The sequence below is a fragment of the Pagrus pagrus genome (assembly GCF_965226575.1).
Source record: "Pagrus pagrus genome assembly, chromosome: 14".
In the NCBI taxonomy this organism is placed as follows: Eukaryota; Metazoa; Chordata; class Actinopteri; order Spariformes; family Sparidae; genus Pagrus; species Pagrus pagrus.
Window position 1 is genome coordinate 17,455,279 of NC_140198.1, and position 72,089 is coordinate 17,527,367.

The 72,089-nt window shown below is 40.7% G+C and overlaps 2 protein-coding genes across 5 annotated transcripts; one reads left to right on the forward strand and one right to left on the reverse strand.

Moving 5' to 3' along the window:
* Positions 1 to 6,605: 6,605 nt before the first annotated feature.
* LOC311269384 (carotenoid-cleaving dioxygenase, mitochondrial-like) lies at positions 6,606 to 16,780 on the reverse strand. Its single transcript, XM_084373510.1, has 12 exons — positions 16,659 to 16,780; positions 13,233 to 13,437; positions 12,929 to 13,140; positions 12,356 to 12,471; positions 12,126 to 12,228; positions 10,576 to 10,704; positions 10,324 to 10,484; positions 10,085 to 10,252; positions 9,712 to 9,849; positions 8,806 to 8,988; positions 8,352 to 8,462; positions 6,606 to 7,185 (listed from the first exon to the last, which is right to left on the reverse strand). The coding sequence occupies exons 1-12, from the start codon at positions 16,684 to 16,686 to the stop codon at positions 7,069 to 7,071; spliced, it is 1,671 nt and encodes a 556-aa protein (XP_084229636.1). The 5' UTR covers positions 16,687 to 16,780; the 3' UTR covers positions 6,606 to 7,068.
* A 2,144-nt stretch (positions 16,781 to 18,924) lies between these two features.
* Positions 18,925 to 28,527, forward strand: snx19a (sorting nexin 19a). 4 transcript variants are annotated; one of them, XR_014624146.1, is made up of 13 exons: positions 18,925 to 19,116; positions 20,352 to 21,872; positions 21,959 to 22,097; positions 22,180 to 22,280; positions 22,352 to 22,471; positions 23,062 to 23,180; positions 23,342 to 23,432; positions 23,521 to 23,659; positions 23,885 to 24,008; positions 24,720 to 24,904; positions 25,015 to 25,102; positions 26,307 to 26,568; positions 28,233 to 28,527. XR_014624146.1 is itself a non-coding variant. In XM_084374179.1 (13 exons), exons 2-13 carry the CDS (start codon positions 20,367 to 20,369, stop codon positions 26,437 to 26,439), a joined length of 2,643 nt encoding a protein of 880 aa, XP_084230305.1. In that variant the 5' UTR covers positions 18,925 to 19,116; positions 20,352 to 20,366; the 3' UTR covers positions 26,440 to 27,085. The 4 variants fall into 4 exon arrangements, 2 of the variants coding, with proteins under 2 accessions (XP_084230305.1, XP_084230304.1); XM_084374179.1 differs by lacking the exon at positions 28,233 to 28,527 and having other exon boundaries at positions 20,352 to 20,939; positions 21,042 to 21,872; positions 26,307 to 27,085; XM_084374178.1 differs by lacking the exon at positions 28,233 to 28,527 and having other exon boundaries at positions 26,307 to 27,085.
* Positions 28,528 to 72,089: the final 43,562 nt, after the last annotated feature.

A 72,089-nucleotide genomic window follows, 5' to 3' on the forward strand; every position in this document is an offset into this window, starting at 1 on the left:
ATATCACACATAAGCAGCACTTCGGGGTCAGTGGATGCTCTCGATTCTGAAAAATGTCCACACACGCACACATACACACGACGCACCCCGCTGTAGAAATTAAGTAACTGGAAACAGACTAGTGTAGCGTGGAAATAGGAAATAGGATTCCTCACATGTGCATGATTATCACGAGAATGCAGCGCACAAAAGAGAAACAGGAGTGAAAAACTGAGTCGTCTGATGCTACTTGAAAGAGCCGGAGTGCATTTAAAACACCGTACAGTTGTTGAAACAGCGCGGATCTCAAAACAAATCTGTCAGGGGATGTTGATATATTCATTACCTGTCAGGGAAAGAGAAAAAACATCTTATTTTATCTGACAGGGTTACCTCAGTGAGTCAGATTTATCCTGTAGTAGCCACATCTAAAAGCAAAGCTAGACGTGTAAAGAAACATTTTGAGCTTGTTTGCTGTCTCACCTGCAGCCAGATGTTTGTCCAGTGTGGAGACAGTTCAGTCCAGCACTTGTTTAGCCTCAATCAGCACAAAGAAGGAAAGCTGCTGACTGGTCTACAGTGAAAAAGAAACTGTCCTAATGCTGTAACTTGTTAGCTAGCAGGCTAGTAAGCATAGTCAAAACTTACCTCAGTTTTGTTGTGATAATAACAGAATAGCTCGAATGCTCAAGCTAACTGCTCTGCTTTAAAATGATAGTTTGACATTTTGCAAAGCTTCTTACTTTCTTACTTGCAGGTGCGTGACTTATTTGGCATCTAAACGAGGGGGTTGCAGATTCTCTTGCCGCTCTTGGCGCTAAAAACACAACAGGCGCTTTCTGGGGCCTGTGTTTGGTTTGTCCCTTCTGGGCTACTGTAGAAAGCGATATTAAGGGCTCATTCTAAGGTGACGGAAACACAATTCGTAGTTTCAGGTGATCATACACTGATGAATATAACTGCGGTAATAATTTTTAAATGCTGTCTCTTGTTAGCTAGCAAGCTCATTAGAAACAAGTGATATCTTGACGTTTTGGGTAATACCTTTATTTGTTTTGGGGTTTTTTTGTTTGCCCAAAGTTAGACGAGAACAAACACCATAAACAGAAGTGTAGAAACTACAACCACTTCAGCCAATGGCACGGCTGTAACACCGATAATTTTTTAATTTAAATTCAAATTAAATTGGAAATAAAAAAGATTTGATCTGTATTCTTGACACACAGTAGCTTCACTGTATTTGTTTGCCCTTGCTGGAGCTGGTGCACAGTGTCTGGACCTTTTTTCACAGCAGACATTATGACTCGTCATAGCAGGAAAAGCGCAGGTGTTCCTTATTAACATTAACAATGGCTCAGTTCTATTCAAGCATCTAAGTCACTCATGATATTGACAGTGAGCTAACATGACCCTGAAACTGAAATGAGCAAACTGTAGTAGAGACTAAATTTGTCTCAGGGCTGTGAAAAAGAAAAATGGATGATGTTTTGAGGAAAACTAGTAAAAGAAGTGTTTATCTTACACTTGCTTGCTGACACCAGGCCAATCTGACAAAACTGCAAACTTTCAAATAATGGAGTCAATCATTTTGTCTCCATTTCACTTTCATTTGTGTCGATCACTTCTGCTTGAACGATGCTGTGACTTGGTGCTCATGCAGAAAACCTCCTCCCATTCGCATGTGCTTCATGTTTAGATTATTGCACATTTTTGACGCACCAGCTGTACCGCTACAGGTGTTTTCATTTACAATGATTAGACTTTGGAAAGACTTGAACGCTTTTGTGCAACTTTTTGTGTATCACAACATGCTACGAATTGTTTTTAATGTATGCTTTTATTTCATACACGTCCTCACGCCTTTATCGTTGCCTCGTTTTTGTGATTGGCTGATGGGAGCTCATGTAATGCCCTCCTTAGCTTCATCTGTCGACCTGAGCAGAAGTCTAATCATCCAGAATAAGTGGAAACACCTGTGTGGGTGTGCAGTTTTAAAAAATATCAAGTTACATTGGGAGGGAAAATAATTGTGAAGGAGCCCCAGATCTGGCACATGTCCTATTGTGTCACATTATTTTGACTTGAATAAAAGAATAGATAGTTTTTGGTGCGCTATAATAACCATCATTAATAAATGGTAAATGTATAGCTAAGTAAACTTTAGTTAATAATTATTTCACTGTAACAACGAAATGCTTTATAAACCATTTATTTAGCAATTGTTTATTGTAAAGTTGCATCTGACTTTCACCACTGCCTAATAAATGGTTTATAAAGCATTTCATTGTTTGATAATAGTGAAATAATCATTAACTAAAGTTCAATGTAATGCAAATTGAACTTAATACCTACGATGTCAGCAGCAAGTACTGAAAAACATGGCTACGAGAGAGACGCCTCGATGTGCTCGTTGAAGATATGAAGGAGAATCTGTTGGAGTATCTGCAGGAACACCGATGCTCCTGCCGCACATGTGGTCCCGTCCCTTTTCATGTCAACTGTTGTGTGTAAACGTAGTTTGGAGACCTCCTTTAGAAATGTCTCGTCATGTGTGACCCCCCGTCGCTGATCGCTCGTGTCGTGCGTAAACCACAGCATCTTTTTATAAGACAGACAGTTGTGTAATGTGATCAGCACAGCCATCTGACAACTTTGAAAGTAGACTAGTGTGTAGGCGACATTATCGTTCTTCATTGTTTTGGTTTCCCGCCCACAGCTTTACTGTTTTGGTTCAGTCTAATGGCTTTTAGCAGCTTTTCCAGATACAGCAGGCAGCTGTTTTCTGGTGAAAGAAACCCACCGCACCGAGCGACAGAAGTTAGACCAAATGTGCAGAGCAAAACAGATCGACAGAGACTGTGCTTGGGATGAATAAGTAGGAGTAGTACTTTATTTAAAGATGCACTATGTAGTTTTGGGGAAGATATTTTAATATGACTGATTTTTTTATGCTTAAACAAACTAAATAACAAAACTTTCTTCCTTTTCATGCTTAAGAAAACTGAATAAACAAACTGACCTTAAAGGGCAACACAGTTTCTTACTGTTTTACTTTGTTTATATTTGGCGGACCCTGCCACCTTTCTAGCTTCAAACAGTGTTCTGAGAACAGCTTCAGTTATCGGAGTTTGTATTATTACCCCACTAACGTTACATAGTGCCCCGTCATCTGTCCGGTTAGCCCTCCTGCACTGACGACAGTAAATAATGCACCAACATTAAAGGTATAACTTGATCTCACCAGAACATAATGTGGCAGTACAGATGCTCTCAGTGGTGTCTGACTTCAAACATTTCTTGAGTTTACAAAAAAAGGCAGCAGAGCTATTCATATCACAGATGAGACACAGGCTAAAAATAAATGTTGTGCTTCTTACGCCACAGCTGATTACAAACTACTATCCTGCGGCAAAGAATTTACAAATCCTAACCTGAGACTCTCTGACTGCTTCAGTAGACATCACAAAAGAGATTGTTCCCTGTAGCTCAGTCAGTCTGTGCTAAATAAGAAATCAAACCAACGTTGACTCGTCGATGTGAAAATGATTGGTCATACGTAACTTGCTTCCTGGGGGTGAGTCCAGCAACAACACAAAGGATACAGTTACAATTATTCCCGCTATAGCTGTATTATAACTTATAGCCTGTATTACATTGTGTTTTGAACTGATAATAACAGGGATTTGTCTGCAGGGAAGATATCTGTCAGCACTTCTTTCTGCAGAATAAATCAAAAGAAGCAGCTGGTGGATTTCCTGCTCACTGAGCTGTTCTTACTGAAGTGGATCAATGTGTAATCACATCAAATCTCTGATTTATCACTGTAATTATTTTTGATTTATTTTGCCCTGTCGTGCCACATCCCTTCAGCTGCTTGTACAAAATATACCAGAACACAAACGTATCGATTGTGCAGCATCGAGGCCGGTGATTAGTGCTTGATGAGGAAAGTTTGAGATATTGTTCACACATTTGTTCCTGTCTGTTTTTACCATAATGCACCATCTGCAGTCGTAGCTGTAATCATCAATAATGCATGTTCTGTACTCCAAAAGCATCCCTGACAACTTTCAAAACTTAGATTGGTAAGAGAAACAGTTAGATTTGGAGGTTTCCTTGTAAGACTTTGGTTCCTGTGGCTTTAACCGGCTGTCAGGAACACACAGAGAGGTTTTTTTTTTTTTTCTTCTCCCTTTTGTTCACTCCTCTATGGAAATGCGCATCTGTTCGTCGCGGCCACACACGCAGCCTAAAACAGTGAATTGGCAAGCTGCAGTTAGTCTTCTTCTTTAATCCATTGTTTCCATTTTGATCTATTCCAAATCTTTTCTGTTTTGTTTGTGAACCAAGGTGTGCTCTCACTCCTGCCTCCTCTTCCAGCACAAATCTATTTTTTTTCTCGTGCATCTCGTCTTTGTTTTGTCCAGTTGAGGCGCTCTGTCTCAAGTGTCCTATAAATGCAGTTGTTAAGGTCACAGACTTGGAAATAACCCCTCTGTGGTTCAATGCCAGGCTCCTCCAGTGTTTGCTGTATGTTCTTTTTTGAAGTGGCAGGGTGGGCTGGCGGTTACAGACTGTCCAATTGTCAGAAGGTCACAGGTTTGATCCCTCTTATAGTCGGTGTTGAGCCCGCCTCCCTCAGAGACGTTGTCCCCCCCCCCCTCCCCCCTTTGTTGAAATGGTTGTATGAGCCATAAAGTGGATCCGTTAAGATTCACAATCATACAGCTGAAAGCAGAAAGGGCTGCTGTTCACGACGGTTACAATACAGAGTGCAACACAGTTACTGAAGGGAGAAGGCGCATTGTCGCTGCCCACAAACCCAAAGTCTTCCTGTGGTCCAAACACACACAAACAACACAAAGCACCACGCCACAGTTTCTCTTCCTACTCTATTTATTTTCTTTCTCTGACATTTTTATTAACAAATCCTGGTCAGGTAGTGAGTTCAGGTCCTGACTCTGCAGATTCAGTGTGGCTGATGCCTGAAATGGCGTCACATGCTGACCTCTAGTGGAGGATGTGGGAGTTTCTTACAGCAGACAAATAAACAGTCAGCCATTTAGCACACATTTTCATAGGTGTGGTGTTCAGGGGTGTCCGGATGAAACTAATTCAGCACAGTGATGCATGTAAATTAATACAGTTAATAATATCTATACCGTTTGGTCTGGTAGTGTGGTTCAAATGTATATGACTTGCTATGTCATATATTGTATTACAACCTTCTAATCAACCTTTTAAATAACAATACATATATTTATAGCTGCAATTCAGAACACAAACTCTTACATTTAGCAGCAATCTCTGTTATTTTTTACACTAATTTATCATCTACTGTAGAGTCGGTTCCAGTTTTACACATTAAAGTGTGTTTACAGGTCTTGGAGAGTACAACTGCATATGTGAAAATAAGTACTATAAAGCCGTTTGTGGCTCCAGAGGAAGCTGCATGTGATCTAATAAAGTGCCTCCAGTGATGTCACTCAGTGACTAAGTTGTATTGTGGGTAATGTAAGCACCAGGTTTTGAAAAGCAGTCCACTGGTCTAGCATTGCACTCCTATAACACTGTTGGACTCATTATGAGCCATTTAAAAACACATGATTAAGATCGACAGCAGAACCAGAGAAACAGCCTTTTTTTAATTCCACACATTCTTCTTCCTTTTCAAAACCTAGGGACTACACTACCCACATTGCAACTGAGTTACATCACTGAAGGCAATTAATCAGTTTACATGTACAGTAGCTTCCTCTGGAGCCACAGCACAACACATAGTTTTACTATTTTTTTTCCACATATGCAGTGGTACTCCCCAAGACCTGTAAACACACTTTAATGTGTAAAATTAGTGGAGTTACCCTTTAAATCCATGTTGTGAAACATAACAAAAATGAACAATTAGCCTGTGACAGTGTTAATAGTGAAAACTCGATTGTTTTGCTCTGCATTGCATTGAATTGCATTGAAATTTCACACATAATTTTTGAAATTATAATTCAGCGATAAACACAGTGACGGAGGTGAGAAGAGTTGAGCGAGGAAAGCCCATAAAAGAATACAGGAAGCAATCTGTGCTGGGATTTTACATCTAGGGTGGGGTTGATCTCTTTAGCTAGAAATGACAAAATATTAAAAGGTGCAATATGTCAGATTTTAGGTTGAACACGTGTTGTAGCGACATCTGCCAAAGTTAGCGTGCTAACCAGCTAGCCCCGACCTGTCTGGTCCAAAGCTCCTGTGCTAGTAGTGTAAACACCAACACTCCCCTGGTGCTCTGAGCTCCCAGTCATGACAGGTAGATGCACGGCAAACCAAGCTAACTGGCTAAAAGCAGCTACAGTTAGCAGCATATAGCGGTTACTCTGGTGATATACATGCAACTTTAAAGTCAAAAGAAACAAAGGCAAATAAGATTTCTATCCACACAAACTCCCATCTAGAGCAGCTTCACAACATAATGTTTTGCTATTGATTTTCTGCCTTTCGCCATCTAATCTAAGCTACTATGCAATTCCCTCGGTATATAGAACTGCTGTTTTTATATGTAAGCATATTTCTGAAAGTTATCTTGGCAGAGCTTCTGTGTGTGTAGGAGTCACAGACAACACTTGACATTTCACAGAGGTAAAAAAGTTTAATTAGCAAACACAAGAGTACAAAAATACTGTTCAAAAACAGAGTGAAAGAGTACAGAAGATTGCGTTTATAGAAAATGTTAATTTGGCACTTGGGTGGCCTGGTGTTTGTAAGCAACCTGGAAATCACAGGTTTGAGGCCAATAGTTGATAATTCATGAGTCCTCTCCTGAGTGCAGCATGTCAGTTTTCAGTTGAAACAAAAGGAGTATTATTAATGATATAATGAGTATATTTGGTTGTATTAACTGCTAAAGCTGTTGAGAAAAAAAAAAGGTTGTCAGAGATCACATTAGAAAAGTACCTCATCGGCATTCAGTCGGTAAGAAAAAAACTTTTGTCTTTCATAGTGCAGCTGTCACTCAGTACCATCAGGAGTATAGTGGTTATAACGATTGATACTTCAGGTATTATTCTTTGTGTTGCTGAATGTAACAGAAACAGAAGCTTATGCAGAGGCACTGAAGGTACCATGGAAGCCATAAGCCATGTTAACAGGCACGTTGGCTCTTCCCAGCTCTTCAAACGTCTTGGCATCCAAAACCAGGAGGAATGTCCCTTTATCCTGGAGAGAAAAGTTAACCACGGGAGCTTATTATCAGAATCATATCAGTGACAGTACATGAAAAGCATGACGGGAAGTCAGAACGCTAAAACTCTTCAGATAGTTTGAACAACTTTCAAAGCAGCTCTGATCGCCTTCAAGGACCAAAACATCTCATGAGTGCAGAAGAGTATTACAATCATCCGTGATGAATAAATGAATAATTAGGAAAATTATTAGGAAATTTAATTGGCCATATTAGAAATATGATATTTGCACAGCAAAGTGCTGATTGACAGACTTGATCAAACAGCTGCTGGTCACGAAGCAGTTTAATTTTAGCCTTAATTCTCCCTCGACATTTGAGTCTGTGTTTCATGTCTGTTTCATTTGCTTACTTGTCTTTTATTGTGAAGCACCTTGTGACATCTGCTCTGGCAAGGTGCTGTATAAATAAACCTACTACTTGATGTGCTTTGCAGAAGCAGCACAGTTAAGAGAAGAGAGGAGAGTAATAATACGCTGCAGCACAACTCAGGTTCAAGCTGCCAGACGTGCTGTCAGGACGGAGCACAACAACACCTCAAGGTGATTCACGCTCTTCCACATGCCTCTTAAAATAGAAATAAAAGGGTTTAACTCCCAATTAAAAGTTTGTGATGTGTAGGACTAACTCATGCTGTAATTATCTTTAAAAGTCCAAAAAATCTGCAGACTCTGACTCATATTACGTTCAAGTCCATAAATCTTTGTAAATTACAAGTGTATAATTATATACAGTATGTAATATAATGCTGATATTATTGCCATCACTAATATGACCACAGAACATTTTCTGCCATTCTGCTTCTGTGGTTCAGAAAGTTTGTTTTACTGTTTTTAAATTGGAAACTTGAATCTAAACTAGCGTAGTAAGTTAATCAATAAATATGTATGACTCCACTCCTCTCCCTCATGAATATTCACTATGGATTATCAAACTTTTAATAGACTTGGAAGAGAAAAAAAAAACAGAGCTTAGATAGAGTAACAGGCTTTAAGGTTAAATACTGTATACGTAGGAACACGTGGTACATTATAACACTGATGTAACTTCAGAAAGACTTGACAAAAATATTTCAGCTCGTGTCATGTTGGCTCTCCAATAATTCCTGATCTTCACAGAAACAGACTTTACAGAGTCTTACCTGTGAGGGGGTGAGAACGACAGAGAGGATGACACCGTCGTCCTCCTCCATGGCGTCAGGTGACGGCACAAACACCGGCTCTGATGGGTAGAAACCCTTCTGGTACCAGACCTGAAGTCACATAAACACAAATATATCAAGTTCATAGACGGTTAGTGTTCCACTAGTTACCCTTTACTATTTTCTATTTTTAGAGCAGGTAGTGCAGATGGTTGTATTTAAAACTCCTCTGAGGCAGTAGTATAACAGGAATAATTACCTAGTTTGATATTTTGGGAAGTATTATTCTCTTTCCTGAGATTTGATGAGAAGATTGATATTTGATACCTCTCACCTATATTTCTAGCTAAATATGAAGAGGCTTGTCTTTTGTTGTTGATACACTATAGCTTTATGTAAGCTCTTTTTTTATTAAGAGGACACACACACACACACACACACACACAACACACACCTTGAGCGTCTTGTCCATCAGGTCCATCTTGAGCAGAGAGTCTCCCACCAGGTGTCTGAAGCCACAGCCATAGAAATAGCGGTACGGTCGTGTGTTACATCTGTCGTAATTGATCTGAGGGAACTCCAGGCCACCGTACTCGATGAGGTCATCTCCATGGAGATCCTCGTGTTGGCAGAACACCTGTTGACAAAGAGGATCAGCCGTCTATTGTCACTTGAACTCAACAGAGTTATAACTACAGTCAGGCAGAAATGCTCCATGCGTTTACTGGACACTAGCTTCAGTTTGAAAAGGAAGTTTTGGTTTGTGGCTTTTGACTTTAAAAAACACATCACAGTTTCTGTTTTGAGTTCTGTTGGCTTAATGAACTGATTGTGATCTTTTTGATCAGTTCAATCTGTTACAACACACCAGAGAAGATGTGAACTGGTTCATTCCTGCTGGTTAGAAAAATCTGGGAGGTGGAACAGAGTGAAGTTGTACCTGTGGGACTGTGCATTCTCAATTACTGTGACAGATTTTAATAGAGTTCAGTATTATTAAAAGTCTATCATTGTAGAAACCATTTAGAAGAATATGAGAAAATTAATTGAGCCAATGTTACATGTCCTCCTCCTTATATTATTATTACAATAACAAAAATCATACACTATTATTCTGTTTTGTATTTAACAGTCTACTGTTATATATTTAATGCTTTCTTTGTGGCATGTAACTAGGTGTGTTTTTACCCATTCTTACAACTTTATAACATATTTCTGAAGTCTGGAGTAGATTAAGACTGAATTTTCATTTTTGGTTGATCTTTTCAAAAAAATGTGTATTTCTGAACTATGCATCCAGTATTTCAGCTAAAAAGAGACACTTAAGAGTTTATGGCATAAAATTCAGTGTCCAACTCACCTTGTCTTTGCCGAGTTTGACACACGTCGCCTGACTGGAAGGCCGTGTGTTCAGGTTCTGGCCTAGTTCGGTTTCACTAGTTACGTTGAGGGGCAGAACAAAGCGCCGAGGGAAAGGTCTGCTCATCGTGTTGTACATCTGGGAATGACACAAGAAGGAACAATGCAGTATGTGCGCATTTTAGGGATTCTTCTCGTGCAGTTTGTCTTTTGTCATGTGGTGCAATGTGACTGTAAAAAATGCAAAAAATGTACCTGAACTTGAAAACAAAATAACTTCTTAGATTTCTCTGCTGATATCTGACAGAGAATCTGAAGGTTGATCTTTCCTTGAGGGTTCATTTATGTGTGCGTGTGTGTAATTATATGCTGACCTCGTCTAAAGCCTCTCCTGACTTGCGTAAATTCTGGATGAGGTAGTTGTTGATGGCTTCGCCGTCGTCTTGGCAGCAGATGTCAAGCATCAAGAATCCGTCCTCCTCGAAGGCATTGATCTGATGGAAGGTGGAGACGGCTTTGGTGTGGTACTTCGTCGAGCTGACCTGCGGTACAGAACACGTGATTTAGATGAAGTTTAACTTAATAAATCGTCACCCCTCACCACCTCAGTCACCTCTCCTGTGCGCTTGTCCACGAGATGGAAAACGGTTTCCTGCTTAGGATCCCAGTAGATGCCCTCGCTCAAAGCCTTCCCCCGCAGCTTGCATGTGACTATCTTCAGCAGGTCCATCTTAATCGGCTGCTCAATGAACACCATGTAGTTCTCAGACATGCCTGGAATAAAGAGGAGGGTGGTACTTGGCTTTGTAGCTGAGGGCAGCTGTAGCGGTAAACATATAGACATCACTAATGAATTGTGGCTTACCGAAGCTGTGGTAGTAGGAAGGATGGGACTTGTTTGCAGGCACAATGGAACAGAGTATTGTGGCTCCTTGTAGGGTGTCTGTTGCATCTTTCTTCTCAGGTGGGACTCTGATGAAGTTGTACGAGGCTCCTGGAATTATAAAAGACAATATTTCAGCTACTGATTTACGCAAACCTTAACATGGGCCTTGTGTAGTGTTTAAAAAATGTAGGAGCTTTTTGGATATTTCTTTGTTAAAAATAGTTTGATATCTGAATTTCCCAACCTTCTGTCCTCGTTGTAGATCTAATCTGTCTCTAATGTATGTGATTGAGAGGATGAAATGTATAATTTGTCTGAATATCCACCAGGTGGCAGTGCTTGCAAGGTAGCCAAGTCAGGCACAGTCTGAAGGGCCAGAGGATATCAGCCTGCGCATTCAACCCTGCTGATACAGCGTGAGCCTCGGCTTGGATTGACACACACACACACACACACACACACACACATAGACAGAGACAGACAGAGACAGAGACAGAGACAGAGAGAGAGAGAGAGAGAGAGAGAATACCTCTGCCTCAACATGTCTAATGCTGACACCCCTTCAGAAATAATACCTCCTCGCCCTGTACTGGTTAGCAAAACGGGCCCCGGGGAGTACTGTGGGGGGTACTGCGGGAGTATGGGGTATCGGGCCCTTTGCTATGGGCTATCCAGTCCCTGTATGACTTAAGTGAGAGCTGTGTCCATATACATGGCACTAAGTGTGCAGATGACGTGGTTTCCAGCAGGCACTGAGGCGGTTTGCAGCCGAGTGTGAAGTGGTCAGGATGAGGGTCAGCACCTCTAAGTCTGAGGCCATGGTTCTCTGCCTGAAAATAGTGGATTGCCCCCAAGTGTAGGAGTTCAAGTAGCATGGGGTCTTGTTCATGAATAATTGGGAAAATGGAGCGTGAGATGGACAGGAGGTTTGGTGCGGCATCATAAACAGTTAAATAATGTAGGACAACCAGCTACATGTCACAGTGCCAGGGTGGCTCTTGAGTGTCAATTTCTGTGGCTATCGTGTCATATGTATGTCAATGTATCACCAAGAATCGAAGTACAGTGATGTTGATCTTTTATTTATTTTTTTGTTTTGTCTTTGATTAAATGTATTTCACTGAATATCAGTAATTATGATGCAAAATTCAGTTCATTCTCAGACTTTTCAGAACACGTCAGACAACCTGTGTCTTGACGAAAAAGAAAATGTACTTTGTTTCAATGTTTTCACTCTGTGGTTATTGTTTCTTACACACACACACACACAAACAGGACGTGTACACATGCATCAGTGTATGGTGAGGTGTGAAAGCCAGGAGGCATCCGAAACAACAGCTGTAAACAGGCACCAAGTGGTAAGGGGTTAGGTGCCTTGCTTCAGGGCACCTACAGTAAGCAGTACCTAGGATGTGACCTGGCACCTCTCCAGCTATCAGTTCACATTCCGTACTGACTGGTCTGGGTGGGTCTCAAACCAGTGACCCTCCGGTCCCTAAGCTAAGCCCTATGGACTGAGCGTGACTGACCTTTGCTCCCATAGGAGTTGCCCATGTTGTAGGAGGTACCATCAGGGTCATAGTGTGGGTGGGCAGTGGCTCCGTTTACAGCGATGAACTTGCTCCAGTCCACCTACAGAACATAGCAGAGAATGAGCAGGAGCAGTGTTTGACAACTCTGGTCTAGACTGAAGAAACTAATTATGTTGAAACTGGTATTAATGTTAACATCTACTACTCCATGGTGATCATGATAGTACCTTTTCCAATGTCTCCAGGTTCTCTAGGTTAATTCTGTGTATGAAATTTGTCTCCGTGCTGACATAGTAGTCACCTTTGTATTTCACAAAGCTCACACTTGCATTGTCCGTGGGCTCTGTAACAGAGAGTAACACAGGATTACTGAGGCCTTCAGAGTGAATGAACGTGTCCCTCCTTTAACAGACACCTTGGTAAACCATTCTGCTACACGATTTGCTGCTTGTAGTTACACTGAAAAGTCCAGTAGGAATGTAAAACATTTAGGAAATGTCTGCTGTCCCCCTCTCTGCTCCCCACCGCAGCATGTGTTATTATGTAACCTTAGTGTACAGTTAAGAGGCTCCAGCCTTGGACTGTGTCTATCCAAACACTAAAACTGAACAAACTGTCCTTTTTCATCCATCTGATCTCAATTCTGGCTCTCCTGCTCCTCCCTAAATTACCAGCTGGTCCCACTGTGTCACAAAATCTATGATAGAAGTAAAGTCATGTAACATTCTTGCACAATAAGTCAACAAACCAGTAAAATGCCACAAGGCCTCTCCCTTGTTCCCCCTCTTTAGTCTACTTACGGATCATCTCAAAGCGAGACAAGAAGCGCTGGAAGAAGTTTTTACAGGGGTCTGGCATGGCGAGGGTACCAAATTCTGACATCACGATGCGATCCTGTTCACTATTCTTCTTGTAGGCATCGCTGTTCAGGAACCGACTCATGTACGTCACCTGGCCGTTTTCGATCTTGAACTGGTGTAACATCGCCATCCCATCAAACCAGTGGTTGTAGCTGTGATGAAATAAAGACATTGACAAATCTGTTTGGACATTTTTTTGTCGTTTGTGTTGTGCAGCAGTGTGTCGAGGCGTTTCAGAACTCACTGTGTGTTTCCAAACTCAAACTTCCCCGGGCCGTTACGGAGGAGGTTGCCATTGATCCAGGAGGGAATGGTGCCTTGTACCTGAGTGGAGATCGGCTCAGGGGTCTCTTCTACAGAGCGGACCAGAGGTGCAATCGACTCCAGTCCTTTCACTGCTGACGTCATGCCTTCCTTGGCTTTGACACTGTCAGCAGGCTCAGTGTCATCTGTAGGAAACACATGCACATACAGAATTAACCTTATGGTTACAAAGGGTCGCTACATTTCCAGAAAATGTCTTGAAGTTTGCACAATTTCAATGTACCTTGAACCTTTTAATAACTTATTTGGGTGGGTGAGTGAGGGTATACGTATAAACAGTGATGGAATGTAACTAAGTAGAGTTACTCTTGTACCGTACTTGAGTACAATTTTGACATACATGTACTGTACTTGAGTACTTCCATTTTCTAGTTTTATATACATCCACTTCACTACATTTTGGAGGCAAATGTTGTACTTTTACTCCATTGTTTGATAACTTTAGTTGCTAGTTACTTTGGGGATTACAAGCTGCATAAGTGCCAAAGTAGCACATTGTTAAATTAAGTAAGTATTCAGTATTTTCAAAGACTCCTGCATAATGTAATGTTCTTAATAAGATGCTGCAATGAGTGATTTAAAATATAATACATGCTGAAGAATAAGAGTGAATGTTTGTTTTCTTTAATTCAATCTTATGTCTTAGTGCTACAGCGTGACAAAAGTTGTTGACCCCCGACAACAATCTGGGTCCAGGGAAACGCTTGGAGGGGCGAATTTGAAAAGTTGTCTGTTTCCACTTCAAACAGGAATTAGTAAAATTGCAAACCTCAGCAGGCACAGGGCATTATCCCTTCACATGCAGCCCACGCTGCTGCCAAAACAGCACTCGCTAAGCCAAAGAGTGTTCTGCAGCCCTAATCATACCCATATTGTTTATACCTAAACCAGACGGATATTAGAAACGGTCATCTTTACGTCGTCTTCAATTCAAACTATTAAACTCGCTGTTTTTGTGTGGCATGACAACACATGATGCGTTTAAGTGCACCCAGTTTTTAGCCAGCAGAAAGGGAAAATAGGTATTAATCTCAAAGCTTGAAACAGTATGACCAGCCTCCTTTTAAACCTTTACTCTCACAGTGATAATATGGCGTGAGTGTGGATATAAGATTATAGTCAAATCATTAAAATAAATAAAAATGGGCTTACTTTTGAACAGGTGAATGTCTATTGATTGTGCTCAAATGTACAAAAGTGGTGCTCAAATGCAATATTCACTGTTAAACGAGTTCCTCTTTTTACAATCCATTTACTTGCTGCTAATGTCTCAAACTTGAATTAGCCGCTAATAAATTAAATGGTGTAGTCGTGTATTTAAAATAAAACATAATGAAATGATGGAGTTATGTACACAACCCACACTGATTTAATGTTTGTTCAACAAACAAGCTGGAATGCGAGTCCCTGAACTTCAGACACACGACACGACAGAAACCATGAAGTATGTCGCAGTGCCACATTCAGGGAAATGTTTGACTCAGCTGAAGTTCAAGTCGAGATAACAGCTGGCTCACAGTAACTTTGTTTGGTGTTTGTCTGACAAACCAACAAATAAGAGAAGTCGACTGAATGACAACGCCTCCTTATGGCACATTCCAGTGTCATCAAAGACATGTGGCTTAGATTATTGTTAACAGTCAGCTCCACTGTTACCATCCGCTGAAGCCAGTAATCCCATTTACCACAGTAATACACCCAGGGAGTGGCTTGCTCTTAAATTTTAAAGTAATTAATCTTAAGCATAAAATGAAGGTTCAGAACTCCTCAGGGAAAATACATAACGTTTTAATGTTCAAGGGGCTATATGTAAAAAATCAATAATTAACTAGAATGATCAACAGAGTGTGAAAATTATCAGTTCTTATATTATGGTGTGTGTGTGTATGATGTTACAGAGATATCTACTGAAGTTAGCATGCTAACCAGCTAGCCCCAGTCCAGAGCTCCTGTGCTCGTGGTGTAAACACCAACACTCCCCTGGTCCAAGAGCTCCTATTCCGAAGAGCTAGCTGCACGGCTAACTGAGCTAACCAGCTAAGGGAGGCTACAGTTAGCAGCAGTAAGCAGTTACTCTGGCTATATGCTGTCCCCTATTTGTTTTGAGTATAAATTTGACAGGTCAATTCTTACATCCTGCACCTTTAAATGTATTCCTGAATTTAATAATAATGTAACTAACAATATTAAAGTGGTTCTGATACACATATTGAGTCTCTTTTGAAAGATTAGCACTGCCCTGATTATAACCATTTTCTACTGTCCAGGCTAGGTGGGATGTAACTAAGTACATTTACTCAAGTACTGCACTTAAGTGCAAATTCGAGGTCCTTGTGCTTAACTGGACTATTTTCAACTTTACACTTAATACTCCACAACTTCTCAGAGGCCAATATTGTCATATATTTTTATTCCACTACATTTGTCTGAAAGCTTTAGTTACTAGTTACTTTTCAGATTACATTTTTTTCCTTCCTGTCCAGTGAAAACCACTCATCTTTAAATGTGATGGCTCTTGATTGTGAATCTTTCTGGTAAACTGAAGAATTAGGTGTTCATTCATGAGTTGAGAAAATGATCCTACTTCTTTAGCTAAATAAAAGTATTTTATAAACTTGATTAAATGAGTTAAATTTTGAATGCAGTCCTTTGACTTGTAGCAGGGTATTTCTTACATTGTGGCATTGCTATTTTTGCTTAAGTACAGGATCTGAATACTTCTTCCACCACTGGTTAGGGTTTATAAGTGATTACTACACTCTTTCACTGAAGCATTTTTGTGGTTGACCTCTGCTCTCCTTCTCGCACAGAAGATTTATCCCCTCCCCTTCATTCTTTACATCCGTCTCTCCCTATAGTGTGCATGTTATAGCTGTATTTCCTCTGGGAGATGATGTGGTTCAGATCACAAGTGGGCGTTGCCTGCATAAAGCTGCACTACTGTGTTGTGTTGTAGCTGTACATACTGTAAACACTCTTCAGGCAAACTGTGATAGGTGATATTGAGATGTATAAATAAAACTGACATGACTTACAGCCAGTTTTGTCTTCTGAAAGACCAGTCGCCTGAATGAAACCTGACACGGCAGGATGAAGCAGACAGAACAGCGTGTACTGCCTGCACACCGCCCTGTCAGCTCCACCACACAGATGATAATCAGCACAGAAACCTGCTTTATGAATATAAAAACTAACACGCAGGACGAGATCGTAACGATCGCAGTGCTGTGCGGCGTTCAAGTTCACGTGGGTCCCAGCAGTCACTGCGCAGGGAAACCATCAGCTTGTGACTGACAGCTCTGTTCTCTCTGTTCAGTTTAACATGCACTAAATGGAGGAGGCTTACCTGAACTGTCGAGCTTCACGGGAGGCATGTTGGTGGTCAGAGCGGATGGATGCAGCTCCTGCTGTCTGCCTCTGTCCTGCTGGACCACAGAGTCCCGAGCAGCGCCGCGCGCAGCAGCAGCAGCAGCGCGCAGCAGCAGCGCGCTTACATAACGACGTTACGTAATGAGGCGCAGGGGAGAGGTAGAGTCGCAGAGATGCACTGTACTGCTGTGTGGTGTAAGCTAACACACGAGGAACAACATGTTTGCCCAACATACACATGTAGCAGTCCAATTTGTTTGACTGGCTATTTTTGTTCTTTGTTTGGGCTGATTTGCCCTCCATGGGTAATCACAGGGGATTTGGAGCAGCTGTTTAGCGGGAACCTTTAAAACCCCGGCCCCTTAGCACCTTGTTTTATTATTTCTTTTCCCGGGGAGCCTGAAAAGGAGGCATTTGTTTTTTTTATTCCAAGAAGAGGCATTTGTTGTTTACCCCCCAAAAAAGAGGCATTTGTTGTTTACGGGTTCATTCCCCTAGTTGTATATTTGTTTATTTTTATGTAGGCTGGGCTGGCCTGTAGGGAGTTACAGTCAGTACCGCCACACACACACCTATATTCTAGTGATTAGCAGTCGAACAAGTATTCAGATCTTGGCCACTGGCCCATTTCAGATTCATATTACTGGATTTACCAGTCTAATTACTGATGCGTTCATGTTTAATTACTTTAATATTAGCAACATACTGCTGGGTACCTTAATCTGTGAAAATATATAATAATGTATCAGTTGATTTCATTTGCGAAGTAACTAGGGTATCAAATAAATGTAATAGAGTAAAAAGTACAATACTTGCCTCCAAAATGGAGCTGGAGTAGATACTCTATATTAGTACTATACTTTTTACTTTACTGTAACTACAACGGCACCTTATTCTCTTGCACCTTATGTTCCACTTACCTTTACTCCTCGATACCTCAGCATTTTATTTTATTTTATAACCACTTAAGCATTTTATTGTACATAGTACTTTATTGTTTTTTGTCTATCTATCTATCTATCTATCTATCTATCTATCTATCTAGTAGAGAGTAGCATTAACCCCTTCAGACCTGCATTTTTTCTGCTGGGCAAATTTTTTTTTTTAAACTGATGCCATGCTTGTCTTGTCCGATGTCTATCACTCTCTCAAAGCGTCCTCAAAGTCATGAAATAATTATGATTGGATAATCAGGATCCAATCAGTAACCAGCATTGCTGACATCATTCAATTACAGAGTATTTTTTGGTTTAGAGACAGAAATATGTCATGTCCATTCCAATGGACGCAGGGTCTGAAAGGAAGTGCTCAAGTTAAAACACAAGTAGCCTGCCTCAGTATGGTACAGGTGCATACTTAGAAGCTACTTAGTTTCATCCCACTGGCAGCTACAATATAGCAGGATACTATAATAGATATAATACATATCTAGTATTAAAGGTGCACTATGTAGTTTTGGGGGAGAGAAACTAAACTAAAGGCCTGAACAAACTAAATAAACAAACTTTCATCATTTTCATGACTGAATAAACAAACTGGGAAAGGACAACACAATTTCATAGTGTTTTACCTTGTTTATATTTGGCGGACCCTGCCACCTTTCTAGCTTCAAACAATGTTCTGGGGATCTTATTTTCCTCTGAGAAATGTTGTTTATTCAGTTATGGAAAATATAAAAATTACGGAGTTTGTATCATTACCTCATTACTATTATAGTTTTATAATTATGAGAAGAATAATTTCTCCAAAACTGCATAGCACCTTTTAATAACCCTTTAATTGTTATAATAGTATAACAGAGAGATTATTGTATTTTTTTTTTATTTTGATTTTATGAACAATTACAATAAACAAGATGTGTATAATTCATGTACACTAATTTCAGTAGGCTACCACACATTGACTTCCATTTATTAGTACATAAAAGATCTAAGCAATTGAAATAATCAATCCAACTTTAAAGGGACGTTATGAGCACACAGACACAGACATACATAAATACATCAATGAAGAAAATGTAAAAAATATAGACATTTATTAAAGTAGAAATGAAGAAATAGGTAAATGAAATCAATTGAAGATGTTTTCCTTATTTTTGTTTATTTTTTTTTCTTTCATTTATGGATTGACAAATGTATTTATTTCAGCATTTCTTTAATGTGGTTATTCATTTATGCAGTTATTAAAGTGTAGTATTGGACAATACAGTCCATGTTTGAGAGCAGCTGCAGAGGCTCTGTGTGAGCACGTGGGGCTGTCTGGCAGCTGGAGTGGACAGCTAACAGCTAGTTAACTGTCCATACGGCCGTGTGTGTCTCTCCTGACCTGCACACTGATCCAGATAATCTTTGTTGGAGGATTAAAGCAGTGTCACACAGGAGGAGGACAGCCCACACGGCTTGTATTCCCGTTGTAAAGCTCCGACAGCATTTCAGGTAATGTTTGTTTTATTGTCTCCTAGCTGTTTTGGGGATGAGTATTCAATAATAGGCTAACTTCAGTCCCCTGTCAGTAGACTGTAGGCTACCTGCGTACGCTAGGTGTACATTGAGCATTATCTTGCGGTCAAGTGAGCAACTGTAACCGCAGTTGGGGGCTAGGTGTAGCTACATAACATTATTTAGTAAATACGTGTCTTTAAAGATGCTAAAAGTGCTAAAGAAAGAAGGAGGAATCAGCTAGCTTAAATGCTATAGTTTGTGGACTCGGTTGCGGTGAATTAATTGCCATGGCAACAAGTCCCGCTCTGACTGATACACATAACGTTGCTCTCTCGCGGTACACGCTGCACCACGTGTAAATGGGTTTGTTGTTGTCCTTATTTCACTACATTTAATTTTACACCATTTACTCTGTAATGATAATAATAGGTATATGGATATGTGATTAAATCATATTACATAAAATATAAAGTTTAGACTTGTGTGTTATGCTTTCTCGGGTACTTCAGCCCATAAACATCACTGTAAGCTATATTTGTCTGTAATATCAATCATAAGTACTCAGCAGCAGTAGTAGCTGAGTAGACATAACCAAGCTGAGAGTCAGTGTTTTGAATTCAATAATGCATAGCTGCTAACCTGTTTCAGGTGTCATGTTGGCACTGTACTGTGCCTATGAGCTAACTGTCTCACTTCAAACATACAGTATAGTGCAAATCAGCTTTGCAAGTGTTCATTTGACAACACTCAAGTTGCAAAGATAAGTCGATTATTCATCTCGTCAACTATTTTGATACCTGATACATTTCTTTCACTGGTTCCAGCTTTTACACTGTGAGGATTCGCTGCTTCACTCTGTTTTATACAGTAGTAAACTGAATGTTTTAAAGTTTTGTACTGTTGGTTGGACAAAACAAGGTGTCAACTTGGAAACTGGAAAAGATGGAATTTTTTCACTTTTCCTATTTTATAGGCCAAATGATTAAATGATAAATCAAGAAAATAGTCAGATTAATCAATAGTGAAATGTCCCATCAATATACAGAATCCTTTTACAATAAGGGTTTTGCAAACAAGAGTTGCAGTTGGCTTTATCATACAAGTATTTAAGCAGTGTTGCTTGGGTCTTTAGAGTTTATAAATCAATATAAGTAAGCAATCAGAAGCACAATTTTCTGATTGTTATTGCTTGTTATATAACAGGATATATCATTGTCTTTTTTCAACAGGTCACATCTGACCAGATGGCTATAATGCCCTCCACAAAGAGCTCTAATAACTGGACTTTGTCAGAGTTGCTTGGGCAGCGGAGGCTGTTAGGGCTCGGAGCTCTACTGGCATGGCTCGTCCTCTTCCATCTCCTTGTGAATGTTTGGCTCCTCTGTGTCTTCACCAGTCTCTTGGTGGTTCTCGGTGGTTGGCTCGGCTCCCGCGCAGTACTGGATGCAAACAGCCTTCTCCATTTGGAACACTTTTTGCCCCTTGGAAATGTTAACCCACCTCTGTCTTCCCCTGAACATGAGTGGAGGTTGAACCATGAGATCCACTGTGCCGTCCACAAAGCGGTGCGTGACTTTGTGTCCTCGTGGTATCGTACGCTGCTGCCGGAGGTGGAGGGGGAGTTTGAACGCGCAGTGCGTAACTCAATGCTTGAGTCGGTGATGGAGCTGAAGGAGCGTGCACGGCGAGTGGACAGAAAAGCACTGGTCCAAAGGCTGCTAGAGCTGTATGGGTGTCACCTGCAGAGCTACATGACGGCGAGACAGATACAGTCAACACAGAAGGAGCGCATTAGCCTGTGGCAGCTCTACAGTGAAGTAGATACCCCTCACCCAGCTGTGAGCAGTGCAGTCACTGAGCTCAGCTACTCAAGAGCTCTGGTTAACCTTGTCTTACATGTGCTTGTTCCATACCCACAGATGGAAACAAGGACCGGAGGTTACATGGTTACTGAACTCATCACCTGCAATGTGCTGCTGCCGCTCATCAGCAGGGTGTCTGATCCTGACTGGCTCAACCAGACCATTGTAGATATTATCACCAGGTCAAGAGAACCACAGGAAATCAATGTGGATGAGCTCCCAGTAGCTGAACTATACAGATGTCAGATCCAGGAGAAGGAGGAGTCCTGGACAACGTGCAGGTCACTGTCTTCTTCTGATCATGCCGGCCACAGCAGCAAAGGCAGCTCTGACGCTGATGATCTCCAGAGCCAGAGTACGCTCTATGAGAGGGATTCCTCACAAAGTAGCATGGTCAGTCTGACGTCTGCTGGGAAGGTAGAGAATTGCCACGCAGGTTTGCTCACACCATGCAAAGTGAACTGCTGTACACTCACATCTGGCAGTTACTCCCACTCAGCAGAGTCCAAAATGATATTACTGGACTCCTTAATTCATTCAGACTCTGAAGAGGAGCTGATGGGAGGCTTTTGTGATTGTGGTCCTCCAAAAACCTTCTGCAACATGATCCCTGTAAAGGATGATGAAGCCTTTGGGTGCTTCGGTCCTCTGAAAAATCTCGGGCCAAAGCTGGTGGTGCCCGAGGACTCCCAGTGGCCCGCCGGTATAGCCCAAAAGAAATCCCCAACTTGTTCTCCAAGAAGACTTTGTCTGACCTCCTGCAGCTGTGATCCCCCCAACCCTCAAGCTGCATCTATGAGCATCCAGAATGTGCAAATATCTGGTACCGTCACTGCGAAGGAGCAGCGTGGCACAGGCACACATCCCTACACTCTCTACACTGTAAAGGTAACTCCCAGCCCTGCTTCCTTGAAAGTTTGACTGATATTTGAATATGTGTTACTGATCTTTACCCGCCACTGTCTGTTTTACAGTTTGAGACAGTGGCTGAAGCAGAAAACGGTGACACTCTGCAGCCTGCGACCACTCACACTGTCAACCGGAGATACAGCGAGTTCCTCAACTTGCAGACACGTTTAGAGGAGAAGCCTGAAGTCAAGAAAGTGATCAAGAGTAAGAAATGATCCTCTGCTTTAACTGACCATTTGTGTACCAAGACAGAAATATCAGCGCAAGTCAATTTTATGGATTTCAGATGTCAAAGGCCCAAAGAAAATGTTCCCTGACCTCCATTTTGGCAACCCAGACGGTGACAAGGTTGAAGCTCGTAAAAGCCAACTGGATACATTCCTTAAAGTAGGTATAAGGATCATAACATCAGCAGTGAAACTACTTGGGTTTACTGTCATTAATAGATTTTTTTCTAGCAATTAAGCAACATTCCTGAGACATCCAACAATGAAGACATGCAGGAGTTTCTGGCCCTCAACTCAGATTCTGGCTCATATTTTGGAGGAAGACCTTTTTACAAGTCAAGAATTGACAAGGTGAGAGAGCATCTACTCAATCTTGTGAAGATGTGATTATGATTGTAAGAAACAGTTCTCATGTGATCTGGAGGCATTACTTTGATGAAATGAGAGAAAAATCAACACAATCAACATAAATCCAATCTAATCTTAAAGGATTAGTACACCCACAAATGAAAATTCAATCATTATCTAATCACCCCCATGCTGATGGAAAGTCAGCAAAGTCAGAGAAGTGTCATAGTCCACAAAACATTTCTGGAGTTTCACAGCAAAACAGGGTTACAGCATTTTCCTCAACAACTGAAATAGATGGAGTTTAAGTGAGTGCACAAGCTTGTCTGTGAGTTATGGGTGTAAAAACATCTTTTCAAATCAATTTTGGATCTCTTTTGCCAAGAGTTAGATGAGAAGATCGATACCACACTCACACCTTTGTGCTAAATAAGCAGTTTAAGTCAGCATGTGGTTAGCTTAGCATAAAGAATGGGAATCAACTCTATAGATTAAATGAAAAATGTGATCTAAATATATTCTTTGATATTTTTTCAATTAGGGGAATTTAATTTGATTATCCCATTTCTTCTCCAACTTGACTCCCATTGAAGATGATGGAAAATGCTTTAGACACCTTGAAGACGGCTTTCCCTTATCCTGAGCCGCTCAGCCCAACAGAGGATCTTGAGGGAGATGCTGATGGACGAACACTGGACAGCAGAAAGTACAGGTGAGAGCTCTATATCAGTTGTTCCCAATATTGTTTGAGGTGTGACTCCTTAATAATAAAGCAGGGTCCTTTGTCACCCCTAATAGATTGAGGATCTTTCTTCTCTGTTTAGTTTTTTTGACTGTAATGGGGCATGTCTGGTTTTGTGTTTCATGTATCAGGAGACTTATGTTCCCAAGCAAAATTTCCCCATCTCTCAACATACCAGACCTACATCCTAAAGTGACATACTGCTTCAGTGAAGGCAGCGCTGTAAGTTACCACACAGTATTAACCATCACTGATTTAAAAAATATGATTTTAAAACAGATACCTGAAATGTTGCTTTGCTAATCTTTAGGTCCTCAACGGCATGTCACTGTCCGGCCTGGAGAGTTTTGTCAAAGAACAGGAAAGACTGTTATGTGAGCCAAATGGGAAAGAGACAGCCAAGCAGAGCTGTGAGCAGCAGAAGACCGCAGGGAAAACTCATGGCACAGGTTGATATTTACACAAATCTTTCCTTAGTTAGTTTTATCCATAATGTAAGTATGAATCATCATGCAGTAACACAGCTTTACCACTTGGCTGCAGCAGAACTCCACTGATTATTTGGACATTTGCTGACTATTCCTTGTAGTCACTTTCCACTGTATGATGTGTTTTGTCTGCACAGTATGTCACATGTGTTTGAAGGTGTCCCACTGTGTTTCTGTGCATTGCAGACACAGCTGTGGCAGATGTTGCTTTGAACATTTTGTGTCTGCTGATGAAGGACCAGTGGAGTTGGCTGTGCACAGAGAACATACAGAAGACCATCAGACTGCTCTTTGGCACCTTCATTGAGAGGTAGGAGCTTCTTTCAGCTTCAGTGCTGATATTGGTTTGTATATATTTTAATAATGTATAAATCCATATGTCTTGTTTGGTTTCATCAAGGCCTCTGAATCTTATAGTAACTATACCCTTAAGTGTCAGTACATAACTGGGACTTATGTTGTACAGGTGAAAGTGTGGCATTTCACCTTCGTACAGCTGAACATCCAGATGCTGCGTCCTTTTCTAGTACAAGGGGCAGCTTCATGAGGTACTAAGTGATTTGAAGCTGCATGACATTCTCTCATATTTACTTTCAAAGTATTATTTCCTTCTTCAAATGCAATGTTTATGCTTTTCTGGGAATCTAGCATTACCGCTGGGCTTGTTTTTAACCACACAGCTTGTGGGAACTGTGCTCGTCTAATCTCCAGTGTCCAGTGCTGTCATTAACTTATTCTGCTTGCCTCCATTTTTGGACTTAACATATGCCTTCGGGAGTTGAAAGGGTCACTTAGCATGTCAGTAAATCATGTTCATGCTCTTGCAATGGTCTATAGAGATTTAAGAATGTTTGTGTTGCTTCCCCCTGGGGTGCATGTCTGTCAGTCTCTCACAATCAGCTGAAGCATGTTTGCATGTATTTGCATTTATCTCCACTTGTTTGTTGATATCTTGTAGAAAAAGCAGACACACATGCACAGAAGAACAATATTATATTAAACTTAAATGATTCTGTCTCAGGTGGTTGGATGTAGGAGTTGCCCACCTTACCAGTGCCCCCTGCTGGGTGATTTACCTACAAGTGCTGCAGGAAGCTGTATGGCCGGGCGGCACTCTGCCTGCTCAACCACGGCCAGAGCGGAGTGCCGCAGAAAGAGAAGAAACCAAGGAGCAGTGTCTGGACTGTCTGATGCAGCTGCTCCCAGGTACGTAGCAGCTGTGAGATTCAGATTGTGGCTGTTAGATTGCTCATTAAATGCTGTTTTTATTAGCAAGGCGCCACAGCTATGTTGTGCTTTGTGGTTTGTTTGAGCAGAGCTCATCACTGACATGCTGGGAAGTGACAAGTACAGACTGAGCTTGGAGACCATGCTGGAGTCTTTACAGGACTGTCAGATAAACAAGTGAGTCAACAACCAAACTGATGAGTAAACACATGTCTGGTTCTGCTATTTTTAATCAGCTACACCATGAAACTGTATGGGTAGTGTATACAGGACATGCGTTTATCTGGTTATTGTATCTATAATTCACTAAACAGTATATATCCATATCTGTATCTGTTTATGTCACAAAAATATTTGTATATGTATCAGTATTAAGATTATAAAATGGGTAATCTGCATACATTTCTGTATTAAATTATTTATTTTTTAGAATTACCATTTATACTCCTCATACATATGATATATCTGTATAAATACCATGTATCTGAACTGAACTAATAATAATAACATATATTTGAACCCCAACTTCAGAACAGAAGTTAAACCTTAACTGAGCCTAAATTACAGCTCTGTAACTGTTAACAATCTTGGTGGAACTTAAAGTCACAGTACAACTGGATGTTAGCGGAAAATCACAAGTCAGGATTTCATTGGACCATATTTCATAATCATCTTTAAAAACTGGAGGTAGTGCTCTAAAGTGGGAGATTACTGGTCTGAAGTGTCTATGATGACAAACAAGAAAGCTATTGACAATAAAAAAGAGCGTAGTAGCTCATGAGGACCAGGTCCAGATTACAATACATTAAGTTAAAATGTCCACAACAACATTTGAACGCTGTTGACACAAATCTGAAATGCTCCCTTGCACTTTTGAGATAGCCCCTAACTCAGTTTTGTGTCGTATATCAAGCCGTGCACAGTGTCAGGCTTCAGTATCTGGTCATGAGGAAAGATTTAAACCTGTGGAACACCAGTCAGCTTTATTACACACTGCCATAATAATCTGCTGAAAAGTTATTGAGGATAAATCTTGCCAGATGTCTTACTAGTGAACTTAAACATAAGCAGTCCTCTATGTTGTTAGTATATCTGTTTACATGCTGGCACATCTGTATCATGGAACGTCCTGCTGCTTTGGCTATTAGCAGAAAAGAGATCGCCTTGATCAGAAATGAATACATCCAGTGCTGCTAACTGTTTTCTAGTGAATATCTAGTAATAGCTCCAAATGTCGCTAAATCTAATGACACAATTGTGAAGTTGGCAACACTGACTACACCTGCAGTATTTATTACATTTCATATTCCAATATAAGCATCTGTAATAATAACACTTGACCTTAGTCTGTCGTTAACCCTGTATGTGTGATTACATGCAGGCATCTGATCTACTGCATCTGTGACCTGCTCCTGGAGTTTCTGGTTCCCGAGTCGTGTGACGAGGCCTTCCAGAGGTCCCTGCTACAGAGCCTGGCCAAAGACACAGAGAGGGACAATCATCCTCACACATGAGCAGCGCATGATAACAGTCTGCTATGTGCAGAATGTGTGTGCATTGTGATGTCTTCATAATGGCCTGTTGTCACCGGAGTCCATGTGAGTGTGATGGCACAGGAGAGCAGCAGTCATCAGCTATCACTGGTCAGTGATAAAAGCAGCCTGTTTGCCTGTGTGCGGTCACATCAGAATCACGTGGCTTCACCTGGATTCAGGAATTTATAATTCCTTCTTTGTGACGTACTGTATCATAAAGATGAGAAGGTCGAGATGCGTTAATAGTTCTGAAACACCCAGAACATCAGAGGGAAACAGTTGTGGTGTCAGCATCAACACACATATTGAAGTGTTATGCTGACTGGTCCCCACATCGTCCAATCAAACACCAACTACTGTTCTTATCTGCACTCGGCTCCATGTAAAATTATATTAGTTAGGCCACCAGAAAAAACAGGCATGTGTGTGTATATATGGTTTCAAATGTTGCACAGGTTTTCCATAGAGCCTGGTTATACTACATCATTGTATATACTTGTTATTTCCATCTGAAATAAGACTTTTTTTTATATTTCTAAATCATCAATTGATGTGTTGAGTTATTTTGATGTAAAGTCTTTGAAATAAATACATATGTCTATCTTAAGATCATAAAGAAGGCTTTTATTCTTTCCTTGATTTCCTTTCATCTGATAATTAGTGTCTTATGCTGCGTTCCAGTCAATGTCAGAGGTTGGAAATTCCAACTTCCAACCTCAAAGCTCTCCATGTGAAACCAAGTGTTACCAAAAAACTCAGCTGACTGTAACGAATATGTCTCTTTGGCAGGCGTACACACAAGTGAACCCTCAGCAGTGCAGCCTCCTTGCATTTCTAAACAAAATTTGCATATATAAAACCCCGCGAGTTGAAAGACGACAATATACATTTTATTTTTTATGGCACTTTTATATTTGAAAACGTATCTAAATATTCCATTCACTTGCATAATACAAATGCTGTCATCTACAAATACATTGTGCCTCCTCCCCATGGCTGCCGTTGCTGTGTGACCTCAGGCAGCTGCTCCCTCGTGAAGTCGGGCCAGATTTATTTTGATAGTCCATTTTCATTTGTGTCTTCTGTGACTTCTGTAAGTCCATATTTCATTTGAGCACATTTTTAATTTTTAATTATACAATCTTGCATTGTGTAGCTTGAAGATTAGCATCTTATAAGAGTTTGTATTGGCAGTGATATTTTCAACAACTCTGACCGACATTATAACATGACTGAAAAATCTGGACTGGATTTTTGCCTGTCTGTCTGTGGGAACTGTACTTGAACAAATCAGTCAGACCTTCCTGTAGCATCATTTTATTTCTGAGAGGAGGATTTGACTCATGTACACGGGATGATTCACTTCATATCCCAGAAATTACATGAATAAAAAGTGAGTGCAGACAGTGTGAAAGTGTTCCCGTGATCTTTTGACCCTGACCAGCCTGACCAGACAGAACATTTAATGGATGATAGACAACAGAAATTAACCTGAAAATTGAAAATAACAAATAGTCCTGCAATGAGAAAAACTTTTGTGCTTAGGATGTGTTAGGATGACCGTTTCTAAAAGTTGTAGTTGTATAAGGGTAGACAGAATATCAGGAATACTTGACAACACAACACAAGCCAAACATCTAACCATGTCATTTTCCTGATGTTGATGTGTTTGAATCCGTTTCCTTTGTCTCCACGTGCAGTTCAGAAGGACTTCATAAATACGATCTTAGGAACGTTTAACTCAACGCACTTCCTTTCTCATGATATCATAGGCTGATCCTGGCGAACTCCCACCCATCCTGTCTCATGCTTTGGGACTTCACTGGCAACCAGAGGAGACAAAGCTGCACTGATGGTGGCCCCATACGTTTCAAGTCAAGGCAGCTGCATTTTCATCACATGTCTCTCAATGGACCAAACATCTGTGAAATTTCACAGCTAATCCCTGATTGACGTGTGGACGGCTACAATCTGAGATTTATCAACTACTTAAAAATGGATCACCTGGCTCATTTCTACTGTGTTTAGGAATGTTTTATTTAATTAAAAGTGTCTTTTTTTCCTTTGTTTTTTTTTCAAGTAGCTTTTGTTAACCAAACCAAAGTTCTCCCTAAGGTTTCTTTACTGTAGTTCAACTTCTTCCTGAGGTAATTGCTGCCCTGCAAAGCTATGCAGTGTGTGTGTTTTAGCATGTTGACATTAGCATTTAGCTCCAAGAATCACTGTCTTATTTTAGCTTTTTACTATTAATTTACTTTTAACATCACTGGTCTAACATAATTACAGAAATTCATACCAAACCTAACATTTCCAGGTGGGTGTCACAGTCTGGGACTGATTAAGTGGCAGGCAACAACAGGCCGTGTACATTACAGTCCTTTAACTGCATTCAGGGAGCTGCAACTCACCTTAAAGTAGCGTTATGTAATGCTGTTGCCCACAGTTTCTGAGTGCAACACCACTGTCATGAATACAAATGCCAGGTCTGTAACAATTTGTCAGACGTAATGCGTTGAAAACTTGTATGTTGAAGTAAACATGTATGTAACACTGATATTTGGTAGACTTATAGCAAAAGCCAAGCAGATGTCCTGCCTGTTAGGTTGGCGAAAATGATCTGTCCTCCATGATGCAGTGTCCCACATCACTGGAGTGTAGAGACTACTAAGATGCACTCTGATGCTCAGAGACATGAACCATTAACATGGCGATGATGATGATAATGATGATGAACTGGATTCCTGACTCCTCATGGTGTCAAACAATAGATGTGTGCAATACTACAGCTACCAGCCAGAGGTGATACTGATCACAGTTGAGTCCTACCTTTAAAACACAGCGCTGACAGTCCAGCTAAAGCAGACCAGCAGCTGCAGCATCATGCAGTGAATAAGTTTTATGGGGGAATTCCACCTTGTAAAGATGAATGTACATACTCATGGGCATTTGCGCAAAAGATCCCAGATGTAGCGATTACTCAGAGCGGAGAGAGGAGTATCACCAGCTGAGGTTAACAAGTGTGTGTGAGTGTGTGCTGAATATTGAGGTAAACCCCTATTTTCCCATCTTGCAGTTATTCTCACAGAGCATAATTAAAAACAGGATTATACTGGAGTCTGTGCAGATCACCATTGGTGTCAATTACAATAACATCCAACAACAATGTCGAAATATGACTGAATATGACACATAAACACACCAAAAGTTCCTGGTGTACGCCTGCTTAGCTGCTGATTCTAGCATCTGACCTTTGGATGAAGTGAATCTGGTTCATGTTAGCGCTGTGTCCTCTTCTGCTCAGTGCAGATGTGCAGTGAGGCCTTTAAGGAGCTCTGACACCCCGCCTCAGTGCCCTACTTCCATCTACTTAGACTGGAAAAATTCAGATGACCAAGTTTTCTGGAAAACAACAACATATTTCAATCGCAATATGACTTTATCCAATTACAATCCTCCCTCCTGTACTCCACCCCTGTCCTATTTATCTGAGTGTTTGGCGAGTAGTTAAGGTCAAAGAGAAGAAGTAGCGTGAGAGTGGACAGAGAGGTAGGCAGCCGAGTTGTGAGTGGACTCTGATTCATGTGGTTTCATGAGATTCAAAAATTCACTTGTGATAAGGATGAGGAGAAACGTGATACCTCAGTGTTGGGAAAAGTGAAAGGTTGTTGCTGACCTCATCCTGACCTCACCTTGGGACAACTGTCTGAGCCAAACCATCAGTCACTCTGTTTTGGCAACTGTCTACGACTAATGACTCTCGACCTCCTCACAAGTTCCTTGAGGGTTCATCAAGAGGTTCTGCTAGGTCAACATGATGTTTTAAAGACTCTTGCAGTGACAATTAGTGAATGTCTTGACTTGAAGAAGTATTTAATCGCTGGAAAGCAGGCCCGTGCATAAATCTGCGCTGTGCGGGGGACAGCTGCGGATGAGAAGTTGAATTAGTTAATTTCCTTTTACCACCAACATCTGATACAAAGCTGGTTTAAAATCAGCGAAGTTCCTGATTCTGAACTCTAAACCTGCAATATCTGAGCTCATTTTGGCCAAATCAAGAACACAGTACCGATGTATTGTCACATTTTAGCTAAATATGGCCCGTTTATTAGTGTGAATGCAGAAGTAGTTACAAAATTCACACGTCTATACACATGGTTGATTAATGATTGATTGCAGCTGCAGCTTCTTCTATGTTTCTGTGGCAGAATGGGTAAAACACATGGCTCGTGATCACATGGTCAGGGGTTCAAATTCTCATCTCAGACTGTTGGCGAGGCAGAGAAAGGCAATTTTTGTATAATCACCCATTTTAGCATTCACACTGCATTTTCAGCAGGAAATGCATTTTGTGGTCAGCAAACAGTTGCATATTTATTTAACCAGCAGAAGCAATGTAATAATTCATCTGGTTACGTGTCTCTAGCATCCTGGTAAATATAAGCCCAATATTCAGTCACCCGTTACCTCTGTTTTTGGTCTCCACCAAGGAAAATATTAGTCTCTTTATCTGCTAAATGCTCCACAGTGCTCATCAGCTAGTTACTAACTCCGTTCCTCTGCTAGTTGGTGCTGGGCAGGTAGTGCAGTTGTTTTTTTATAGCTTTTTTGCTGAAGGTGACACTGTTGGAGCGTTGAGAGTGAACCAAGACAGTAAGCTTGCAGGTCGGACAACTCACCAATTGACTGAGCACCCTATAATGCTTACAGGACTCACCTTTATAACCACATTTGTTCAATGTCCTTTGTCCTCTGTTGCCAATGTTTGCTTTTCTTCAGGCCCTGAAGGTTAAACTCACTCCTCAGTCCTAGTCCTTCATCTCCAGTTCAGTTGAGACCATACCTTCTCACTGCGGCTCCCTGCTTTTGCACTGCCACTCAAAACAGATGGAGACATTTTGACAGATATGCCTGACTGAGGTCAAGGTGTTCTGTTTGCTATGTCTTCCAAGGGTGGGATGTATTCAAACATTTGCCTCTACCATGTCCATGCAACTTGAAATAGCGCAAGTTACTGCATGGTAAAAATATTTGTATCTAATTACTGTGTAGTTAGTGGCAGTAATGGCCAGGTTGGTTAGCTCTGTCACCAACATGAGACACACTGTCCAACAGACACAACTACTCTTTTTAATTTTTTATGACAGGCATGTGGCAGGGACTGACCTCAGGTGTCTCTATGGAAAAGCTCCCACCACACACAGGCTGTCACCAACATTTTTAGCTTTTGACCCTCTACAACCAAGCTATGCATAACCCTGACCCCTCATCACAGGTTCTATATGCACTTAAAATCTGGTCTAAATGTATCTATCTCTCTGTGAGTGATCACATTTTTGCTGAAGAGCTGCTACATTCTTTTGTTTTTGGTGAGTAACAAGCACACGGTGCTAAATCAGATGTCGAAACAATGTCAAACCTGAAAAGGTTCTTTCTTTCTATTTTGTTTACTTGAATAGTTTTATAGCTCCTCTTAAGGAACCTTTACTCTTTGGCAGTGTGATTTTTTTTTCAAGCTCACAAACTCAAGACCTTAACTCAAGTCAAATTCTTTGAACCTGAGTGGAAAAATGTGCTGTATTTCAGTGCGCCATATAAGGTCAAATCTGCTCACTTTCTGGACTGAAACATCTGAACAGTGTGTTCAGACTTTTCTATTATTGCTTCTCATCTGCCAACATATGCATTATGTGTACTTTTGCTGCTGACAGTACCGTACCGGCATTACAGAGAAATATCTTGCATGCAGACATTGCGTTGCAGCCTCCTGACAGCTGCTGTCTCAGGGTGATGAAACGAAGCACGTCGGTGTGAATTCTTTTTTTTCACCTGTGAACGGACGATAGGGGAGAGGGGTGCCCCTCGAGATTTAACATTATGCAACACGCTTGTAAAGTTTTTTTCCGCCCCTTTTCTTTTAACGTGATAGTAGTTATGGGCTGTACCTCAAAGGAAGTGTAAAAAGTGACACCACCTGTCATTTTAATAACTAGCCTTTGTAAGCCCTGGGCAAAGGCCTAGCTCATGCTCGGAGTCTTTCTGTTTAAACACGTGCATCGTGGTAATAAGGCTGCCACAGGGATCCTGGTTTGATTTCTCCCACAAGCTCTACAGTTGTACATGTTTACATGCTTTAGTGCTCCCCCTTTGTGTAAACACTCTGTTTTAGCTCCTGTCTCTTTAAGACCCCCCTTATGAATACCCAGTCTGCTCTGACTGGTCAGCTCACACATGCCTGACCCAGCACCGCTACCAACAACAGAGCGGCTGTGCTAAATGTTATGTACCAAACTAGCGAGCAAATTATTACAACACATTCTTAATAGCATATATTCACACGGCAGCCATTTTCCTCTGACGTCACACTCAGAGTGTGATAATGTTATGCTGCTGTGTTCAAAGTTGCAAGTTGTATAAACGTAGAGAATTTAACAATTCTTATTATATATATATATATGTATATATATATATATATATAAAAAATTTCACAGCTCCCCAATTGAGCTACTACTGAAAACCTGGAAGGACATCAGGCCATATTTCAAAGTAAAATAAAATATTTTATAACCGAATAGCGAACATTAACATTCAACTAGCTAGCCATCCTAGCTAACACTACTGTTTTCAAATAAAATAATGTATTTATATAAATGTGTCAAGTAGTACGTTGATATTTTAGAATAAATTTACCTTAATTGGTTGAATGCTAACATTAGCTGTTTTCTAACGGAAGCTAATGGAAAATACTGTATGTTGTTTTACCTCGAAATATGGCTTGATGTCCCTCCAGATTTGTCCACTGTCTTTTCAGTTGCTGATAACCCACAAAGCAGTTGAAGGATCAGTTTGTCAGACTCCCTACGTTTTTAGGACTTGCAACCTGGAACACAGTAGTGCACAATGCGCAATTGAGCTTCCCACCCTGAGCTTGCGATCTGACGAAAATGGCCGCCGTGTGAATCTGGTCTATGGTTTGGATGTGTTGAATATTCTCTGTAATATACTAAACTGACTCACATTAACCACTGTAGACAATATACCATACTTTATCACACTTTTATTGGAGGTATTGTGGGGTGAAGTTGTTATTGGTTCATTTCTCCTTCAGTGTGTGAGGTCATTGCACAAGGAGTGTGCAAGAAACAGATCCAGTGTCAGGCCCAGTGAAGGCAGTCATATTTGACTTGAATCCAGGAATCACTCTGATGCGTCATTAGTTATACTGACCTCCATACAGGCAGAAAGCAGATGGAAGTATGTGAACAGGCGGCTCAGGGAAACATTTGGGAAGAATTTAATTTTGCAGCAAGCAGTTTAAAACGTACAGTTTATAATTTCTGCCGACTTAGTTTGATGACATCATTGAAGCGGGGATCATGGGAGTTGTCTTCATTGTTAAAACAACCACAACTGCTGATGAAAATCTATCTGACATGACACAGACAGAAATCGACATTACCTCAGGACGAGGTAACGCATCAACAGTTAATTTCTGTTATGATTGTTGACGTTCATCAAATTCTCTCCGTCAGTCCTGGTAAGAGGAGGAGCACGAGGAGCATAGCACCTGTCGAACACGTAATGGCACCCATATGCAGTATTTGCAGAAATTGGGAGTGAGAGTTGCTTTTTTATCAGCCTCTGTATGAAACTCAAGCAGTCAGGTCCTCACACTTGTGTTTGTGAAGTGACCTGGGTGAAATGAGGTCTGATGGCTTTATGGGGGCTTTGGGACTTCTGGGAAATGGCTGTAATTGGATTTAGACTGTGACTGCTCTCCTGAGGTGTGAGGGGAAAGCTGTGACGTACCAGCACCAGGCGGCAAACAGGTTGTAGCGGAAGTACCGCTGGTCAACAGACTGTTTTGTTTTGTTGAATCGCCCACGATTTACAACACTATTAACACTATGACTAAACAATATAATGACTCTTGTTAAACTGGAATGAGCTCACACCAGGATAAAGATGTGTTCTGGCTCTTATTTGGGTTCTGTGTGTGAACTATGAGTTCTGTGCTGTACATCTTCTAAACCATGAAATGATCGTTGATGCTACAACCCCCTTTTTGCTGTAAAGCTCCAGAAATGTTTTTTTTTGGACTACAATACTTCTATAATAATCTATAATAATACCTGACTTTCCATCGGCATGGGGTTGAGTATAATTAAAATGTTCATTTTTGGGTGAACGTGCCATTTAATTTGTATTATTTATTAGTTTGAAAGGGTTATTGTTTGTGGACTATGAAACTTGGGGGTTTATAATCAGGAAGGAGAAACATTCAAAGGAAGAAATTTCATCAGTTCAAATACACTCCAGTGTTTTTGTAATTTGTTCTCATGAGAGATTTGGGTAAAGAAGACAACGTCAGACAGAGACAGCAGAGATATAATCTCTTTTTCAGGTCTCTCAGGGCGCTCTGAGGTTTATGTAAGTGATAACATGAATGTGCTGTGATATATCGGTGCTGATCTAGCTCTTTCTATGTACAACTCAACTTTCATGAAGTCAAAACAGAAGGGAAAAACTCTTTTTGGACACTTATGGGTCTGTCTGCTCTTACAGGCCTGAGGAGGGCGCTGCAGTGAACCAGATCAGTCTCTGTGTGTGTCAGTGCTACAGTGACAAAACCTTCATACCAGGATTACCATATTAGACTGTCACACATCAGCCATGACTTCAGAGTATGCATGGTCTCTTTCTGATAACAATAGTAGGGGTAGTGTGGAGGGACATAAAGGGGATCAGGAGGAACTATTGCTGTGCCTTTTTGTGCAATACATTAAAAATAAACATGACAGCTGACATAATGCAGATTAACCAGACTGAAGCCAGTGCTGATGTAGGACTGCACTCACCTCATCGTCTGTCAGGGTTTAATTCTGCCATCATTCATGCGATCGATGCTGACAAACCATGAAACAGAGGAGCTCTTAATCGGCTGCATGCCAGCCTGAACATTGGGCCAAGAGACGCGGAGCGGAGAGGGAACAGTAAAGTCCGCCAAACTGTCTTTCTTAACCAATGTGTACAGAAAAATGAACCCTGGTAGGTCTTATATTACCATACAAAGACACACGTAAGAGTCTCAATTCTTCTCTGGTTTCCAAGTGATTATTTTTCATTTGTAATGAGCGTGAAGTTCATCCAACTCTTGACTTTAATACTGGAAAAATGTTGGTGAAATTGAAGATTTTGAACTTGTGACATTTAAATGTGTTTTAACATTTTGCAGCATACTTTTCCTTGTAATCCAGGAATGTGAATTTAAAGGGGAAGAAATTTAGACTCAGAATTTTAGTATTTACAATATTAATGAGGTACTAATGCACACTAATGCAAAACTGTGTTGTCCTTTAGGTGAGTCGGTTTGTAGAAACTACGAAGTGTTTCTTTAAGAAAAGTTAATGTTGCGGGACATATTTCTTTTCCGACTTCCACAAAAATCTGACACTGCCTGGTGCACTTTTTTGCACCTATTTCTGCCGTTTTGTGCCTACTGCACTAATGAAGTCAAATCTTTGACACGCACACTGGGATGGAGCATGTCAATAATCACTTACAGCTAACTAATCTAATGAGTGTTGCTGTGAAGTGATTTTAGGATGATTGTGATTTACAAATAACAACACGCTGAGTATACAAAGCGAGCATGGTGGTCCCCAAGTCTGTTCTTGCCCTCTTGCCAAAGCCAAGTTACCAAAAATCAGCTGGACCTCCAGAGAGATGATGATTCAATCTGCTTTACATTGTGATCACAACCTGTACATCTCATGCAGGGATGATGAAGACAGAAGGGGTCTTGCTTCTCGGCGCTGCTGTTGAGCCAGAGTTGGTCTCACTCTCCCTCCTGTGGAGTCAAAGGGTTTGCATTAATACTTGGCTCCACATCGAGGGACTTTCTGAAACTTGCTCTTGGAGGTTCTCTCTCTAACAACAGCCTCAGCAGAAAGAGATGGAATCGACACAAGAACACAAGCACAGCGTGGAGCAGTCACGTTATTGAACACACATCAGCTGTCCGACACTTTGGCATCTCGCTGTGATTGGATTTCATGAGCTCACGTCACCACTGTGACACGTTGCGACTTATTTAAGTTTGTGTTTTTCCTCCCATTGCGTGTCACACATTTATTTTGTTCGTATGGAAACTCCAGTTGGTTTGCATCCCAGCTGAGGAACTTTAATCACAGTTTGAATCATTTTCAAATCTGTTTATGAAATACCAAAATATGAAGTTCATGGAGGTCCCCAACACCACAAGCAATTTGTTCTAATGATGTTTACATGGACAACACATGGCAACAATATAGTGAATTTTCTAGCCACATAGTAGTTTTTCTTTGGCCAAGCTTTCGTTGCTATGGTTAACAGGAAAACCAACAGTATGTTATTTACAAATCCAGGAGCAGTTTTGGTCATTCCCGATCCCCGAGAAAATATGTTTTCAGCTAATTGATGTTTGACTTGCAGGTTCACCAGCTAGTGGCTAACTGTATCTGACTTAAGGTGACCAATGACCTTATTTTTAAAAACCCAAACCTGGACCCTTTAAAGTTACTATTTGTGAGAAAAGTAGATTTTTGAGTCTCATTCCCAGCTCATCAAATACTGACACTTAGGAATGGTAGGACAGGTCAGCCAGCATCCCTACGACAGTATTTGCCAAGTTGGGAATTTCTTACAAAAAGGACCTTTAAGGTGTAAATTTGTAAGAACTTGCTACAGTTATTTTTAGTCCCAAACAACATTTATCAGTTTCTGAAGCACCCGTAATGACACCTGTGTGCCGCAGCGCCACCCACCCGTATAGAGGATGAGTTGGCTCCGTCCAGCCGGCCCCGCGTCAGGCCTCCACCGCAGGCAGCTCTGTGTTTGGCGTCAGTAAACCCCTGCTGGGTTATGTAACACCTACAGGAGCAGGCTGGTGATTTATTGTACAGGTGTTGGGAGGCTCAGAACTGGTGGAGCTGCAGTCATAAAACAATGCTAGGGGCATGTTCACTGACGAGCACGGTCAGGACGCACATGTGGACAGGTGCAAACACACGTTAGCCTTGGTTCTTATGTCGATGGAAGTCTTTCACACCTGCACAAACGTATTGATGACAATTACATCAAGGACACGAGTTCGCTCCGGTTTATCTTTGTACTTTGTATGTTCCAGTGCCAGGTGTGCTGGTATAAAGGTGTGTGTGTGTATTTGTGTGTACATGCGTTTAATGAAAGGCAAAGGGAGGCCTGAGGCATCTCATCTCTGTATTTCCTAAAGATGATTATTTTAAGTCATTTTCCATATTTTGTCTTTATGGTCTACAGAGGATTCAGGCTTTTTTTTTCCAACCAAGATGGGAGGAAAGATGTCTACTGATGTTCAGTTTGAAGAACTGCTTCCAAACAAAGTTTTCCATAATTCAGAGGACTGTTAATCTCCTTAAGCTGAACTCTCTATATGTCACATAGCAGGAACAGTTCTTCCTAAAATCAGGAATACATATTTTTTCCTTTACCTGTAGCGCTCTATATGCATCTAGAATGTTTCTGTGTGAATAGCCTGGTATTGGAGATATCGGCTTTTGAGATGTCTGCCTCCTCTCAAATATAATGGAACTAGATGACACTAGATATGCCAAGTATAACAATAGCTATACTTGTACAGAAGCATACATTTTATTTCCTCCGTTTTCCCGTGATAACGAGTTAATTTCATTTGTTGTCTCGAGATAACGAAACTTTGTTTTCCCGAGATAACAATAGAGGCCTATCATATCATAGTCATTATCGCGAGATCTCGAATTAATTATATCGTTATCTCGGGAAAACAAAGTTTCGTTATCTTGAGATCTCGAGAAAATTATCCCGTTATCTCGGGAAAACAACGTTTCGTTATCTCGAGCTCTCGACAAAATTAACTCGTTATCACGGGAAAACGGAGGAAATAAATGTATGAATGCATGGCCCTTTAGGGCTTCCGTAAAAAAAGACAAAAAGATAACAAAATTGAATTTTAAGTGTCTGCTGCTGCTTGCCTTTTTGTAATCCAAATTTGGCTCCTACAAAAGAAGGAATTTTATTGACTATTAAGTTGTTTATCATCAGAAATGTTTTGCATGCAGATTTAAAATATTTCCTTATTTTGAAAAAAACATGTTTGGGAAATCTCTGCATAACTACACTATAAAATCTGAAAAAATAAATATTTCTGCCGCATTAATATTGTCCATATCAAAATTCTGAAAAATGTAATTTCTTCTCCAAAACAACATAGTGCCCCGTTATCAGTGAGGAAATAATACAGCAATGATATAAATACCACAGACGATAACAGCACTTCAACACAAACATATTGACATAAGCTTTGATAAATGGAAGTCTGTTGTCACTGACACAAGTGAAGCATCATTTGAAACATAGAGAGCTCTGTAGAATAACCTGTGGATGAATTAAGAAAATGAAATAAGTTCACATATGACTGAAATTCAGTGATAACAGAGACGTATGATCTGTTCTTCTTTATGCACAAAGCCAGGGCTGGGAGACAAAAGCCTGCAGCTTAGGCATGAAAAGTTCAAATGGTGGGAACTGGGTGGAGGAGGGATCCCTGGTGTCTCTAGGAAGACTCGGGTATTTTTCCAGGGTTTTATTAAAGGTGACAGAAGCACCCTGATCTTTCTGTGAGGGATGTAAAGGCCTTTGATCACATGTGAGATGTCTGTAGTGCAGACATGCCATCTCAAGGAGGATCAGGTCTACAGAGACGTCAAAGCGAAGAAGTGTAGTCTTGAACCGATCGGTTTCAGTGATATTAATAATATGTTGTTCGCTGTTTTTACTTTGAAACTGTTTTGAAGAGTTTTAAAGGATGTGAGTTTAGAGCCTGCTTTTTCCAGACATAGAACATCCTTCATTAGAAATATGAATATTCTGGTGCAGAGCCACATGTCATGGATAATGTGACATATTTTGCTTTACTCAACATCAGAGTGTTAACAAGTGGAGACTAAATATTCCAGGAATTATCAACCAGCATTATAGGTCCAAAAATCCTCCATTTGGATATAAATAATCATCTTTGGAGCATGCTGTTTGTTTTCATGGATAATTTATGGCAGTTTGAGTTGTGTAACATATTTTTTTCTTAATTTGCACACAGGGCTTTGGTGCAGTTGCACAAACATGCTCTAGCCTTGAATCAGTCTTCATCCTGGTATCCTAAAAGCTGGCACGAGAAATGGAAAGAATGTGTTTTGAAAGTAAAAAGGGATTAGAAATACGCAACATCAGAGAAGAGCAGAGACAGTGGGAAGAGCAGAACTCATCGTCTGGTCTGGAACGAGCAGAGTTGAGGTGCTGTCATCTCTCCTTCAGCTCTTGAATGATTCATGTCATTTTTCACTTTATTACACACTTGATGCCAGTTCTTCAGCTTGACTTCTTATTTGATCAGTTGGCAGGTTTGGTTCAATAGATATGAATCCCTTTTGCTTATGAAAAGGTTTCTGAAAAGTCTGAATTCGATGACTGGAAGTCTGTTGACCAGGAGAGAAGTTGAGATTTTGTATGTTCTCACTTCAAAACAGTGTGTGTAAGAATTTGGGACACAGCATTGTGTGATTTTGAGCAGTATGCCAGCTTTCTGCAAGCAAAAGAGGTGTGACATGTAACACAACAGTGTAGGCTTCTAGTGTGGCCTTCAGATACTGTGTGTGCAGAGCAGCACTTTTTAACAATGCATTCGATGGCAATAACAATCATTTTCTGTTGGTGATTGATAGTCCTCTGCTCGGAAGGTAAGGCCGTCGTCTCCCCAGTTTGCATACATTTTTGGTTGCTGTTCTTCTTCTTTGAGTTAGCTGTTAGCTGCTGCTCGCTCTGAGGCTGATTTACGGTTGCACTATGCTGTTGTGAGCCAAAAACAAGAGAAATAGCCAGCCTGAGAGGAGAGACTGCAACAGCCAAAGAGGTCAGTGTGTTTACTTGGGTAACTACAGGTCATTAACCGATGTATTAGCACCGCCACTAAGCACTGGAGGACAAGCCAGAAATGCAATGCTACCAAGCAGACGTGGTCTGTGTCGCTGCAACGCGCAGTTAAATTAATGGGGAGGTGCACTTAACGCTACGCCGTAGGCTACAGCATAATGCCTGCATCACATGTCGATTCAAAGCGGTCTAATTAAGCTTTAGACGTCAAAAGGCCACACACTGGCTCGACTGCTCACTCCTTTTACACACAGGTGGGTTTGGTGCTGTTACTACCTCTGCTGCCGGCTTAGAGGGGAATAATGACCACAGAAAGGTGAGGTAGAATAACAGCGCATTATTCCCGCCTTGAACAGGCTGTGTAAAAAGGAAGCAAGCGATTAGCAGATGAGGATAATAATACCACAGCTTCATCACACTGTTATTACAGTGAATCATCTGTACATGTCTTAAGTTGGCGCCAACAATCCCAAAACACATAACACATTGACAACTTTCATACAGTATACAGTATACAGTTTAAAGAAAATAGCCACAGGAGTGCAGTTTATTTTGTTATAAAAGAAACTCTCATTACTGCTCTGAATAGCTCAATGTGCCATGTTGAGTTACATCTGTACTTAGCAAAGGGCCTCAGGCAAAGTGTCTGTTTGTGATTATAGTGCAAAGGTTACCAAGATCATGTGAAACTTCAAACTCTTTGTGAGAATAATACGGACGAACAAGATTGTCCTCTGGATGACTGAAAAGTGCAGTTCGAAGCAATAAATGGATAAAATGGACTGTCGGTGCCACTAAATTTAGGTTGATGTTGGTTTCAAACGTATTCTGGGTTTGCTCATTACTTTCTTACCCAAGTAACCTCAAGGTGTCACAGTCCTTTTCTCACACATAATCTGGAAAACATAACTTTGTACTTTGAAGTACGGACCTGCGTATAAATCATTTTGCTTTTTCAAAGAAGTGTTGAAGAGAGCAAGGTTACAGTCACTGTTCTGGAAAAACTTTTATCAGAAAAAAAAAAAAAAAAAATCATCACTGAAGAAAACCAGATCTGACTTACAGTGTTTCATTAGTTGCAACCACAACTTTAAATGTTCACTCACCAGAATAAGCCACAAAGTTGGAATCACTTAATAAGAAACATGACTGATCCCAATGTGTGTTTGGGATGATTACGAAGACATTAACGTACTGTGATACTGTGCCAGCTACTATCAAAAAGATTCAAAAGTTCATTTACAGGCTAAACATGTGCTGGACCAATTTCTGATGCATAAAGACGAGCTGATATCAGTCTGAAAAAAAAAAAAAAGCAAGCAAACGTCCGAGGAAATGAGCATGAATAGGAATGAGTATTAAAAACAATTTGTAAAAGTCAGGCAGCGTCGAGGTTAAAGTCACTGATTGGTTTGTGGACTACCGTTTTAAAGCCTCAAGTTTGGTGTTGTTCGCACCATCTTGGTTTGTTGGTGCCAGAAGTCATTATATTTAAATGACAGAGTGGAGCTACGGAGGATAATGATTGGATCTGTCTGAAAAGTTGAGGACACGCCACGGTAGTGACTTGGCAATCGTAAGGTACACCCAAATGCATACCTTGCTTTGTTGTCCCTTTTACTCAAAATGGGACCCATCATCATGCTGTATTAAAGAAGACTTGAAACACGCAATTGAGAAAATGAACTCTTTGGAAAAATGTTAACTGAGGTAATAAATCAAGGGAGAAGTAGGGTCATTTTCTCATAAGCTTACACACAATCAGACTTCTACTTGAAACCAGTGGAGATGCCCCCTGCTGGCAATTAGAAAGACTGAATATTTTAGGTACTTCTGTGTTGGTTTCGCCTTTCTGACCCAGTCACCCAGAAGTCCATCCACCATTCAATAAGCAGCAGCAATAATCGTCACATGACTCTTCTCACTCAGCACAGCTCTTTTACGTCACAGCCTTCTGTGTTTAACATGTAAAACTCGAACTCAAGACTTTTGGTTCAAGAAGCATCAGCCCATAATGTGGAGATAATTATTGACTATTAACACAGCTCTTGTCTTTGTGTCCTCCAACTCGCAGAACCATTTGATTCCTGAATGCAGCCTTACTAGAAACTAACGTTAGCAAGAAAGCTAAGAAGAGACTTCTCAGGGGTGCCGTTATTAAGATGACTGCTGCCAGAACAAAGCAACTTAAAGACCAGATGACTGGCCCTGCTATGATGTTTCACCTCCATGATTTTCTGGACGGTCTTTCCCTTGCTTTCGGGGTGCAGCTTGGAAGGGTTCCTCCACTCTGTGGTTTTTTAGAGATACTGGAATACTCAAGAGAGCAAGTGTGGTTTTCCTGCTTTGATGGCTGTTTTCCTGCCAAGCCATGGAAATGTGCTGTAGCGTTGGGGTTGCTGTGATGTGATGCTGACTCCATTACAACGTGGCAGTGAGTCAAACTCCGGGAACCCTGGGGGTCAAGGTGCCGGGGCCCGTCAATCTGTAACAACAACAAGCCGATGGCTGAGTAACACAACATATGATTCAAGAGATTAGTTCGTCTCTGCTGTTATTTTCCCCTGAGAGATGGCAGTGGAAACGTTGAGGAGAGTCTACAGATACTGGAACAAGTGAACAGCAATATGGAACATGGATGCCGTCATTGGTTTCCACATGTCCAATTACTTGTTCTTGCATATTATAGACTTTACTGGCTAAATGGTGTTTTAAAGCAAATCAGGATTTAATTTACAAATGTTAATGTACTCCTTTACAGATTTGTAGTTACACTAATTTTACCACAACAAGGGGATCCTTGTCATTAACTGCGATATTTTATATCCCACCAGCTGGTCACACAGCTAAAAAACACACTGTCAACAATCTGAACTGGAAGGATAGATTTTATGTGGCCTAATGAGCAGCTGTCCCCTTCAAAGTGGTTGATAATGTATTACAGTACCCTTTGGTTAATTGTGTGGGCTTGTCATGTGATGGATTGTAGTATTACTCCAGTTTATGGTCTTGGTGTGAGCCGACCTGAGAGTGTTTACATCCCCGCTGAGTGCACAGACTTCAGAGATCAGTTTTACGACAAACCACAAGCAATCTACAATCTACTTATTTGACAGTGGACATTTAAAGGGGAACTCCGGTTTTTTGACACCTGGACCTTATTTATAGGTGTTATTATGCTCATATACTCACACAGACAATTGTAGTGCAGCTTGGAGTCCTTTGGACGTTAGTTAGATCCAACCGATCATGACCGCAGCGCACGGGGGCCACGGCAATGGAGCTTCTACATACAAATTATCTGCCGCGAAACTCGCTCATTTCACCTACATTTTGTCATGAATGGCCAGTGTTATCATCATGTCAGCTAGCTACCTTGATAATAATTCGTATGTAGAATAATTCGTACAGTATGTAGAAGCTCCATTGCCGTGGCCCCCGTGCGCTGTGGTCATGACCGGTTGGATCTAACTAACGTCCAAAGGACTCCAAGCTGCACTACAATTGTCTGTGTGAGAGTTCCCCTTTAATATTTGCTTGAAAGATTATGCTTCATGGTCGTACATTAACTATCTGAAACAAGGCTGACCTCATGACATGCTAACAGAGTTGTTGTGGCGCATTACTAAGCGTGTGCAGCCAGACAGCACTGCTTTATGAAGAATGCCAGCTGAGCGTCTTGAGTAACGCACTGCAGGGTGCTGAGGTTTTATGAGTCCTCCCATCGGTCATAGACAAAACACTCAATCCTGAGACACCCAGTGCTTTGAACTATAGAGTGAACTTTGGTCATCCTGTCTGTGCTGTCTTCCAGGAATCACACACACATGGACACATGCACACATTTTTTACTTCAAGAATGACAAAGAATAAAACTTTAAAAGCTACAGCTGCAGTTTTACAACATGGAAGGACAACGTAGGATCTGAACCCTCTCTGGTGTGCTTTTGTGATCCTCTGACTTTTCATCTAGTGACACCAGAGGGTCAAATTTATCACTTATCCCACATTCACATCTCCAGAACGTGATGGATGATGAATGAATCTTAATGACTTTGATGATCGTCTGACTTTTCCTCTAATGCCACCAAAATATTTGTAGTTTTCAGTGACGTCGTGACAAGCCTTGGATGATTCGGTCATGTTTCTCTCAGGATAAACTGTACAAACTTTAGGGGACACCTAAACTCTCCTCTATATTTAGGGCTACTTAGCTAATTTTCACAGGCTAACAAGGTAAAACTAAGATGCTGAACATAGTAATTGTTGGTTGCTAAACATTATGATGTTAGCATGTTATTTTTGTTTACTCGGGATCATTGTGAATATTCTCACATGATTGTCTTTAAAAGGCTGAGTAGTCACTGACATACAGTCACACAGTTTTAAATGCTTCTGATTTGAAAGAACAGGGAGATGACCACCATTTATTTATCCTTTATTTGTGCAGGAGGATCAGGACTTATGATTACTTTAGATTCTTTGTTTTTCAAAGAATCTAAAGTTCAAAGAATCAATTCTTTGTTTTTTCACAGACAGTGTCCCGTCTGTGATGCAGTAAAACATTTTGTTTCCTTTGGCAATTCTTTGCTGTTTTCAGATTGACTAAAAGGTCCAGGGTAATGACAGATGCTAACTTGGAAATAGCTTAATAATGTGCTGTTATATTAATAGGATTGATGTCTTAATTTACCCATTTATTTTGAAAACAAATCCCAGTTGCTCCGAAGACCAGATGTTCTTACCAAGTTCTTGTGCCTAAGCCTAACCAAACTGTTTCACAATGTTACCACATATTTATTAAAGCTACTGTGATGATCACAGTCACCTAACTATGACGAGGAACGTTGCCTGACTAGTGCTACCATGATGACAAAGGTCACCTGACTCTGTTCTTTCCTGCACGGTCTAAAACAAAGATATTAGGAACAGAGAACAAAGAAAGCGTGCAGTTTTGGAACGACGGGCCTTCGGAGCAGTGGGCTTTTGTTTTTTGGTATAACAACTGTCAGACAAATGGGCCTTCACTCCAATGAGGCATTTTTCAGACAATTGGCGTTTCGGCATAACAGGCCTTCAGAACAATGGGCAGTCCCAGCAGCATTGGAGTCAGTCAGGGTAAGCCAAGAGACAGAAATTCAAGAGTTACATTCCTTCAGTGTCCTGCCTCATTGTGAGCAGGACAGAGAACTACATGTACTTTTAGTTAAGTCCTCCAGCAATAAATCTACTGTAAATCACCATCTTATATCACAGGGTGATGTTTTTGGCCTGAATGCAGCGTACAGTGAGTACAGTTTGTAGATTTACTATATGTGTCATGGTGTACTTTCCTACACTAGTTTTCAGTCCTGTCTTTTCCACAGTGTGATTAGTCCTGGAAAAAGGCAAGGAGGCAAAACCTTACTTTCACATACAAGTCCTAACATTTGACATACGGAGCCAGTAAACCTGAACATATCCTTTGCTGCAGTTTGGTGGGGCATTATTATAAAAGCCTAGAAGTGGTGAATTTTTACTTGCTTATTATATGTAGTTTTATTTTTTTTCTTCCAAATTGATGAAGATTGTAATCTATAGACAATTTAATTACTAGTGTGATTCCTGTGCTTTGAAAAAAGTATGACACTATGTCAAAACAAAAGCAGTGAATGTGAAATTGAATCTCTAAACACGTTCTCATAAAATTCGCAATTCGTGGCATTGTACATAACACCTTTACACCTTCTTACACCTTTATATGACATAATGGCATCGTTCTCAGAAGACAGATGAGATTCATTAACCACAAATAATTAAAATGAGACACAAATTGGAGTTTTCTGTCCAACTTGAGATCTGGAAATGCAGCATATGCCTAGCCCAGACGTACACAGGTATTTTTGTAAATGGGGTTTTAAAACAAAAGCTCTCTGTCCAGACAAGCTTTGTAGCTCTGTCTCACAAACAATCTTTGAGAGGTCACATTTGCCAGTGATGCTAGACACGCTGATAAGGCCCAATTAGGATGCAGACGTTTCCAAAAAATCTCTGTTTCTGTCCATTCAGATGTTAACACCAAAGACAGAGTTTCTGAATATCTCCACCAGTTTTCCAAAGTGACCTAAAATGCTGTTTACCTGTGTAAGAAAAGCCAGAACCCGCAGAAAAAGCAAAATACCCCTGAACAGGGCCATATAGCAGAATAAGATTTGTGTCTGCCCACGTTTAGATAGGCCTCGTTTGAACCATGAGAGCTCGTACAGTATGTTGGCTCACGGCACCAGAACAGTCTGACAACCTGTCTGTCTGCTGCACTTACGACCAGGTGCTTTTAATCAGTTTCCCTTGGACTGATATGTCCTTACATGGTGCGCTGCTGAGTCCAAAGATTATATTGTACTATTTCTTTTCGTCCAAAATAGCTAAATAAAACACATTTTCATCACCCCTCTTCTGAATTTACGGGGCGCTGGCGCACTTTATAAAAACTTAATGGACAGGTCAGACCACATGTGAGACTACAGCACTATTCTCTCAGTGCCCTGTACATCGGGCTGAAAGGGGGACAACTGATGAAGCTGTACCCAAGGGGTGCCTTTGTAAGACTGGCATCAGTATTCATGATTCACCATAAACAAACGCAAACAAATCTTTTCTTAGACAAAACTACTAAACTTTAGATGATGTAGATTTATAGGCTCCAGCTCCTTAAGAGCCCATCTGTCTAACAGGTTTCAGAGTGGCAGAGTAAACCACACAAACATTACAATCACTATTGTTGGAAGGATATAAAAGTAAATTGATGATTAATCAAAGTTAATAGAAAAACATCCATGCAAACGTCAAAATCACAAAAACATTAGATTAAATGACCATGAAGTTACGGCTTCGAAATGTTCAGCTGCTGTCTAATAGCAAATCTCCGCTGCTGCCTTTGCGTTCTCTTCACCTCAGTGAGGCAATAAAATTTATAGAGAAATATTTGGATTTGGTGATTGTTATCCTGACTCCATCACGCTCGGCAGGAAACCTCTTGAGTGCACACCAGAGATTACCGACGTGGCCAAAAGGACGACATCATCGGCAAACAGCACGGATACAAAACAGATTTTTCTGAAGGACCGTACGGCTCAATGCACGAACATATTCTCATACTAATCCTACTTTTTTACTACTAACGTTAGCAACTGGACTATAAAATATGTCGTTTTACCTTGAAATATGGCCGAATGTCCCTCCAGGTTTTCATTATCCATCATCTTTTCAGTTGCTGAGCAATCGGGAAGCGGTGAAAGAGCAATTTGTACCAATAAAATTGTATTCCCTACATATGTTTATATCAGTGCTGGGATGGCATAACATTATCGCAGCATTCAAGCTTCCCGCCCTGAGCTTGACGTTGAGAGGAAAATGGCTGCCATGTGGCCTAAATATGGTCTATTGTTGTAAATTTCCTGTTTCAGCCTGATGAGTACTACCTGTTAAATAGGAGGTGCCTGTTTGTCAGATTTCATCATTAGCCCCCAATATTGCTAGTTTCATTCACAAAAGTGTAATTAAATACTACAGTGTGTTCAGTTACAACAGTTTAGCAGAGTCAGTGTTAGAAGACCCACAAGTTTGGAAATTATTACAGCTATCAGTGACATTTCCTCAGAGCAGTAAGTGACACTAAGTTCAGAAAATGAGAAACAAAGTTAAGAAACTGATTGTGAAGAGTTAGAACTACACCAGCGTCTAAATGAGCCCAAGTGACATGCATATACCTTCACATGCTGCGTATGTGCAGCACAGCTTTTCACAGCTTTTTCCCCACTGAGTCTTTAACAGGAAAGCTTACAGTATGTGGGTTGTTGTTCAAAAAACACCGCTCAATGCAAGATTTGATTGTACTTGATAAGGATATAGTATTCCATCAGATCAGTAGAAAATACTTCTTCTGTTCCTCTTCTCATTCTACGTCATCCCAAATATCTCACATCAAAAGCTGATTCAGGTCAGCCCTGTTTTAGTGTGAAATTCAGTTTACTCTCCTTTTCATGAGTAACCAGGCAGGTGATTCAGTTTCTGAAGTAAAGTAAGAAGTCCTGTGTTTTTTCTGTCTCATGTAATCCCCACATAAAGCTCTGTCAACACCTGCGAGAGAGCTCACTTCCCTCCTGCGGCTGAGTGCGGCTCCTCGCTCCGCTTTTTTCACAGGATGTGCAGAAGGAAAAGGATGTGGGTCAGGGCGCACCGCTGCAGGCATGTGTGTTTTCCATTGCCGAAGTTGTATCTGTCCTTGGATCAACTGTGGTTAAACAGGCACAGAGCGTAATTTATTTACCACACAATGGATGTTAAAGGAATTTGAAATTGTGTCATGAACTGGCCTACATGTTGTTGTGGAGTAATGGGAGTGCTGGTTTCCAAGTGTGCGTGGCATCACAGTCGACTTGTTGGCTTCACTCCTTCCTGGCTGTAAGTGATCAATTAGTGCCAGAGTTTGGCACCAGGTTTTACACACTTGACTCGGTTACCAAGGTAATTCAGGAAATGGCATGCAGGGTGGTGGCTGTGTTTGGAGTAAAAACTGGCATCCATACTAGTGCGTTGGGTTTGAGCTCCTTCTCACTGACGTACACTCACGTGTTTTTGCCGAATATGAGAGTACATTTTTTTTTTGCTTCTGTCAGGCAATAAAGTATAAAATAAGTGCGTGGGGAATCTAAGCCCGGTTACAGTATTTCACTGTGGTGATTCACTCACAACATGCAGCATGTCTAAATTAAAGAGATATTATGCTTATTTCAGATTCATCCTGTTATGTTTGGTGTATATAATAGGCTAACATGCTATACTTGTTAAAAAAAACACATGTTTCTGTCCATTGCTGCAGTGCAGTATTAACCTTAAGGAAGAATGGGCTAAATCAAAGTGTTTCGTCTGAAATGATTGGATTTAGTCCATATCTTCTTAAGAGTCCTCCCATAAAGCCCAGTCTGCTCTGATTGGTCAGCTCACACAGGCCTGAGCCAGCACAGCACACTGTGTCTCCGTTCAGCTCTGCTGGTGTTTTTAGCTTCCAGTTAGCTGCACTTCTATCATGAATATCACCACAAAACCCCCTTTTATACCACTAAACCTCACCAGCGCACATGTTAGAGAAGGAATGTGATCTGTGTAAGTCTCAGCCTCATTGTCCAGTGGGCCGCTAACATTACAAATGTTTTACAGTCTGTGTATGTTGTTCATAAGTCAAGCGTTGGGTGCAGTAAAACAACATAAACATGACAAAACTTACAGCTTTCAAGTTGAAAGTCAGATCATGGACAGCTGGTATCGATACATCCTCGAGCAGTACTGTTACTGGCAGTCCATAGTAAAATCCACACATCCTTGAGCTTGTAAAGTTACCAGATCAGTCACCACAATTCAATGTTATATTGATGAAGCATCACTACGGATCCGTCTGACAGGGTAGGAAACACAAGCAGTCAGACAGTCAAACAGGTTTCAGACAAACGTGTAGGTTATCTTTATTTTGAAAAGCAAGCTAAATGGTGAAATACTGTACTGTGTTAGACAGTTTGCACAATTTGTAAATGAGGAAATATCAAGTGGACTCCAAAAATGCTGTTCAGATCATTTCCATTTGGATAAACTGATCCGCTCGTTTCTTGCCCCCTTGGATTTCATTTTATTGATGTCGTAATGTTCCCAGGAATACAACATAAAATATTATAACTAATGATACAACAATTACAAAAATAAAATCCAAGTTTTAATAAAGCCAAATTTTCCTTTTACTTGGTTTAAAGTTCTTCTTGAGATTGTTTTCATGGCCGGCTGACGATGACATGCATTTTCTTACATGCTCCACAGTGATTGATTCTATTCAGATTGTTTCCAAATCACAGCATGTGCCTACTCAGCATGTCCGTCGCTGTCAGAAGAAAGTTTTCTTTTTCATCAATTGAATGGCAGGATTAACAGTATTAGTAGTCAGCAGTGAGTCAGCAGCGAAGTAAGCCAGCCACAGTAAAATTCCACATCAGGTCACCTACAGAGCATCACCTGAGGGCCTTCCTGTCATAGGTAGTAAAACTGACTCGGACATGTGTGGTGTTGCCCTTTACAGAGCAGGAAGCGGTGCGCAGGCCGAGGGGTCAGTCGTCCCACAGCATACTTCAACTTAAATCACAGAACACATGCTAGACCACGTTATTCTGTGATGCTTGAAATGAAACATCTGCAGCCTCTTGAACGCTCGTCAACAACAAATGAAGCTTTAGTTTAAAGAAGCATCAGCCAGCATCTCTTGTTTCAAAGTCCTTAAGTGACCTGTTGGCTTCACAATATGTCAAACAGAAAAAGTCACCATGAAAACATGCTCATGGTGCCAGCAGGGACAGACACGCTAACTCGTGCTCTTTCTGTTTTGTATCCAAGTCCGAGCTTGAATGTGCTGTAAATAACCACATTCTGGCATTTGGCCCTGACCACTGGCTCATCCAGTACAAAGTGGTTGTGACAGCCTCTTTGATTTACAGGCATTATCCCAAATCCTATTATGTCGAATAAAAACGGTTTTAATTTTAGGATGCACGTTTGCTTTTTAAAAGCAGAACATACGAGGGTCCTGTACAAAATTCCTGGAAAGTATCTTCAGATACTACTAGTAGTATGAATAAAGTGGGGGGAACGTTCAGGTTATAAGTGGGGAGCAGTTGGACTTTTGTAACTGAAGCTGTGTGTTCAATCCACCTGGGAAAGCTTATAAAATGATCTTAGGTAAAAAAAAAATTTGTGATCCCTGCCTTCACTCATGATTAAATCCAGGGGCGTGTAGATTCAAAGGATAAATAGTCCCATCTTTCACAACACAACAGAGGGAGACCAAACAAAAACAATGGAACGCTTTATTCTTTAATGGAAAAGTTCACCTAAAAATGGTATTCAGTCATTATCTACTCACACCCAAGTTTCGTAGTCCACAAAACATTTCTCTAGCTTCACAGCAAAACAGCGTAGAGGCAGCGTAGAAGATGGGGACTTCTTTTAAAATATGAGAAGAAGATTTGATAAGATGTTATTCATTGTAGCTTCTAAGCTAAATGGGTTAGCACGCACCCTGTCTGACGTGGGTGCACCATGTTTCAAAGGCGTAAATATTGTCTTTTGAAATCAGTTTGGGATCTCAGGGCTTCCAGAGACTTGCCAAACGAGCTGGATGGAGCCTTAGTCCTTGTTTTTCTTACGCTTTAAAACAAGTCCCCATCTGCTTCAGTGGTGAAATGCTGGTTTGCTGTGAAGCTCCAGAAAAAATGTTTTGCTGACTACGAAACTTCACCCGATTTTCCATCTGCATGAGGGTGAGTAGATGATGACTGAATTTTCATTTTGGGTGAACTTATCCTTTAAGGCCTTGAAAAGAAATTGTACCAACAGAAGTAGCCACATACAGGAGAAAACAGTGCTGATTTAAAAACAGTCATCAGACAGTTTGTTTAACTAAGGTCCTGGGAAGATAGCCAATCATAATTTAGGATAATGGGGTGTAACTTGCAGTGGCCAATCAGATATGAGGGGCGGTCAGTGCCACAGGATTAAATCATCATCATCATCATCATCAATGCATTACATGTTGATAAAAATGTCGCAATTTCCATTGCAAGAGGATTGATTATGCTCTATCTATTGTATCTGCTGTACAAAACGATTGAATCATCACCACTCCTTCTGGATGTGTAGCCTTTGTGTGAGCTTTAAGATTTTATTCATTCGACATGCCCGGGCCCACGTTTCTCATTTTGCTCTGATGGCGCAGATGAAACACAAATTGCAGGCTGCGCTGAGCTCACAGGCGCCAAGGTTTGGCAGGGCAGAGCTTTATAACACTGGAGTCTTTCAAGCCGTTTGGTTCTAATTAAAGCCATTCTCCTCTCTGCAAGACGGACACCACATCAACTTGTGCCATAGCTTGTTTGGAGGTTGTAAATCATTCAGGTCGTAATGTCTTTATACGGCATGTAGAGGGAGAGTTGTAGGCAGTGAAAAGACACTGACATTGTTTATGAAATGGTTATCAAAAAGAGCTTGTGTCTTGCCACAGTTACAACCGATGACAACATGACATCACTCATGTTGGTTTACAGCCCTGCCTCCTCTTCCTCTGTCAGCACATCCCACATCCCCCCTGCTGCAGTATCTGTGGAGCCTATAAAACTTTAAAATGCAAGTTGTTTTTATCTGAGCAAATAACATCAGGTGTTTCTACTTAAGGCATCACGTACGCTCCATGTCGGTGGTCTCGGGTCCTTTACTCAACATGCTCTAGAAGTCATTTGCGATTATCTTGAATCAGTGTTGTCTCGCTCTTCTGAAATCTTTTCCGTGTAATTATGTAATATGGTAATCATGACAATGAAATCCGATACACTGAAGGTAATGATGCTGCGTTTTTGTGCCATTACCAGTCACGAACAGGTCATTTCTTTCTCTGCACTCACACACAGTGTTGAAAGTAATAGTCATTTAATGTATCTTGCTCAAACACTTATCGTGCATCGTCTTAAAATGATGAGTAAAGCATTAGATCATGAATCTGCGTCATTACGACTTAAGCACATCTTGTTTTCCACATTGTTTTGAAATTGCTTCTTGACACCAGACTTTATGTCTAAGAACTGGAAAACAACTCAAGACACATTCTTGCTACGTGAAAACAAGAGGATATCACAAAGGATAAAGATTAAGATGTAGTTTTTACAACCTTCTCCTGATGTTTTTGTCGAATTAAAAGACGCTTTAACACAACAAGTAAATTCAGACAAATCATTAAATACCACATGCGTGTCTGTCACACTCGTGGACGTGGGATGTAGAGGTGCTGAGGGCGCTGCAGCACTCCCCAAAGCAAAGCATTGTACAAACCATCAATTGATTAGGAAAAGAGTGATGGAGAGAGTGGATCTTTGGACGGAAAAGTCCTCAACAATATAAAAACTTTCTTATATCATGAAACCTAATGTTACTCTACAGTTCTGTGTTCAATTGTCAAAACTACACTGCAGACTGGAGTCTATGTTGACAGTGACGAACAGGCAGATCCGCGTTATATGTGTTAGTCTCCGTTAAACGTCTGTATATTTCACTGTGTTGCATTATTCTAAATTACGAGGCTGTTTAGCTCTGGTATTAACTTGTGTCTCTGGTGATCCGAGCACAGCTGGACGGCTCCAAGTCCATCAGTTCACACATCGTATCGACATGCGTCTCAAGTGACCACTTTTCGGCTCTATGTGCAAATAAACACATCCATCACTGAGACAAAGAAAGAAAGAACTTGACATTTAACATTTGCTGAATTTACAAGAAGGCCCAAATACTTCAGATTTTTTTATAGACAGCCTTTAACACTGATTAAAAGGTGACCTCATCCCCTTGGTGTTGTTGACGAGTAGTTGTGGCTTCTTTGTCCTGTAGTATAAACTAGTGAAAGCCATTTTCTGACTTCCAGCGCTCCTATTCACACACACACACACACACACACACACACACACACACACACACACACACAAAGGAAGATACAACATCAGCTTTTCATATAAAGTGTGAGTTAGCCTATACACATCTGTAATGCAACTTTCTTTTCTTCCTTTGTACATATTTTACTGTCGTTCGTCACCCATAATCCCTCGTGTCAGAAGCATGCAGAGGGAGAGATGATTCATAGTCAACTCTGTGCTGTTGTTGGAGATGTAATAATTCTCTTTAAACCTGAGTGGGTTACGCAATCCAATATGGTGAGTGTAAGGGCCAAAATGAAGAACATTATGTAATTACACTCACAGTCTTTTAAATTCAGTGAAAAAAATGCAATGTCTGAACTTCATTCATTATAATACTTCAAAGGTCTGATTTGTAAGAAAGTTTATTTTTGAGTCCCTTTCCCAGCTCGTCAAATACTGACGCTTCGGGATCGTAGGTTGGGTCGGTCACCGTCCCAAAACGTCACTCTTTGACGAGTTTGGAATGAGACTAAAAAATCTGGGTTGTTTTTTTTACAAATCGGACCTTTAAGTTTTATTGACACTGTGAGTGTTACCGACTTCATGAACTCATGACTCGATGTCCAGGAGAAAAATAAAACTAAGATAGAAATTAGTCCCTCGAAGCGGACATAAAGATCTCCAGAAAGACATTATTAGAAAGACTTGGCAGACGTCCCCTCAGTCAATTGATCTGACTTAACTCTGAGAAAACAACTTCAGGTATTTCTGTATTTCATGTCCAAGCTCCCTTTTATTTCCAAAGCTTAAGGACACTTTATTGTTCCAGAGCTCACGGGCAGCTTTAGTGCGCTCTGTTGGCTCGGATGCGTTTTCCATGATGCTATTACTCTCCATCCTATCAGGCTTCTTCCTGACACGTTTCATCAGCCGGGTGGGGATACTCCGGCCTGTTTGGACCACATGAGGCTCCACATCCTCCTCCGGACAGGATTTGCTCTGTATCTGTCTTGAGTAAACTGTTTTACTACACTGACTGCAGCTGCTGTTACTCTGTCAGCATGAGAAGATGTTTACATGGTCTCGTTAAATTATATAGAAGCTGAATATCGGCTATCTGCATGTGGAGCTAAATTAACATCTTAAACAGTCTCTGAGGTCACTGAGTTTAATCTTCAGCAGTTCAGCAGGCGTATTTCAATTTTGAATGTTACTCCTGAAAAGTTGCTCTGTAATTGTCACAGCTCATTTTCTTAAGTATTGTGATTGAAGTAGTTCTCATGCACATCATGTCTAACTTTGTTTACACGCCTGCATCTTCCCTATTTGCACTGTAACTTGGCTCTCTCCTTTAAAACGAAGCCATTCAGCTCGAGACATGCAGTCTGTTGCTCGTCTAAGCATGAATGTTTACCCCGAAATCAAGGGGTTTCGAAACAGAGACATCCAGAAACTTTAAATCCTTCCTCTTCTTCTCTGTCCATTTGCCTCGGGAATGTACAGCAACCATGCCAAAACGGATATATATGAAAATTTCCATAAAGCCATTTTTTATTGTAAATCTGTTGTCCTGTAAACATAATCATTAAACCTTCCCCGCCCAAAATCATAATATGTTTCGGATGCAGGACATTTAAACATTTTAAACCAAACAAATGAAAGAGGGAGATGCGGTGCCAGATGTGATTGATGCTTTGTTAAAATATGACCTTTGTATTTGTTTAAACTGGAAGAGGGTGTGATTTAGACTGAAACACTCTCATACATTCTTGACCTTCATATTTGGACTTTTTATACAATTGCGAATGAAAAGTTTAAGTTCTTATTCACCGGCAGGTCCATTAACGTTGAGTAACCGGACAAAGACACTGCGTGTTAATCAGTGACCTTTAGAGGTTCTGATGGTGGATTATGTTACCTTTTGACACAGTCAGGCTAGCTGTGTTCCCCTGTTTCCAGTCTTTATGCTAATCTAAGCTAACTGGCTGCTGGCTCCTGCTTCGTATTCAATGGACAGACATGAGAGTGGTATCGATCTTCTCCATTAAATCTTGGCAAGAAAGTGACTGTATTTTAACTATTTATCTAAATGGTAGCTGAATTAGCAACCCGTTACCATTTCCTTCTGAAGATGAAGGTTTGGGTTAAAGTCACGTAGATGCATAACTATTAACTTAATGTAATGAGTGTAAGAAGAGAAGACAGTATTTTCCTAATTCTAATGAAACACAACTAACAGTGTTTTTGCCTCACTGCCCATTCATGACCGTGATGCTAATGTATACCGTATTCCCCCTCCTCTTCATCACGCCTGGCAGCTATCCCTCATATTGTAAAAACCCGCTCTCTGGTTTAACCATCACTCTGGGATATATCAAAGCTGAGATTTTTGGATGGGCTCCACGTCCATTATTTTCTGTTTGCGCAGCAGATTGTAGTGTTTTCAGGGAGTGTAATTCTGTGTTATGAACTGTTAAGCCAAAGAATAACAGCGGTCACTGCCCAGAGAGAGATTTGAACTGCTTTCAGTAACTCACAGCCGTGGCTGAATGCATAGAAACTTGGGGTACTATACCTTTCTTATCAACTAAGTAAAATCATAAATAATAACAGGACAGGGTTGACTTAAGAGGGGATTAGCTGCAAAGGAGATCTTTGCTGACTACAAACAAAAAGATCATCCTTTTCTCTTCACACGGGCAGATGCGCTACCACATAGATTATTGGATCTTCTCCGCCTGCCAGGAAACAACCAGCAGACGGGTACGCTGATTGCTGATGACAGTGGTGATTTCAGGCCTCCTTTCCATCTGACATTACCACGTTTCTAACATCCAGATCGTCTCTAGATGTGGTTGATCTTCGGAGGGAGAGCCCATTCCTGAGAAAGAGGTCTGTTCTATACAGCTGTTCTCATTACAGCTGTGGTCAGTGTCACCACCATCGTGACGTATTCAGATGTGGGAGTTGAGATTAATGCTCGCTATACGACCACAGCACATGTGCGCTCTTGGACGGCTCTCACACGGATGATAATGTCTCCTTTAAAACGGATGAAGGGCACCATTTGTCAGCTTACTGTCTCTTTTTTTTCCCAAATGTAGTTTTATATACAAATTTCTGGAAATGTGATTAGATCCAGTATTGTTACAATGTGTCTGTGATCCTCCTGGAGATAATGGCCATTTTTATCCATCTTCACTCCATCTTGTGTTCATTTACTCCCGCATTTATACACCGTTAATGTTTGGTGTTGGCAGAAAAATGATCATCAGGTCCTTCACAGTGCAACATTATAGGATAAAGATAAAACTAAAGTAGGCACTATTACTTTCCATGCGGATTGATGGACTTCATTAGTGATTCTTAAAGGTTGTAAGCATTCTGTAAATCATTTGCAGGCAGGAGTTCAAGGTTTGTAGGCCTCAAAGCAAAAAACTCAACACAACCTGCAACTTTTACAGATTCCCAGGGGAGAAAAGTTACTCTTTCAAATGAACTCATGGTAATTTACATTTTTAAAGCCCTGCTGGGCTACATTTAGCAAATCCACCCCTGCTGTTAATAGTAGTTTCCATATGTTTTAAAGCTGCTACCCTCACTCTCGCCCTTACGCTTCAACAGACCTGTAGATATCACCTCACTTAGAAGCTGTGAAAATATTTCAGATTTGCTCATATTCAGCTACACATTTTGACCCAGTTATTGAGTCAGTCAGTTCAGTCTCTGAACACAGTTGCTACTTTTCATTTATTTACCTCCTTTCACTGAAATACGTCAGAATATCTGATCTGATATCATCTGTTGATATTTACATTTTGGACAGTCGTTAGATGGGTTCAATGATCAGATCATTTGTAGTCTGTAAGCCTTCTAAAAGTAAAACTGAACAAAAACACAAAATGAATACCAAGACATCAAGTAGATACAGTACCATCGCACTCACTGGGATGTCTACTTTTTTCCTCATGTTTCTCAAGATGTTTGTGGATTCAGTCTCGACTGTTAAATGTCATGCCTGTGTAAATCAAAGAATTTGCTGCAGCTGCTGGAATATAATATCCTTTCCAATAACAACAACTTCATTATTTATGTGCTGTGTCACATCCTGACTAAGAGCAGTTACCGTAGACGATGTCTGTCATGGTAACATCATCTGAGGGAGTTGTCTTTCTGCCAGTGTTCATTAGTTGGAGAGTCAATTTTGTTGTGTGTCAGTCTGTGGGCTGTTTGGGTGTTAGAGTGGAAAATAACACAATACGACAGAACAAATATCTGGAGGCGGTAAATGACTCGGCTTTGGTAAATTAAAGGGGAATTCCGGTGATTTTACACATCGAAGTCTGTTTACAGGTCTTTTGGACCCACACTATTGCATATATGGAAAACTTTTTAACAAATGTAAACTGCTCAAATTATGATCGACATTTAATGTCGTACAGACGTTAACAACTTAACAGTTACATTTCACTGTTGTATTACCACCGGGACAATTGCAAAAATAGTATAAACAGTAATAAAAACAAGAATATGTTCACAAAAAAGAAACTCTGCTTCCCAAAGATGCTGACAGGAAACCATGGTTACAAAAGAGACAGTTCTTGTTCCTGCCGCAGAGAGGAAAGTTCCTCCTGAAGGCTGCCGCTGCCCTACACCTTGATGAAGGTAACTTCAATGAGCTGTGAGAGTGACTACAAACAGAGTGACACTCCAGTGTGGAGGGTCTGGTTTGAGAAAGGCCCTCCGACGAAAGTCTTGGGAGTCAAGTTGTATTGTGGGTAATGTAGTTTTGTACCAGGCAGATGAATGCGTAGAATCAAAAAGAGTCGTGTTTCACTCATCTTGAGTTTCACTCAACAGTGCTACATGTCCATGTGGAGCTTCGTACTCAAACGAACGGTGATTTGACTGTAGCTGTACAGGGACTTAAAAGCAATGTTACTTTTTAACCTTAAAAATAACATCTTCAAAACCATTTTTGGTACAGTGTCTTGTAATAGTGTGAATGATGTCTCTGTCTCAGCCTCTCCACCCCTCTATCACTTGTTTCGGCACTGTCTATCTTCAGTGAGAGGGTAGGAACACAGCGTTACATACATGCTTACTTCAACGTACAGGTTTTCCACACATGACGTGATGCGTTTTGTTTGTAATGAGCACCTACATTATGGCTGACAAACTGTTACAGACCTGGGATTTGTATATACGACAGTGGTGTTGCACTCGTGAAACTGTGGGGGGCGCCAAATCACACAAAATGCCAATTTCTACATAATGTTGCTTTAACGTTCTCTGATTATATATGAATGCATGAATCCATATTTGTTCTATATATGAAGAGGTTTTGAGTGTGTGTGCTTCACTTGAGACCATTTCTGTGACTTTCTGACACTGACGGTGCAACATTCACACCCACTTCAGAGGTTAAGAAGTAAACTGGGTTTGACCTTTTCTCTAACGTAATGTTTACACTATGAGCAAGAAAGTTACAAAACGTGAAATGAGCTGACTTGCAGAACATTGCTTTGCCATCAGTAGCCTCAACACACCACAAGGCCATATTTATTCAAGCAACATGGCTGGAGTACCAACGCAGAGGGTCACGGCGAACAAGAAAAAAAGAAAACGAGGCCGTCAAAGAAAAAGGTGTTGAACCTTAGCTTAACTTTCATCGGACAGCAACAAGACAAATGCTGAGGTGGCCAATCAAACACATGTAAGTACACATTCCTGGTACATGCGCACACAATTTCAACTGCTACGTGTGCGATAGCTGCACTGAAAGATAAAATAATTGCCACAATGATAGCTTTTGGGAGTTGTAAAATCCCTGTCTCTCACATCTGAAATTCACCTGAGCCAACACCCCCCTTGTGTTGTATTAACACAGGACTGTTTTTAGTGTGAACGCTCACTAACAGAGACTCGCAGGACCTGACAGCAGACTCACACCTGCAGTTAAATAGATGGTGGAGGGCCAAACTTCCCCAGACCCGAAAACACCCAGGAGCTTGGATGTGTGTAACTGTAATTGAGGCCGTCATGTTGAATAGAGTAAACCTCCCACGCAGAGTATAGATTAAAGGTTTAAGAAAGGTCCATAGAATATCTTTATTGAGCTAATTGAAGGTTTGCCAACAGGAGAAATTACAGGACAACTGCTATAAGTACAACATACTGTAGCTGCTGCACCTGTATGAATAGAAACACTAAACTTCAAGCACTCTTTATTTCAAAGGGAGCTGCTACGCCGATGCATCCTCTGAATGAAACTTTGTGCTGAAGGCTGTTGTAGATTACGTTTCGCCCTGTTTCCTATCTTCTTTCAGGAAATCTTTGTCGAGAAGGTAACAAAACCCAAACTGCCGTCCAACAATGTTTCTCACACAGTTTTACCACATTTTTTCCCCCCGTCTACACAATTTCATGCCAAGATTTCCATTTTATGTGACACACCATTTGTGGGAGTGAATCTCTACATGTGGAACCAATTTGCTGCGAGCTAATGAGTTTCACAGGTGGCTGGAGTTGTTGCGTGCTAAACTGTCGTCAGGAACAGAGCGCAGATACAGCAGTTTGGCTGAGGTAACTGTGGCCTGCACTGTTACTGAGGGCACCGTGTTTACCTTTGATTTTTATGATCAGATGTTTTTATTTCTTATTCTATCCAAATGTTCAGGTTTGAACTCGAATATGTAAGAGCAGGAGGAATATACAGTAATGCACACAAGTGATAATCTGCTGCTGCTGATGTGTAACTTTCCGGATGAAGAAATTTGTGTTACACCACAGCTGTTTGAAGACCATTGCAAAATTAAACGGATAGCTTTAGCCTTGAGGGGAAAAAAAAAAAAGAAATGAGAAGGGGAAAATAGAATATTCTGTGAATGAGTCACTGGGTGAAGGGCGGAGTGATGTCGGCCCAGTCTTCACAGCTGGGAGAGTGTGCGTATGAGTGTGTGTGTGTGTGTGTGTGTGTGTGTGTGTGTGTGTGTGTGTGTGTTTGTTGGGGTGGGGGGGTGGGGGGGCACCGTGAGGATCACTGGGGCCTTCTGGACCCAAGCTGCTGTTCTGCATGCATCGCACACAAACAATAAAATAAACTGCCCGCACTTCAGTCGTCCTCAGACACGGGGTCAACTCCTGACACAGATACCATCACTTCAAGATCAGACTGTAGCAGACGAGCAGAGAAATCTTTCGTAAGTTTAATGAGCTTTGTGCTTTCCATGAAACAACAGATTAAATGAGCCACCTGCACAAAAAGGAGCTTTCCAGTAAATGTATTTAAAATGTGAATAAAAGGGGTACGCTGGCCACTTCTGCCGATCTGAAACAGTAGATTCACTGTAGTTTTCCTTGTATTAATATAATACTAATAAAATGTCATTACATCAACTTCACTGTTGTGGTTAATTATTGAAATACCACCCAGGATAAATCAGATACATCTCCACATTATCAGGTTAAACTGGGAAAAGAAATCATGCCAAAGTCAGAAAGCTCTGAAAACAACTGAATACTGGATACTCATTGAATGGTTTCCCAAGCCAAAGTAAATAGTACATAATTTAAAAGCTCCTTTTCAAGACTAATTTCCTCTAGCTTGCAATTTTTAATTTATTTGAATGTAATTCATGTCCAGTTGTGGCTCGGAGTCAGCTGGCTGAGGTGCTGGTCCGCCAGATGCTTGTTGAGTAATTAAACTTCACAGTAAGTTGTAGAATATATTAAAGTGCTGGGCAATACTGTACGTGTGTGTGTGTGTGTGCGTGCGTGTGTGTGCGGTATTCTCAAGCATTACCCCTAAATGACCTTCACCAGATACAGACGTGTGTTTATATAAAAGGAAAATGTTATTCAACCACAGCAGGAGAGCAAAATGGAGCATCTGCATCAAGCTGAGGACACATTTACAGACATAACATAAGAAGACAAGACGGCAGGATGAAGAGATCTGATGCCTCATTATCAACTTCTTTAAGAAAAAGTCAAGACAGACAATCTATACAAAATGTGGCTTATTAAAGCCTTGACCTTCATGTATCCAGTGGAAGAGTGCAGGTAGAGCTAATCATGTGAACGATGGCTCAGCAAGGAAAAGAACACTGACGTACTGATGCCATGATGAAACAAACTCCCATCTATACATCCAGCATACGTATCAACATTAACATTCAGTTTCATTTTACAACCCTGTGTTGGCAAATAAACAAACCCTTAACCTTCTAAACATGTTTAATATCCTTCATTATTTGACCTTCTCTCGTATGTGCAGCTATGGACATATTCAGTAGTGTGTGTACCCTGAAGAAGTTATCTGTGTTAGCATTCTCACTGAAACCAGAAACAGAAACATTAGCTCCTTTCCTTTAGAAACCCATTCTGTGGGAACAGGTCAATTAGACAGCTGCCTTTCATAGATGTATTGCATGACAGTGTGGTGGCTCGGCTGTGTTTTTCTGTGAATATTGTTGATGCCAGTTAATCCAAATTGACTGATGGTCAAAGAACAAACCACTGAACAGAGTCAAACACATCCCAACATCACGTAACGGTGGCAGTATGAGCTTTTATCTGTGCCACTGTTCAACCTATCAACAACTGAAAGGAAGACGGTAAAAGCAGGATATCCTCCAGGATGGTAATTACTGCAGGCATAGAGACAGCTGCCAAAACAAAATAGTTTGAACAATATCCAGATTTTATGCTATTGTGGGTTTGAATGGGTAATTCATCTTGAGGTCCCACAGCAACTGCAGTCCATGAGTCACTACTCAAGTGACCCACTTCTCTCAGAGTGTGGTGGGGAACTCTGTAAAATAACCAGGAACAGTTTGTTTCTCACCACAAGAAATAGTTTTTACCCTCTCCAACCCATTTAAGCACTTTGCTCTTTTTCTGCCTAAATCCTGCTGTCATCTTTGAGAGGAAGACTGGTGACATCCTAATCACTGTCCACCGCTGCTTTTATATTCCTTCTCTAGTCTCCTGCTAATCACTCTTACTTCAACAGTTGTGCAGACTGACCTTCTTCTTCTGTAACTCAGTGTTGAAACTGAGCCATGACTTCAAATTTGGGATTGTGACCAACGTCAATCAATTTCAATAAGTCAGTGAACACGTCAGTAATGTCCCAGTGCAACTTGTTTCCTAAATGGGTGGAGGAACTTCACTTTCTGGTGCTACCTCAAGTGGCCTTCATGTAATGTGCTGATGCAGCTTATTTCTGTGTGAGTCTCTCTCTGACAGGTGAGTGTAACTTGATACCGATAGCAACATGGATCAGACCACTGTTATTCATGTCATATGTGTCTTTGATGGACACATTTCACATATACATGTGTCCTTTCATATCAAGTTGGTTTGCTTTATGTGCATGAATGTGCTCCTTAGCAGGGATACAATACAAAAAGGAATGGCATCATTTCATTAGCTGCACCAGGAAAATGCTTCAAGTACTGGTCCTAGCAGTCACACGTTAGCCTACTGCTTGAGACTATTGCATATTAGTCAGACTTTTTAAAAAGAAAATAGACTTTGAATTTCAATTCATAATCTGCCTGTCAGCCTGTGCTGCTTCTGAAACTGCTTCCTTTGTCTCCAATTTTTGTGCGCTTTTCTGTCCTAGTTAACTTCTTTTAATGCTCTGGTTTGGATGCATTCTTTCTTGATTTGCCAGGCAAGCATCTGTGGCCCTTTTGATCACAATCCCACACAGATCACTTGAAAACTTAATATCAACATGGTGTATTAAAAGAGATTGAAAAACCTAAAGTGATCAAAGGCCCGGCAAATTATTTAAGGATATAAACCGTAGGTCTCATGTTTGTAGGACAAGTGAAGGATTTATTTAAAACTTTGTCCTGTGTTGAATTGAGCTCCTCCACTGACAGCATCCACTTACTTGTGTCTCACATACTGGCTCGGACCTACAACCACACCTGCATGAAAGGAAGCCAAAGCTGTCTGTGTGCTGAAAGGGCCCTGAGCTGCTGTGACAGCCATAATGAAGACATCCACATCCGCTTTGGATGAACTCGAGTCTCTCTGACTGACGCCTTTGGCAGCCGGCCAGACACAGCCTGTAGGTCAAGGCACCGCAGGGTGTCGAGTGAAGGACACAAAAGAGATGAATATCCTGCCAGACATGTGTGCACTTGATAAGCTATTTGAACTGGCCTACTCTGTAAAATACACTTCAAAAGTACACAGTATGCAGCTATTCATCAGTGTCTCTCAGAGGATTTTTATGGTTTAATGTGATAATTAGAGGATCTTTTTGAGGAGATTTTGTTCAGTTTAAGACTGATTCACTCATAAGAAGAAGTAAGAGCATGTGAGTTATTGGTGTTCTGATGATTGTCTCTGAAACAGAATCACAAAAAGTTTGTTTTTCTGATATTTTCTATTAAATTGTTGATTTTGCTGGCAAATGCTTCGGTTACTACAGTTAATCAGCCAGAACCAAAATCATGAAATGGCCTACAGTGACTAAACAAAGAGTCCAAACATTGCTAAAAATAACACTTTTTCCAACGTTTCATGTATTTGGCTGTACCAAATAAGTTAAATAAAGTAAACATGTGACAGGATGGTGAAACATCTGCAGTCCAGCAACAGTCCTGCTGCCACGATAAAATGCTGGCAGTTAACATTTCTGCAAACCACTCACACATTCACATGTGTACTTGTCATACATTACATATTGACATTTCTAAAATACCTGTCGTATCAGGTTCACATTAGATGTTTATGACCTGACTTTCATATTGAGAGGTGGACAAGATGGTGGTGTTGGAGTTACAGGCAAGAGTCAAGCCAATGACCACAGTTCAAGACTGCGTTTCAACATTTGTAAAGTGAAAATGTGACATTTTTGAGGAGACATCGGGACAATTCCTCGCTACAAAGACAGGTATTTCAAGTCAAAACATGATCATTTTCGAACCCTAACCAAGAGATTTTTGTGCCTAAACCTAACCAGGGCATAAGCTCAGCATTGTCGCAAGTTAAAATTGACAATTAGAAATGTAACGTTCCAACATATCCATGGTTTGCCGAAACATACACCGACAACATGTACTTTGAAGACTGAGCTGCACAACTTGGGAGTGTTATTGCAGTATCTTACTGCAATAACATTCTCCGTGTTACTGACTTTTCTGGCCACTCGAAAAAGAATTTGTATTAATAAAGTTAGATTCCAGGAAGGCTTCATGAAGAGGAAGAGGAGAAGACACTGATCATTGATCACCGAGCTCCACATTTCAACATTTATCTCTTTGATGAAAGCCAGAGGCACGACTGGTCCCAAAAGCAGACCCAACTTACTTCGACTACTTTATTGCATTTCTTGATCCTCTTGTTTGTGCGTGACGAGGGCTGAAGCCTCTGTGGAGCTTCTGTGCACAAATCAGCTCCTGGTGGTGTTTGACGGACTAGATAAGATTGTGTTGATTTATGTGTATTCACTGGGGGAATTATGTGCGCAGGAAAAGAGATACTTCAAGCAAACAGACTCGTGAATCAAATGAAGACTCAAATCTATTGTATATGTTTGGTAAGTAATTCAACATGTAAAGAGGGCCAACTGTGATCTGGGACACAATTGACATAACATGGAATCAAAAGACAAAGAGGACGATGAATCATTAGCATCAGGTGACATTTAATGACATTTGGTGGATTGATATATTTGCTTATGAACGTAATAACACTTCCTTATTAGTGAAAATCAGTCTAAAGTTAAATGCTTACGCCTGCGAATTATTTCAACTGATTAAATTCAGGAGAGTTTGATGATGTAATGAAAAATATAGTCCAACTTTAGAATTTTCTATCAGTAATGCCCAAAGGAATAGAAAAGTTCAGCATTGAATATTACCAGTAAAACCCATTTTATTAACATCATATACTAATTATACCACTTTTCTTTTCCTCAAACCAATTATTCCTAATTTTCCATTTAATAATGCAATGACAAGCAAGAAATTCAGTTTTGAGGGGAGCAAAAAACACCTAAATTATAATTTATCACGATATTTCCGTGACACAGCAGTCATACTTTTAGACATCCTGTCTCAAACAAACGTATCTGCTTTTTATCTTGCGTAAATCAAACTAAAGGAAAGAAATCTGGGAATAGTTACACATTTGTTAGACCACATGTGCTCTCAAAACCAACGCACAGCATGCTGCATGAAACAATTAAATGAGAAGCGTCCGCTGACATAACAAAATAAATAAAAAATAATATTGATAGTGTGAAATGATACTTGTAGGTCTCTGTGTTGTTGATGGTATCAGGCTGGAATGTGAACTATTCACCCGCCGCTATACATTTAAAGGACCCCTCGAAGCAGATATATAGACTCCCATATTAAGCTGGTTGACTTGTTTTGAGAGGAAACAAAACAGATTATTATCATTGGAAGCGGATCATGTCCGTGATGAATAAATTGAAAACAGAAATCAGGCAGGAAGTGGATGATTTCTTTGGACAGGCAACTGGTTAGAAAGTCCGCTAGCCATCAAAAATATCAGAAGTAATGAATCAATTACATCTCTGTTCTGAATGCCATCATTCTGATCCTGTTCTACATGTTTGTGAACACTGTGTTATATAAACTGCAGTTGCACATCACATGTAAACCCACATGTAACACTGATGTATGTAAATGATTTCACTGTCTTGGGAACCTGTGTTTATTTACTGCTGATGCTACTGAACATTTTCTACAGCTTCACATTAAAAGCATTGGAAAAAAAGCATTGGTGAAACACGAGGTGCCTTTTATTTTGAAGTAGGTTAACCACAGGAAATGCAATGTGTTCGGTGAGTTTAGCATATACCGCTATCTTTCATCAAAAATGCACCTACAGAGCAAAGCAGCAGTTATTTTGGGCGTTTGTTGACAGTTTGAAAAATGTCAGGGAGGAGTTTGATACAGTTGGTGGGAGTAGTGGAACATGAAGGAGTTTTTAGATGAAGAGGTCACAGTCTGCCCAGCTCCAACTTTTCAGAGAGGTTACCAACTCCTTTTTCCTCAGTAACGTCATCAGGTTCCCTCTTAGCGCTGGGTTTTAATCCAATATTTGCTTTGACAACAAATCCGCTGGCATCCTCCTGTCAAACAGCTCTCCCTCCTGTTCTTTCATGATTCAAGATTCAATTCATTGTCACGTCTTTGTGTAATAAAAAAAGATGTTTCTTGCCTTTATTAATGTCGACGCACGCAAAGCCACAGGGGCCGGAGAACATTCCTGGGCGTGTTTTGAAGGACTGCACAGAACAGCTGAAAGACGTTTTTGCAGACATCTCGCTCAGCCAAGCAGTAGTGCCCACCTGCTTCACAAGTGCCACCATCATTCCTGTGCCTAAAGAGTCAAACCCAGCCGGCCCCGCCTCCTTGAGAAGCTAGATCCCTTTGCATACAGGGCCAATCAATCTGCAGCGGATGCAATCTCCACCACACTTAACGCCACTCTGTGAAGTGTAACTTCTGCTACAAAGCAGATATGTTCAAATTGTAAAGTCTGTTGTCAATTGAAGTTTAGTCAAAAAGCTTATTGACGTTGGGGGCAGTCGGCAAGTAATGTGACCAGTGGACGCACACTGATTATTGTGGCAAACATGGTTCCAGTCACATTCTGCTGCCACCACGCCGATCTCTGCTTAGTTCTGCCTTTCCTGGCTGAAGCTCATTTATTACAGCATCATGTTTTTCAGATTTATATTTTGGTTATGAGTAAATCAGGAAGTTTGCTGATTTCAAATCAATTTAAAGATGAATTAGGCACGCAGTACTTTAATGTTACCTTCATCTGTCAGAGGTGGCTATGCTGACTGTGATTAAAGCTGCTGTAAGTTATATTTTTATCAAAATAACTGTTAATTAGCCCCGTATTCCAACAGTGATCACAGAAACACACAGTTACAGAGTGTTTGGTCAGTAACCCATGTCTCTCTCTTTACTACTACTACCTACTTACTCTGAATTTCAGGTGAATATACATTAAATGTAAATATAATTATGAATATCATACTGCATTCCTGCCAAGAGATCCCTTAAATCCCAAACAAACAAACCGTTAAGTGCCACGCATCTCATAAAAAAATATATAAATGACAAATGCTTCTTCAAGTGAGCACAAAAGTTGTATTTACATTTCGATCACCAGTGAAATAAATGTTGTTTCATTCTTGCCTAAATCTTTTTTCCAGACGAACTCGTCATACTATGTGATCTAACAGATGCAGCATCCAGATGAAGAAACATGTTTTTTGATACAATCCCTAAAACTCTTGTGTACTCGAGTCCACAAAGAGCCTGCTGGTCTTTGTGGCAAGCCAGACCATGTAGCAGGAATGTTGTTTATTGGAATTCAACGACTTTAAGCAAATTCATTCCCTCAAAAACTGTTTCCCAGCCCACTATGTCAGGACCTTGACCCCCAGGGACCATTCCCAGGTTCTCCGCTGAAACATGAACATCAATCATAGTTTATACTTTGAAAGAACGTGTCATGGTTCTGAAGGAACTCTGGCTATAGTTGTGGGTTTTTTGACCACCACACTCACTTCTCCTGGGACACTTATCAACCAGAAATGTAGTGAAAGCACACAGGGAGACTCGCCAGCCAGGCAAAGCTCCAAACCATTACGTGGCCAAAAGAATTTTTTAATGGACCTGGGAAGGTCCCACCAACACTCACATACAATATTACATTAGTAATATATCACTTCTCAACTCATATTTTACATTTGCAATCTGCATTTGGCTTCAGATTTTAGTCCCTGTTGGTAATGGAGGTTTTTTTTTACTGCTGACAACTCAGATAAGGTTATAAGAGTGAGATGAGTTTATCTCTGTAATCTTTTCATTATTATCCACCCCGGAATAATAAACAAAAATCAGTCTCTCCCGTGAGACTGAAACAGACAATTCTGGACCGTGTTCTTCCTCCCTGCTCTAAAGAAAGAGAAACATTAGTAGACCCACGGGTCAGGAGATTTCTTGAAGTAAAACAGAACATATGTCTGATTTTTTTGTGTTTTTCGTCCAATAGCAACCCACATTCAAACTCTGCACCCAAAGTGTCCCACCCTACCTCAACTTAGAGCTGGCTGTGTCTCTCCATGTTCACTTTCTCATGGAGCTTTATCTCCAAAACAGATAGATACGCTACAGCTGAGCTCTGCTCTGTGTCATTTGCAAAATCAGAGCTGTACGAGCCGTAGAGCCGGAGAAATGCAGTTTAGTATAGTAAGAAGTATGTCTTTGTTGTTGCATTGCAAGTGTTTCTCTCAAACACGTAAATATTAACCCTCACAGACCTGGAGAGCCGCTGGTGGCTAGAAGCGGCTATTGTTCTAACATGTTGAACTGCTAATTCAAAACACAAGCTTTAAAACCTCGTGTAAAGAGGAGTTTCTCAGCTTTTCAGTGGTATCATATGTCTTCTTTAGGCATTCAGGGGGTCCGCAGTGAGCGTGATTACACCATCTCACTCTGCAGCATTGATTCGTCAAGGAAAACCTATATAGTCTCTTCCTGTGGGCCAACAGGCTCTAGTCGTAGCCAAGCTACTTCAGTCGTTCATGTTCAATAGATAACATATTTCTCTGTTCAGTATCCTCATTTATGATTTAATACTCATTTTTTATTTACTTGCTGAACTTTTTTACACATCTAAATGGTCAGTAAATGAAATACAGGACTACACCTGTTTTTCTCTTACAACTGCCCATTATAATATTATAATAAATGGCTGTAACTTGCTAAAGAAAGGTCAGCTAATATAAAATATCCAAGTACATCCCATAGTACACCAAGAACTAAACCTCAGTATAAAAAAACTCAAAATTATGTCTGGCATTTGAAAAAACAATGTGCCAGACTTAAACTTAAGGTTCTCCTGAATCAAATGATGAATGGCACTGGGGTGTAGCGAGGTAACTTCACGGTTAATTTTCAGGGCAATGATGGTGGTTCAAATTACCGGAGTACATCACCATGGTAACTTAAGCTGCACAACTAAACCTGCTCCAGATCCGGTGATGTTCGAGAGAACAGATCAACACATATAAAAGCACGGCCTGCTGACCATCCCATTCTCTGGAAAATGGTATTATCATTCACAGACGATCCTGTGGCCTCGCTAAGTGGATCGTGGTAGATGCACTTCTGCGTCGCAGCTGCTGTCAAAGCCATTTCCTTGTACTTTTTTATTTTATAGCGATATCATGTTACGACACCACCATGTGTATCTGTAACTGAACTCATCCCCAGTTACAGAGACTCAGCAGTTCTACTCTTCAACCAGTTCAACTTTTTTCCCACTGAAGTTGCCCCAGTGAGTCACCAAAGATGCTCTGTGGGAGTGTATGTTCTCTGTGAGAACATGAAATAAAGTGGTTTTCAATCAGTAAACAACCATGTTCTTAGCCCGAGGGGGAAAAAAGCAAACGTTGGCCACATAAAAACCACTTTGTTGACATCAAAATAAAGCAGCGCAGTGAACTGGAAGAAAAGAAGAAGAAAAAACACAAACTTTGAAATATCTGCAATTATAATGTTTGTTTCAGTGGAGTGAATTAAATGGGTTTTTTTGCACTTCAAATGCATATCATAGATCAAGACCATCATACAGTAGAGCCATAAACCTTCTAAAGACAGCTGCTGCTGCTTACATCCCCTGATCTACTGTGCTGAGTCGGCACTTTGCCTTCACGTTTTATTTGTGTGGGAACATTTCGAGTTTGGATTCAGTAACCCAAATGGCCATGGTTGTGGTAATGGTTGAATTACTGCAAAATCTGATACAGACATTCACGGTCCTCACAGGATGACTTGTAACAACTTTGGTGATCCCCTTTACTTTTCATCTGGAGCCATAATCAGGTTCAAGTTTCTGTTTGTCCAAAACTTTTGTTTATGATGAAACACCTGCAAAACTGACTGACTAACTTTCATCCCCATCAGCCTCAGCTGTCCTTTGTGTTCCTGCTGATGGGGATGTAAAGGCTCCGGCATGCTCAGTGCAGCAACCCACGCACACCCTCTGCGGATGTGTGCACACTGTTTGAAACTGTTTGTATGTACATACAGGAATTGTGTATGAGTCAAACTCTCATCCATGTGGGAGCTGCCATTGATCTCCAACACGGGAGTCCATGTTGTGGACCAGTCAATAGCAAGCCCAAGAGACGGAGGCTGGAGAAGAAAGAAGAAGAAGAAGAAGACAGCGGAAAAGCAGAGCATGATGGTTCATAGTTTCCCCTGTACAACACATGTGCTCTCTTCTACTTTCTATAATGTTCTTCTGGTCTATAAATACATTAGTTATCTGATTACTGGTGTGTATGTTGGAGGTTTGTGTGTGTGTTTGTGAAGCACGTTACAAAAAGCATGAGGCCGGCTTTAGCATGTTCACACGCCACACAAAGGTGATACAAAGCACCACTGTGCCTCTACGTACAGTCACACAGAGTCTACTAGCCTTTGTCTTGTCGAGTAAGAAATGCTTAATATCTGATTTATTATAGTTTTTTGGCTAAAAAACAACAAAAGAGAGCAGAAGAGAGACACAGAGAAGACAAAACAAGCCTCCAGTCTGCCAAGTGAGGCTTCGCAACTACAGTATGCAGTGTCTTTAACCTCTGGATGATTCCCCTGAGGCTGAGTGAGGTCTGCCTCGTCTATGGGGTCAGCCAACAAGGCTGCTGAATCCTGCTCGCCTGCACTATTCTGTACTGTTTTCTGTTCTTATGACCTATTTTCTTACAAATAAGATGAGACTTAACACTTTCAAATTGTGTGCATCTGCCAGTCTCCTGCTTGGGCTTCCTCACTCTTTTTCAACATCACCTGACCTTTTTGGTATTTGGACAAATCTGTGTTCCATAGAACTTCATGCCAAATAGAAAAATGAGATTTGGCGTACGTACTGCACGCAGTTTGAAAGTCCAAAGTGTTATTTGTACACACATTGAAAAGGCTGCGCTGCAACAATGCATATATCATAATACATCCTGTTATAAATGCATGGCTGCAGTGTGTTTCCCGTGTTTCAATTTCATTGCTTTTCAAACTTTTAAAAGCTGATGTTACAGATTCAACAAGATGCAACTCCCTTATTATATGTTGTATATATCACAGCTTCATTCTT

What these genes read in the sequence shown, in the direction of transcription:
- LOC311269384 (XM_084373510.1), bottom strand. Translation starts at nt 16,686, where the DNA reads ATGCCTCCCGTGAAGCTCGACAGTTCAG. An exon ending in TCAAACTCGGCAAAGACAAG is followed by an intron (nt 8,989 to 9,711) that starts GTGAGTTGGACA and finishes CTTTGTCAACAG; the next exon opens with GTGTTCTGCCAACACGAGGA. An exon ending in TGATGGACAAGACGCTCAAG is followed by an intron (nt 8,463 to 8,805) that starts GTGTGTGTTGTG and finishes ATGTGACTTCAG; the next exon opens with GTCTGGTACCAGAAGGGTTT.
- snx19a (XM_084374178.1), top strand. Translation starts at nt 20,367, where the DNA reads ATGGCTATAATGCCCTCCACAAAGAGCTCTAATAACTGGACTTTGTCA. An exon ending in CTGGACAGCAGAAAGTACAG is followed by an intron (nt 23,181 to 23,341) that starts GTGAGAGCTCTA and finishes TTCATGTATCAG; the next exon opens with GAGACTTATGTTCCCAAGCA. An exon ending in CAGGACTGTCAGATAAACAA is followed by an intron (nt 25,103 to 26,306) that starts GTGAGTCAACAA and finishes GATTACATGCAG; the next exon opens with GCATCTGATCTACTGCATCT.